Genomic DNA, 72,089 nt, shown 5'->3' on the forward strand with positions numbered 1-72,089 from the left:
ATGGTGTGATAAGTGTAAGAAAAAGCACTTTGAGAAATGTAGTGAGGATGTAACCTGCTACAAGTGCGGAAAAATTGGGCATTTTGCCAATGAGTGTCCGAACAACAAAAGGATGTGTTTTGGTTGCAATGAAGAGGGGCACATTTTGAAAGACTGTCCGAAGAAGAAGGAGGCAGCTAAGCCCAACATTCCACCAAAGCCGAAGGCGAGAGCCTTCCAGATGACACTCGAAGCTGCGAAAGATGAAGCTGATGTCGCTTCAGGTACCTTTCTCGTAAACGAATTACCTGCTCAAAGTTTGTTTGATTCTGGAGCCAACTACTCCTTTATTTCGCATGAGTTTGGTAGAAAACTAGCCTTGCCTGTTGATAGACTAGATAATGCTTTATTAGTCGAAGTAGCTAGTGGCAAGTTTGTACCTGTTAGCCATCGTATGAAAGACATCTTAATCGACCTTAATGGGAATAAGTTTCACGAGGAATTATTGCCTATCGAACTTAATGGTTTCGACATCGTGTTGGGAATGGATTGGCTTAGCGCCAATGATGCCGAAATATTGTGCAAGAAGAACATAGTTAAAGTAAACCCGCCTGGGAAAGATTCATTTATGGTGTACGGGGACAATCGGCGAGTAAATTCTGGAATCATTTCCCTAATGAAAGCCAGGAAGTGTTTGACCAAGGGATGTACATCATATTTAGCATTCGTGATCGATGCTAAGAAGGAAAAGAAGGTGATGCAGAGTATTGCAGTGGTGTGTGATTATCCGGAAGTATTTCCCGAAGATCTTCCTGGATTACCACCTGATAGACAAGTGGAGTTCAGAATAGACTTGTTACCAGGAACCACGCCAATAGCAAAAGCACCTTATCGATTAGCACCGACGGAGATGAAGGAGCTGATGATGCAACTTCAGGAGTTATTGGACAAAGGTTTCATTAGACCTAGTTCATCGCCCTGGGGAGCTCCGGTGTTATTTGTGAAGAAGAAAGATGGAAGTATGAGAATGTGCATCGATTACAGAGAGCTGAACAAGGCAACAATAAAGAATAGATATCCGTTGCCAAGGATTGATGACCTATTTGATCAATTGCAAGGTTCGAGCTATTTCTCGAAGATCGATCTAAGGTCAGGATATCATCAGCTAAAAGTAAGAGAGCAAGATATCGAGAAGACTGCATTCAGAACTAGATATGGACACTACGAGTTCTTGGTTATGTCGTTTGGACTAACCAATGCTCCGACAGCATTTATGGATTTAATGAATAGGGTTTGTAATCCTTTCCTTGATAAATCCGTGATAGTGTTCATAGACGACATTCTGATTTACTCGAAAAGCCAGGAGGAGCATGGCAGACACTTGCGAGAAGTGTTAGAAGTCTTGAAGCAGGAGAAGCTGTATGCGAAGTTTTCCAAATGTGATTTTTGGATTCGTGAAGTCCAATTCTTGGGTCACGTGGTCAACCAAGAAGGGATAATGGTTGATCCAGCAAAGATCGAAGCTGTGATGAAGTGGGAGCAACCGAAAAGTCCCACGGAGATCCGAAGCTTTTTAGGATTAGCCGGATATTACCGAAGGTTTATCCAAGGCTTTTCTTCGATTGCTACTCCATTAACAGCTTTGACCCACAAAGGAGCTACTTATGCTTGGAAGTATAAGCATAAAGAAGCATTCGAGAAGCTAAAGAAGAAGCTATGCGAGACACCGATACTTTCTTTACCCGATGGAGTTGAAGACTTTGTTGTTTATAGTGATGCGTCTGGGGTTGGATTGGGTTGTGTTTTGACCCAAAGAGAAAAGGTGATAGCATATGCGTCTCGACAGCTGAAGGAGCATGAAAAGAATTACCCGACTCATGATTTGGAGTTGGCAGCGGTAGTTTTAAAATATGGAGGCATTACCTCTATGGCACGAAGTGCAAACTTTTCACTGATCATAAGAGTCTCCAATATCTCTTTAATCAGAAAGAATTGAATATGAGGCAACGACGCTGGCTAGAGTTACTCAAGGACTACGACTGTGAGATACTTTACCATCCCGGTAAAGCTAATGTTGTTGCTGATGCTCTTAGTCGGAAAGTCAATCTTGAAAGGAAAACGCCAAGAGCGTTGAGAATTAAAGTTGTCTCGACTATTTTGGAAAGTATAAAGAAAGCTCAAAGCGAAGCTTCTGAGAAGAATGACCGAAAGGAGGAACGTTTGGGAAAAACGTTGGTGTTCGGTGTAAACAGTCATGGACTGAAGGTGTTCCAAGATCGGATTTGGATACCTAAGACAGGGGGAGTCAGAGATCTTCTGATGGAAGAAGCTCACAAAACCATGTACTCAATTCATCCTGGTAGCACTAAAATGTATAGGGACCTAAAACCCTACTACTGGTGGCCGACGATGAATCTTGATGTTGCTAAGTATGTGGCCGAGTGTGTGACTTGTGCGAGAGTCAAGACACAACATCAGAAACCTTATGGGAGTTTAGAACCATTGCCTGTGCCTACGGGTAAGTGGGAAGACATTGCTATGGATTTTGTCACTAAACTGCCCAGAACAAAGAATGGTCACGACATGATTTGGGTGGTCGTTGATCTATTCACTAAGAGTGCGCATTTCATAGCAGCCAAGGAGAAATGGTCTATGGAGAAGCTTGCAAATTCTTACGTAAAGGAAATTGTGAGGCTTCACGGTGTTCCGTTAACGATTGTGTCGGATCGTGATAGCCGTTTCACCTCGAGGTTTTGGAAAAGTCTACAAGAGGAATTGGGTACCAAGTTGTGTTTAAGTACAACTTACCATCCGCAGACTTATGGCCAGAGTGAAAGAACAATACAAACACTTGAAGATATGCTGAGAGCATGTACCCTGGAATTCCTAGGTAACTGGGATGAACATTTACCTTTGGTAGAATTTTCCTACAATAATAGTTTCCACTCGAGCATAAAGATGGCACCTTATCAAGATTTGTACGGACAAAAGTGCCGTACGCCGTCTTGTTGGCTTGAGGCTGGAGAAAAGCAGTTTATGGGTCCCAAGATGGTCCATCAAACCACTGAAAAGTTGAAAATAATTAGAGAAAGAATGTTAGCAGCTCAAGATCGTCAAAAGAGCTATGCTGACAAGAAGCGAAGGCCAATGACCTTCGAAGTTGGAGATTCGGTTTTGCTTAAAGTCTCGCCGTGGAAGGGACTTATAAGATTTGGTAAAAGGGGAAAGTTGAGTCCAAGGTTTATTGGACCGTTTAAAGTTCTTCAGGGGATTGGGAACCAAGCTTACAAGCTCGAATTGCTTGAAGAACTTAATGGAATTCACAACACTTTTTATGTGTGTTATTTGAGGAAGTTCACGGGAGAAGTTCCCGATATAATTCCAATTTCTGAATTGAGAATTGATGAGAACAAAAGGTTGATTGAAGAACCAGAGACAATTGTTGACCAAAAGACTAAGAAGTTGCGACGCAAGATGGTTGGGTTAGTGTTTGTCCGATGGAAACACACGAATGGGCCGAATCTCACCTGGGAGACGGAGAGTGACATGTTGAGTCGCTATCCGCATTTGTTTGTTGATGTGTGATTCCGGGGACGGAATCATTCTAAGGTGGAGAGAATTGTAACGCCTGTGTTTCCGGGCTTGCCATTTTTAGCAATGTAATAGTCTAGGTTAACCTTTGTGACCCGTTTTGAAATAATAGAAGTATATTATTTGAGTATTATGTGTTTTATGTTTAATTGCTTAATTATGTGGTTTGATTAATTAAGAATAAAAATAAGCGTCAAAATTTAAGTGTAAAATAAACTTGATATCTTTGGATAATATTGTAGTAGTTGAAACGAGGTTTCCAAATATATATAGAACGCCCAAATCTGACTTCGTATGAGGAAGTTATGATTGATTGAAGTTTCGACTTAGCGGTATGCAGCCCGAAATACTCGATTTGAAATCGAGCGGTTTTTAGCCGAAACAATCTAAACGAGAATCAAAGATGTCGTTGTTGGTATCGAAGCAATGAAAAGTTAGGCGAGAGCGGACGTCAAACGAAGAAGTTATGAATTTATAACGAAGTTTTTCTGTCCCGACCTATTAAAAATAAATAATAAAAATAAAGTTAAAATTAGCCGACGGAGTCTAAACGAAAGTTGTAGAGCGTAGTCTCACCTACGCCTGGATATAAAGAACGTCGAAAACGGAGTTCGTATGAAGAAGATATGAATTTCCGAAGTTTATTAAATAATTTGTATTTAAATTTAATCTTTAATTCGGATGTATATCCGAAGGAGTCACCGATCTGATCCGAAGTACGCCTAGCGTACTGGCGTACGCCCAGCGTACCGCGAAGCATGACGCACCTCGCACTCAACTGACTTCGGATGACAAACGCCATGACGATTTCGGACCAGTACGCCCTGCGTAAGGCCGTACACCCTGCGTACTCCGAGGCTCCAGCCTCCTATAAATAGGATGCGAGGGCAGCCGACTCATTTGCTCTTTTTCTCTCTTCTCTCTCCCGTTTTGCATCGTTTTGCGTGCCAGAAGTACCCCGAAGCCCCGGTATCATTCCCGAGCCCCGAAGCAAGTCCCGAGGTCCTGAAGATCCCGAGAAGTAAGATTCCCGAGCCGAAGCTCTGCCCGCGAGAAGTTCGATTTTTGTGGAGATCTTCCAGATCTGCCGAAGAATACTACTTCTACAAGCCGTAGTGCTGTCTGATCCTCTTTTGATCAAGTGAGTGTATACTACCTTTCATAAACACGATAATAATACAAGTATGGTTTGAGTGTATTAAGTATATTGTTGTTTATATGTGTGAATGTGTATTCACTTTCTTCTATCTTATAGATCTGATTATTTCTCTATGAAATACGTGTTATGTGTGTGTGCCTCATCTGTTATGTGGAGTATGTATTGATTAAAGCATGCTATACAGTTTTTTTTTTAAAACTATGTATAAAAAATGTATATTTTTATCTACTAATATGTTGGGTAGAACATGGGTAGATAGTTGGTGTGTAATAAACAGATGAGAGGCCTCGTTGTTGTTTGATTTAGTCATCTATCAGAGTTTAGATAACAACCACGGACTTTTCTAGACAGTCATGCGGAACATTAGCAGGCTCGCCACCTGTAGGTGTTAATGAACTTGGGTGTTCATTCGCTGTACTCCATCCCCCTCATGGTTGCCTTATTTGACTTATATTGCTGAGGAACCCCCAAAGCATGTGTTGTCGTCCCGATGAAATATTCTTAGACTAGGTCCCTTGTGTTAGTTATTTTAGGGACATAAAGTGAGAATAACGGGAATGGGTAATTGGGTTATTGTTGGTTGGTGGAATTAAATATAATTATTTATTGTGGGTTGAAAACCCTATATGCTCACCAGGCTCCTAAGCCTGACCCACTCAGTTTTATTTGTATTACAGGAAGTGGCGCAAGGGCATAAGATGGATGAACCATCAAGTTGTTTTGTTTACAAGTCTGTATATGTATATATTTGTTGAATGGCTTGTAATGTTATCGTTTATGCTTATTGGTCTGTATCGAAACATGACACCCCGAGTTTTGATCATATAATGAAAATACATTTCTTTTATGAAATGCTTTGGTAAACATTGTTTTATCATGTTTTGTTTTTGGGAACAAATTCCGCAACTCTTTCAAATCAAAAGGATTTACTCTGAAATTATTTTAAAAGCATAAATGAAAATCGGTCTTTTTTGGCCGAGATTTTGGGGATGTCACATAGATTGCTAAGAAAGATGTATTAGCATAGTTTTTCAATGAATTGCATTGTAAGGACAAAATTTTTCCGCAATAAAATAAAATTTGATTTTATATTATTTATTTATCCTTGCAATGGCGTATATGAAAAATTGATGTTTGAATGTTTCTATTATTAGCAATAATGAATTTGGTTCTTATTATGTTATTTATGGAAAATCGAGAGTTTACCAAATAAGGAGAGTTTCTCATCGCCCAAGTTTCAATTGGACAGAAACTTGGAATCATGCAACTTGGTTGCACGATGAATGAGAAATTTCATATTTGGAAATTAGACTAATTCATTGACAAAGTGTCAAGTGAAGGACTAGGAGATCGAGCACACAAAGTTGCGTGTTGATCAAGTCCACCATAAGAGTAACAATGATATTCGTCATGATTTACTAAAGGTTTAGTAAATATGATTATACTTACAAGATTAAGTGTAATTATGAATTGATTGAAAAAGTTTAAATCAATAGCAAAACGAATAAGAAGAATCATGTAGGCAGAAAGATAAAAGTTTCTCCATTCTAAGAAGAAGGGAGAGTAGCCTTTATGCTTTATGACTTGACTTAATGATTAAGAACCATATCTCAATTGATCCTCTAAGTGAGTCTTAGTACAATTGTATGTATAAGAAGAGGAATCAAGAATTGAAGAAATGGTTAAATCAAGAAGTCAATCATACTTCGTTCCAAAACAAGTCTTAGAGTTGAGATTGTGACATTGAGTGGAAAAGTATTAAGAAGGTTTATAACATTCATCAAATGTGGAAAGTTGTGATGTCTTGGATTAGATAAAGACCAACTAGGACCAATTTATGAAGTGTTTTGATAAAAACTACACTAACTCTTGAATATTTGTTTGTCAAGAAATGTTTATTGACAAAAGAATCTTATATGTCAAGGAGTCAGTGGGAGTCTTAATGATATTGAAAGGTTTCAAGAACAAATCAAATAAACCTTATCGATCATCACTAGCACACGAGTTGAGGTTTACAACCTATCGTGTTGACATTATTTTGTTTCTGTGCCAATCCAATCGAGTTAATTATGCATGTGAGTCCTATGAGTTCTCATTTGAATGCATAAAAGGCAAGGACCTTGATCAATGGAAAATACATTGATAAGAAAAGGTGAGCTGCTTAACTACTTGGAAAACATGGTGGGCAGCTGTGCTACCATAAGACAAGAAATCGAGATTAAGAAAGTTTGATCCATATGAGTTTGAATTTGTCGTAAACTTTGGTTTTAACAAATTCACATGGATAGGAACAAATACACCGTTTAAATCTAAGTGTCATAAGATTTCCTCCTTCATGAAAATGATTGTGAGGAAACGCTTTCACTAAGAAAGATTTTAAGAAGATAGTGATTGTAAAATTGCATTCTCGAATTCGATTATGGTTACGGTATCCCTTTCCATAATTTGAATTGTGAGGTTTGGCAATTGTTTACACACACATATGAACTATCTAAGGCAAAGGTGTACAAGTTCAAGAAGCCTTGATAAAAGATTATCAAAGCACTAAGTATTAGAAACATGAACTTAAGAAATTCAATAAGCATTGTTTTTCTGAAAGTTAAGCTGTTTCTGAATACATGTCAAAGCTAGTGGGAGCATAAGTGTTATGTTTTATAATAATCATCATGATAGTGGGAGATTAAATGTTATGATTGTATGATTATTAAGGCACGTATTGCAAGTTGGCAATATTAATTATAGAAAACAAGAGTTATACCTTGCAAAGTCGTAAGGGTTGTAAAGTTGTTTTGCTATAATTAAGGGAGAGAATATTATGTTTCATTTCAAATCTAAAGGATTAGGTTGAGAAATGTTAATAAATTTAGTCAAGGGTACATAGTGTGTTCTTAAAATTTTTGATTATGATTACGGCATTCATTTTCACAATTCGAATTTTGAGAACATAGCAAATAAAACATTATGCGTCGTGTCACATACGCTTCGGGTATAGGATCGATTGCAAATGATTTAATGTTTGACCATTCTAAAATTTTCCAAATGTCGAGCGCATTTAGAGGGAAAAGGAACTAGAATTGGTTTTGACTAAAATAATTAAACAACTATCAAAGGACAATCCAAAGTTTGACGAGGATTGGTCGCTTGTGAGTAGTTGGAAGCATGGTATTGGATGGACCGTATCGACATTATTATGAATAGAAAAGATTCTATTGAGAATTAATTGTCATATGGAAATTATGGAAATGTTTCCATATTAGATGGACCATATCGACATCATTACGAATAGATAAGATCTTATTAAGAATGAGTTGTAATATGGAAAATATGGAAACGTGTCCATATTGAGAATTGGATATTGAAAATCTATGTCTAGATTAGAAACTTTTATGCAAAAGGATGTTCAAAGGAATGTACTTTGAGGAATTGTCTTGTAACAATGTCCGATAGAGGACTTTGTAATATCATTGGCAATAGTCTTTGTGACTTTGGTGCAGTGACATTACAAAAGGATCATTGCATAGAATGTTAGAATCTAGCATATTCTATAAGTGGCAAGAATTTGATATTCTTACACTTATGAAAAAGGATTTGGAGTTGTGAAATGAGAATGATTGGAAATGTGTTCAATTTGATCTATTTCACAAAAGTAAGAACCATAGGTAAACATTGTGTGCATGCTAAGAGCATGGGACAAGTGTAATAATTCAAGTAAGAAGTTGATTACCCGAAACGACAAATAATGAGTAATCGATATGGAGATAAATAAAAGGAGTTTTATTTATACTCAAAGGTTTGAGGCCATATGGGATTAGTATTATTCTTGTGTTTCAATTTGCATGTTTTGACTTCCAGAATAATTGAGTTTATTAAGAATAATCAAATTATTCGAACGGGCCACAGTCGTTCATATGTTGGAAGTAGGTATGAATGAAGACTGTCGTGAATTGGTGTGTGGAATGTCTAAAAGAGTATTGGATATAAGCAAATGTTTGCTGCAACGTTCATGAGTGCTTATGAATATGATTTGAGCATTGGATTAAACCCACGCTCACTTGGATCACTCCATGAATTGTATCATGAGTGATTGGTCAGACGATAACATCTTATATTCTTGAAACCGAGATGTGTGAGTTGTATCTTGCGAATCGGTTGCACATTGATAATATGTAAACGCACTAGTAACTTGGTGTTATAAAACATATTGTTGTATGTGATTGGGTGAGTAAGTGCAAGCAAACATTGTATCAAAGTTTATCCGTTCCTTTTATCTAAAGTAGGATAAAAGCGATATATTTGGGCCCCTCGATGATTTAGTGATGACAAACGTAAATGCTCGGCCGGGCTAGGGCTAATTTGATTTGTTCAATTAGTCAGTCGTCATAAATCAGAAATCGAGAAATAGTACAAAGAGAATGATTAGAAATCATGTCTTATGATATCTAGAATGGAGGAATATATGATCCCTTATCTAAAGGACACGCGTATCTGATAGGATCAGAGTTGACAACGGCCTTGGAAAGCTACGATTGCAGATCAGGATCTGAAGTCATACGCAGAATAGTTATTAGACTTATCCAAGTGGGAGATTGTTGGATTAGTGTCTAAGTCCATAACTGTTTTGGTATGTACTTGACCCGATGGTGCATGGTCCTTTTGGGTTGCCTTCACCAAAGCAACTTGATATGATGAATTATGGAGAGAAAGGATTAAATATGATTTATTAATATATTATGAGAATAATATATATTAAAGGAGAAATCATATTGTTTAATTAATATTAGTCAATAATTAATTGGTAATTAGTTTTGTGACTAAAAGAGATTAATTAAACATAAGGGACTGGAATTGTAATTATAAGATAATTGCAATTTGGGCTATGGATTGTCTTAAATTAAGGAGTGGACGAATTCTATGGGGAAGCCCATAAGGAAATCGTCCAAGGCCTTAATTAAAGGAGTCTATGGGTTGCTTAGGGCTTAAGCATCCAAATTAGGGTTTCCTTATTAGATAACCCTAATAGCCTCCTATATATATAGATCCCTTAAGGACCAAAAACGTGGCTAAGCTTTCTTCTAGGGTTAGAACACGTTTTGGGCAGCCTCCATCCTCTCTCCTTTTCATCCTCTTGCTTATGGTGTTTGTGAACCATTAGAGGAGTGATAATTGTGACTCTAAGCTTTCTAAAGTCAATACAAGGAGGAATTGGATTGTTATTGCTACATAACAATCAAGGTAATATCTTAAACCCATTCTCATGTTAATATGATTACTTGTATGCTAGAATTAGGGTTTATAGTCTTTGATAACTTGCATGTACAATAGAGAAACCTAGATCCAAGCATTAGGGTTTGTATGAGCACATAGGATGTTCTTAGGACCAAAACCCATCAATGTGCTGAGGAATCATGTGGCATAGATGAGTCTTGGGCCTTTATATCTTCATTAAAAGGATCAATACGCAGAAGATCAGACTTTGTTACATTGTGGGCTATAGCAAGAATCGAGTAGAAAGGAATATGTTCCAAAAAGGTAACGTGCCGAGAAACATATAACTTCTGACTCACAGGATCATAACAACAATATCCTTTTTGACCAATCCCATACCCCAAAAATACAAAAATAGCAGATTTCGGCCCCAACTTGTTCCTTTCAACACGAGGACGAAGAACAAAACAAGTACATCCAAAAACTCGTAAGGAAGAGTATTCTGGTGGATGACTATATAACTTCTCAAAAGGAGATATTCTTGAATTCAATAAAGTAGGGATACGATTAATCACATACACAACAGTTAGGACTGCTTCTCCCCAAAAGGCACTAGGGACCTGCGCAGACAGGAGCAATGAGCGGGCAGTCTCAACAATATGACGATGTTTTCGTTCTACCACACCGTTTTGCTGAGGTGTGTCAATACATGAAGACTGGTGTATGGTACCATCAGAAGCAAGTAACTGAGTGAAATCATTAGAGGTACATTCACCCCCTAAATCACACCTGAAGCACTTAATCACAACCGAATGTTGAGTTTTAACAAGAGCTCTAAAATTGCTGTAAATACCAAAGAAATCAGATCTGCATTTCATAAGATAAACCCATGTATATCAAGTATAATCATCTATAAAAGATACATAATAGGTTGACCCACCCTTTATGGATACTGGTGCAGGACCCCACACATCAGAATGAATAATATCAAAAGGAGCAGTAGAACAAGACATACTTTTATTGAAGGGTAAAGCAGAAAATTTTGCTAGTTTGCAACCACTATAATCAGAAATATCACAAGAGTTTAAATGACCCAAAACACCACTAGATGCTAGGAAATTCAACCGTGACACAGACACATGTCCCAAACGAGAATGCCAAAGATAAAACTCAGACGACAAAGGACTCAAACAAAAAGAAGATAAATTAATGCTGGAAGCAGCAGCAACAGATACTTTGGGGACCTCCAAGACATATAGTCCCCCACCCTACAGTCGATCCTAATCACCTTTTGGGTGTGTTGATCCTGTATAACACAGACATAATCAGAAAAGAACACCCAGTTACCAGACTTGCATAACTGACTGACTGAGGCAAGGTTCAAAGTAAGTTTGGGAATGTAATAAACATTAGGAAGAGTTATATGAGAAACGGAGACAGACCCATCACCCTCAACTAGCATAGATGTATCACTAGCAGACTTAGCAGAAATAGATGACACTTGCGACAAAGAAGTAAATGATGACAAATGATGATTCATATGATGGGTTGCACCGGAATCTAAAATCCACAAAGATGAGGGAATACCTGAAGTGTTAGACGAAGAAGGACCAGAATGAGACATAGATGCAGACATGGCAGTGGGATTAGAAGCCAAATATTGTCTAAAGCTCTCAAACACCTTGGGATCCAATGCAGATGGTGGCATATGTCCAACAGATTCTGTGTCAACTGGTGGAACAACAGCAACAACAAATTGTGGAGGACGAGGGGTCCATGGAGGAGTACCAGAGGAACGTGACTGATACTTCTGTTGACCAGACCTATTTTGTTGCCCTGACTGAGGTTGAACAGATTTACCCTTGTTGACTAACAATGGACACTGAGCTTTCCAATGATTCTTCTGTTTGCAGAATGCACACTCATCATAAGCGACTCTTGAAGTTTGTCGAGATTGACTGGAGGAGACAGCAAGCACAACAGGAGTGGGAGTAGGAGTAGAGGTTGCTTTAAACCCTTTATCTGCATGGGACTTGATATGAGTCTCTTCTGTAATTAACTCATGGACAACTGAATCAACTGAAGGAAGAGGAGAGTGATGAAGAATTGTTCCACGAAGACCTTCAAAATCAGAATGCAAGGCCATCAAGAACTGAACCAATCGTTGTTCTTCCCTCCTAGCAACGTAAGGCTCAAAATCTTTTAACTCCTTAAATTCAGTAAGAGCCAATTGATCCCAAAGATCAGACATAACAACATAGAAATCTTGAATGCTCTGGTTATTCTGTTGAAGGACACGGATATCATATTCCAATTGGTATTGTTTAGCAAAATTGGACTGAGTATACAGTCTCTCCAAGTGATTCCAAACTTCCTTTGCTGTATCATACTTAGCCAACTGCATACCAATGGAATGAGTAACAAAGTTATTGATCCAAGTAATAACCTTGGAGTTATAGTCTCCCAAGCATCAAGCAATATATCATAATTCTCAGTTTGAGGCACTGTGGGTTTGGCTTTAGTCCCAGTGACATAGCCCCACATATTCTTCCCACAAAGGAAGTTCTTCATAACGTAACTCCAATACGTATAATTCTTTCCATCCAAACGAGTACTGATTGACTGAAGGGAATCATCCTTTCTAGTCATGTTGATAGTGAATGAATAACCACAATGACAATATAATAATCTGAGAATGAAAGGAGTAACAAACCAGCGGAAGCAATCACTTGAATAACGAATCAACAACAATTATGAACCAACAACAACAACGAACCAACAGTAGCAACGAACCGACAGCAACAACGAATCAACCGTAGCAACGAATCAACATATCAAAAAAAACGAGTACCAGTGATAATGAACGAAAAGGGCATGCTACAGTAACCCTAGAAAGACTTCTAACAACGTATCAAACCTCTACTCTGATACCATGATAACATTGTCATATGATTATATCAAAGAGAAATTACAAGGGTTCTCAGAGAAAAGCATTAAGACTACAAGGAATAAAGCGGATATAAATACTAGCTAGACAGAAACCCTAATGGGCTAAAGACAAAAAAGAGCCCATAAACAAGCGGGCTAATAATATAGACTAACAGAGACTATACTATCGACGTTACTCTACTAGCTATTATATCCTAATCATAGATGGATATATATTTAAATACATAGTATAGTGAGGTAACTCACCTGAACAGTTACTCAGACGATTAACAACTATCTAGACGATCCTATTGGCGATCCAACTGGCGGGTAACATGTTTAAGAATTATTAACCTATAATACTATAACTTATTAATACTTACGACAATCTGATAATGAAAGCTAGATCTTTCACTAATCCCAATAATTATTGAGAGTTTTATCAAATAAGGATCAACCATGCAGGACAGTTGGAGGTAAGATCATTTCGGCATATAGCTTTTCTGAAATCCAACAACCAAGCCAACATGCCCATTTTAGACACATATCCAATAAGTATATCAATCAATATTATGATTGAAATCACTAATAAATTTTATTTATACATTCATAACAATGACTATGAATCTAAATATAAGTTACACTTAAAGTGTAACAAGTATAACTTAACTTACAAAGATTTCTGACAAAAACCCGAATAGTTCGCAAGTAGAATTCGACCCGAACACTTTTATATCTTTGGTGACTCATGGCTCTGCTAAAAACTTCTAAAATCCAAGGGAAATTTGAGTTAAAATCTCAGAGAACCATAGAGAGAAGTTGGAAAGGTGTGAAGGAAGGAATGAGGCTTGACCCTCTATTTATAGCTGATTTTTTTACCATGTGTGTCGCGCACTCATGCTACGTTGCTCCTTCAGGTGGATGTCACGTATAGCTATCGACGAGTACTATAACTTTCATTTAGACTTTATCGGCTAATTCTCACTTTATTTTTAAAGTTATATTTTTAAATGACTTAAACTGTTAAAACCCGTATAAAAATCATAACTCCTTCATACGACATCCGTTATCAATTGTCCTTATATCGACGGGTTCATATTCACAATATCTTTAACTCTCGATTAGATTGTTTCGGCTAACAATCAGCCGATTTGAATTTCGATTCCTATGTCACACTATTGCGCCGAAACTTTGAAAAACCATAACTTCCTCATACGAAGTCAGATTTAGGTATTCTTCACATGCACACTCTCACAATTACGATTACTATGACTTTTATTAGATCACTAAGGCTAATAAGTACTATATCTCTACTTCGAATTGTATTAACAATGGGTTATATTGAATCATACTAAAGAGGAACCGCATTCATAAAAAATTAGCTGGGATTGAAGCTGTGATTCTTGGTAAACCATTGGACCATTTATATAATTTTGTCTGTATTAGAAAAAAAAAGGACTTTATTTCATAGTATTTTGCATTGATCCGGTCTCAGAGGCTAGACGTGGCGCTGTATTAATCATCCAAAAAAGAAAAGAAACTAAAATACTAAATGAAAATGATGAGAAAACAAAACAAACAACCACCCAAACCCAATGGCCAATACCATGGTGATACTACTATAACTTTAGTTGCCGCCGACTGCTGGTTCTCCGGCGACTGTTGAGTGAGCCGACGACATGTCTACGATGGCGCAGCTCGCTATCGTCACTGCCGCTTGTACTAATCTACATCAAACTTCCAAATGCTTCAGTTTTACCTTCCACATCGACGGCCACAAATTGGCCTCCGTCTTCACCACCACCAGCGGCCGTGATACTGTTACAATCAGGAGCAGAAAGAAAGCTCCTCTATTGGTCACATGCTCTGTATCTAAGCCGTCGTCCTCCACCGAAATCAGGTAATTCGCTCTTCCACACACTCACACTTATATGATGAGATGGATCGAATTGCACATCTTGTGATCCTTGCTGGACCTTCAAACTTAGTGAAATGTTTACGAATTATTTTTGTGTTCGATTTTAAGATATTAGTTTCGACAGTATCCAGATTCAGTTACTATAAGTTTGTGAAGTAAAAGAAAACCCTCCCTGGATTCTTGAGTTGTTGTAAACATTAATCAATCAAAATCAAAATCAAAATCAAAATCTTGGTTTGTTTGGTCTTCAGTTCAACAGCCAGGATCAGGAGTGAAGTTCTTACTCCTTTCAGATCAGTGAGGATGTTTTTCTATATCGCTTTCATTGCACAAGCTTCTCTTGGTGGACTGATAGCCACCACACAACTCATTGGTGCTGTGGCTAATCCTTCAAGAGCAGATTCAGTGATTGATATTGCGAAAGGCCTAGGCATAGACATAGGAGCTGCATCTCTCTTTGCATTCCTATATTACAGAGAGAACAAAATCAAGAACGCCCAAATGGCCAGGCTCTCAAGAGAAGAAAACCTGTCAAACCTTAAACTGCGTGTAGATGAAAAGAAGACAATTACTGTTAGTGAACTTAGAGGATTTGCACGTCTTGTGATCCTTGCTGGACCTTCATCCTTCATTACAGAGGCCTTCAAACTTAGTGAAACATTTACTGAACAACTCATAGAAAGAGGGGTGCTTGTGGTGCCTCTTTCAACAGATGGAAATGTACCTACTTTTGAGTTTGATGAGACTGAAGAAATGAAGGAGTTAACAAACAAAAGAAGAAGACTCTGGCAGCTTGTACCTCTTCTTACACCAGAATGGTCCGAGTAAGTGCCTTAACTTAACTAATGGTACAGATAATGGTCACTAACTTTTTTTTTTTTTTATTTTCTCATATGGTAAACATTTTTTTGCATACTCCAGGTGGCTAGATGATCAGAAAAAACTGGCCAATGTATCACCTGAATCTCCTGTGTAAGTCTTTTTTTTTTTTTTTTTTTTTTTATAAATTATTTATGAATATTGCATGCACAAGGTATTGTTGTTTTTTTCACATTCAGAAATGACAAGAAGAAATTATAAAATTGGTGAATTTGAAGGTATTTATCTCTGAGAATGGATGGTCGTGTTCGTGGGAGCGGTGTGGGGTACCCACCTTGGAATGCTTTTGTAGCACAGTTACCTCCAGTAAAAGGAATGTGGTCTGGACTTCTTGATGGAATGGATGGAAGAGTTCTTTGAAAATTCATTTATTAATTTTCAAATTTATCAAGGTTTGACTCATCTTCAGCAATGCCCTCAATTTAATGCATTTATTCTTAGGCAGTTTTAGGATTGGTAGTACTGTTACTGTATGATGGAATCTGGAAAGGAATGGAATATAAAAACCTGTTGGTTTTGTCGGGTGGAATGGAATGGAAAATGTCACTCCTTCCACTTTGTTTAATTTTCATTCCTTAGCCATGGGGTGTTTTTTTACCTTTCCATCATGGAATGGAATGAACAATTGCAGTCTAATTCATTTTTGTTTATGTAACTTTTAATGACGCTTTTTTTTTTTTTAAAATGCTCGTTGTTTCGATTAAATTACTATTTTACTTTCATTCATTAGACCATCTATTCCAATACTATTTAATTATCTCCATTTGTTGCTCCGATTTACTTCACTGAAACCTACAAATGGGTGATTCATCTTATTAATCATCATAGTCAAAGTTGATTTCAAGTAGAACTCTCATTCATTCATTTGATGGTTGCAGAAATTCAAGTCTTTGGAGAGCCAGGGCAGATAACAAGATGAAAATATGTACACAACAGCTTTGTCAATTAAAAGAGAGAGATCAACTAATTTCTCAGAATGTGGTTTTTGTATAGCGTATATAGTAGTAGTATACCATATATATTGAATTTTCTACAACAACTTTTCTTATATTGAAACTACTTTTATCATACTAACGATTCACATAACAATATATCTTTCTTTATCATATGTTCATTGAAATAAATATTATATAGAAGTCTAGTAACCCTTAATTAAGTGGCATGTATAACTATATATATGCATGATGATATTTTATGATCGAAGCAAAGGGATAGCAAACAATATATTTGATCAAATTTAGGCACTCGAGGAACTGAGAAACTATTTTTACAAATTCATTGGCAAAAAAAGACTGAAATAAAAGGAATTGTAGAATGACACATGCACAAGAAGCTCATCTAAACTTCCGTGATCTCATCCAATGCATAGTTGTTTGTGGAAACATTTGCATAATTGACTTTGTTGAACCTCACAACAACTGGATAGCGACTCTTTGGATCCTGCACATCACATGTATTATACTCTATTAATAATTCAACATCAACGACCACTTTTGCACAAAAAAATAAAAACGAAGAAAAAAAAAAGCTTTACCTGATCAACGGTCACAACTGAGCCTACACCTTTAAACCAGTAGGACTCCTTCCGGAGAATTCTCACCTGAAATTGTTTTGGGTAATAGTTAATATTTGTAGGAAAGAAAAAAGTTAGGTTAATTTTGGCTTTTGTGGAGTAATTACCTTGGCCCCTCTCTTGGGACCAATCGGAGGTGGCTTTGGTGCAGCTTCAGTGGTGGCAGCCGGTGGTGCCGCCGACGCCGCCTCCTCGGCAGCCTTTACAACCACCAGTCTGGAAGACTTGGTGTTCTTGGAGTTGGATGAAAACTTAACCATGGTGCACTTGGCCATGGTTGTGTTGGAGGTTACATTTGGTGCCACCACGAATCCAGTAGCAGCAGATGCCATGCTGCAGCTTGACATTTTCTTTCTCTAAACAGGTATGATTATATTGAATTGAATGCTGCTTCTTTTTTTTTTTCTTTTTCTTCGTTTCTCGAGTTGTTTTGGTGATGATGAACAATTTTAACTAATTGAAATTCAGTGGCTTTTTAGTTAATTTTGGGGGATCTTTTTCTTGGAGGATATCAGTGATTGGAAGTAGACTCAATGCTCTACCCACTTAAGTGTTGCCACATGGACATCCATATCCGTTGTAAGGATAATGCTATCCCACATCATTTCCATTTTAGTCTAGCTACCCTTGTGTGTATTTATCTTTTGTAATTTAATTTCCTTTTTAGTCTAGCTACTCTTGTGTGTATTTATTTTTTGTAATTTAATTTTCAAGAATCGATTATAATTAGACACGTAACCTAAATTACCAAAGTCAGTATTAACCAAAGGGCTTCTAACCCAACGGTATCAAGTGGTGCCCTCCTTTTTTGAGGTCGAGGGTTTAAGTCCCGTCGTGGACATAGGTGATATTAGTTTAGGAGTAGATTAGATTTGCCGGTTGAAAAAAAAAAAAAACCAAAGTCAGTATTATGTAAGTGGCTTTATTATTTGATGATAAGCTTAAAAAATATTTAATAGGAAACACATATTTAAAATTAAAAATTATCTTTTAAAAAACAATTGTTGAGAGTGGGATTTGAACCCACGCCCTTTCGGACCAGAACCTTAATCTGGCGCCTTAGACCAACTCGGCCATCTCAACGAATGACACCGCTCTTACAATTAAATTAGATAGCCAATAAACATGATGGTCTCTCAACTTGCTCATAGCTCTCACAAAGTCACATCCAACTTACCATTGGTTATTTGGTTGCAATGTAGTCACGCTAATGCTGCAGCCTGCATCCTTAAGTTTAAAAGAAAATTTGTCGGATTTATAATAAATGCTCTCGAATTTGAAAGAAAGCAAAATTTAATAAGTTTTTCGTCATGTTTTTAAATTGAAAGAGCTATAAATTATAACAAATATTCTTTATATGTTCTTGAGTTTTAAGGAGATGAAAATGTCATTTCTTTCGTGTTGGAATAAAGGAAGAGGAAAAGAAATTTACAAATGAAAACTACCTCCGATGGTAATTAATTGTCAATATTGTTTATATTTGGTATTTCTTTTTATATAATATTGACTATTAAACTTTTATTTTGTATTTAAATTATACTCTTATGACCGATTGTAGTAAGTTAACGTTTAATCGACAAGTTGACATATATGTGACATCTACGTATTATCTATATGATATATGAGATTGAGAAAATTACTTAAGAGGATAACCGACCGTCAGCTTTTTCATATTTGATCCTTTTTGTGTCTCGTTTTGTATTCAAATTATACATGTATGCCTTACAATAACCAGTATTGTTGGTTTCATCTCTTCATACCTTAGAATACAACTGTTACAACCAAACACTCACAAATTATTGTCGATCATAAGGGTATAATTTGAACACAAAATGTGAGTTTAATGGTGAATGGTGTACGAAAAGGGATCACATGTGAACAAAAATAACAACTAATTACCCTTTTAAGTTATTTTCCCAATTTCATGTCACATAGATGCCACGTGCATGCCAATTGAGCATTAACCTACTACATCGGTCGTAAGGATATAATTTGAACAAAAAGTTTAATAGTCGGTAATGTATAAAAAAATTGACAAAATGTAAAATACCAATGATTAGTTTACTTTATAAGTCATTTTCACTTCCAAAAAAACATAGGAATGTGAATTAGCTCCTCGAAGAAATGAATTGTGGCCATATTTTTTTGGATATTTTAATAAGATTGTTTTTTTATGTAAAACACTATAATTTCACGAAAATTTTAAAATACAATGTTTAATAAAAATTAAAGTACAATGATGTAATATAAATGAACTATGAAAATCCAATGTTGTAACAAATAAATGAAAGTATGTTGTTATTTATTGCTTTTGATATATACCTTAAAATATTTTTATTTTGAATACTCAGTCTTCTTGTATTTATAATGTTGGTAGTGAAAAGAAATACTTGAATTAACTAACTTATAATTTTGAGTTTGGGTTTAGGTCATTTTTTGTCACTTAACTTTTCACTTTGAACTCATTTGGTCACTTAACTCATTTTAAGTTTTAAAAGGTCACCAAACTTTTGGCTTTGTACTCATTTAGTCACATAACTTTTGGTTTGGTCATTTAATTTTAGATTTGTGCTCATTTAGTCAATTAACTTTAAAAATTATGCTCATTTAGTCACATAACTTTTAAAATTGTGCTAAAAAATGAACACAATTTTAAAAGTTAGGCAACAAATATGTATTGTGTATATAAACACAAAAACACTCATGTTCATCAGAATTTTGCCTTTCCAACACTGTAAAGAGGTTTAGTGTCTGAGGAGTGAGGACCAATAGTTTCTTCATAGGGGTTCAAAGTTTTTCTCAATTTCCATGAGCTGTTTAGGATCATCGTCTACTAATCGCCTACAATTAATTATAAGCAAACTCAATGCTTCATTAAACAGTTGATAACATCAGAAATAATGACAACTTATCATTTATTCTTGAATCACAGTTAGCCAACTGACATCTAAATCTAACTATTTATAAAAAAATGTCAAAAATAATGACTACATAATCATTTAATCTCGAATGAAAGTTGCCACAAAAACCTTTGAAATCCATACAAGAAAAGTTTTGAATTCTTAATGATGGGAAATTATGTCAAGATATATATAAGGGGCTGTGTAGATGTAATTGAATGGGTCATTACAATGTATTGTCGAGGTGTTTATATTATTTCGTAGTATTATATATCTAGATGTAGTATTTAACTATTTATTTACACTTTGAATATTATTGAGTTTATTTCCACTTTAGATATTAATCAGTGAAGTTTTTTGAATTTATTATTTATAGTAGTAAAAAATTAACATAATAAAACTCATTAAAAGTTAAATATTTTAATAAATAGTTATTTTTTAAATAAAGTAAAACTATAAGCTTTTTTAAAAGATGTATGTTATTAAAATTCTGAAATGGAAAAAAGGTAAGAAATGATGACAAAATGTAAGGAATAACATTCCTTAAAAATGGTTCGATCCATTAGACTAAACAAATGTTTTTTTTCCTTCATTTCCATGGAATTAACCATTCAGTTTCTTTTCTAATTTTATCATTAGAGTGATATGATTAAGTGCAAGAGTTTCAACCTCACTTGAGACCAGATTGAAATGATTCTTTAAGTAAAACCATGTTGTTTAGTGTGTGTGTAAATGATTAGATCGATGGATGTTGATGTATAAAAAATTATTAGCTTATCAATTTGTATGGTGTATTCTAGGTTTAAGCACATAGGACCAATACTCTCTCAAATGGGCCCCGTATTGTAATGATAGGGGCGGACCTAAGAAATTTCTAAAGAGGGGACAAATTTTTTTATAACTTTTCATGAGGGGCAAATATTTTTGAAGAGTCAAAATATATAATTATAGAAGGTTAAAATATAATATTTTTTCAAAAAAACCTATTTTTTAATTATTATTTTTTTTGTTGCGGGGGCAGCTGCCCCCACTGTAGGACCGCCACTATGTACTCAAACCGATGCCTATTAAGCATATATGGTCCGATACTGGTTCTATGGATTTGGAGAAAATGATATTCGCTTCCGATACCATGTAAAACCCTAGAAAAAATGGTCTTGAATGTAAGCATGATATGTTTTGATTATATGGGTATTCCTACCCATTCAAGCTTGATTTTCAACCATGATAAGGCTTTAATGTGTAGACTCTTGAGGATAAAGGTTGTAGAACGTTGTAGATTAAGGTTGCATAACGGAAGAGGAGTAAGGTATTAACTTCGGTTCTAAGCAGCCACACCCTCTGTTTATCTAGTTTCTTAGAAAGAAAGTTTGTATGTTTATGGTCAACTTATGTCGTTGATGTCATGGACTTAGTTTGATTACTTAAACCAAGTCAACAACTTTAAGTTTGTATGTTCTAGTTTAATATTTTGAATATCTACCCGTTTAGATAATTGTGTTTGTGAGCTTTTATGAAAGCCCTTAATCCTAACAATAAAGAGAAAGGTCCAAATAATTAAAAGATTTTACGATCAAACTAGAAAAAAAATTAATAGTAATTTTTGAATAAAATAAAACTTTACCTTCTTTAAAGAATCTATGACTTAACCTGCTATAAGGTGTGACAATTGTGTTTTTTAAACAATTTTACAAAAATTATGTAATATGCAAATATTTACCAGAAATTTCATCAAATGACCAAAATGAAAGGGGTGTTTAAACATTTTGATTATGAAAATTTGAGTTTTGTAGAATGATTAAGGGATTCTCAGAGGGGGCTCTGTAAAAGCCTTTTACCTTCTGAGGAATGTAAATAGTAACAAGGAATTGAAGTGGCACAGGAAAAAGACAAAAAAAAAAAAGGTTTGTTGCATAGTTTCTCAAAGGGGGCTTCGAGGAAAGGTGACTAAGGGGCTGTTTGTTTTTTTTGTGAAGAGCTGCGCAACCACTTTTGTCTGCGCCGCGCAGACAACGCGCAGACATATGCCCTCGCAGAGTGTTTGTTTTTTGGAAGTGCGCAGACCAAAAAACGTCTGCGCGAGGTCTTCCTGGCGCAGACATGGGCCACTGTCTTCAAAGGTCTTCAGACCTCATTTTAACAAAAAAAAAAAAAAAAAAAGACCACCTGTTTTTTTTTCTTTATCTTTTTGCTGAAAATGCATTTTTAATGTTTATGACATGAAATTAAGTTTGAAAAATTAATTTATTTCAACAGTTGCAGACGTTAAAAACAAACAGTCTTCTTATTGCAGACTGCAGACATTTGGTCCACCTCTTCTGCCGCAGAGGCTTGCAGATGTGGTCCGCAGACTGCAGACATTTTGGCTTCAAAAAAACAAACAGCACCTAAGGCTCTGAGGCTCTGTTCTTTATTAGTACACCTCTGAGGAACTGTTGTTCGGCTAATGAAATCCCGATTTTTGTCATGGTTAGCCGAAAACAGTCAGAGGTGTGCTGATGAAAAACAGATTCGTAAAGCCTCAACAACCTTTCCTCAGAAGGGTCTATAAGGAACTATGCAACAAACTATTCTTTTTTTTTTTTTTGTAGAGGTGTCCTTCGTACTTCAAACGGGTGCACCTAATAGAATTTTTTTTTTTTACACTACGAGTCGGAAATTGAGCAGTGACCATTGACCCCAATTCTCCACATAGGTCGGCCCTGCCCCTGTTACATTCCTCAGAACCCCTCTCTGAGAATCCTTGAACATTCTACAAAACTCAAATTTTCATAATCAAAATCTTCAAACACCCTATTTTTTTTTTGGTCATGTGATGAAATTTTTCAATATTTTCGCTCTAATTTTTCAGAAACTCTGCAAGTAATTGAATCTGACCGCGTGTATTACCCGAGCAAGAAAAAAACTTACAACGACGTTTTGTTCCCCTTCCTAGTCTTTTTATTTTTTTATTTTATTTTTTTGTCACGTAAAAGAAAAACCTAAATTGAAGAAACTATCCTGCTCTCTGCAAGACATTGAATCAGCTTGCATCGCTGGAGGTTTTGTTTACCGGAATTTGCTCTTACAGTCCAACGGTAAGCTTCTCAATATATCTAACCTCAATATATCTAAAAAAAACTAGGAATTGTTGAAATTAGTGTATTCGAATTTAAAACCCTAATTATACTTGGTACTTGGTAGGGATGGAATTTTCGATTAACTAGAATAGAATAGAGATGGTATTGTTTCGTCTTGCAATTTATGTAATGGTATGATTGACTGATGGAATACTTGATTGTTTGGTCTCCCATTCCATAATTTGCTTATAGAAATGTAAATCATTTTATGGGTTGAGGGCAATTCAGACAGACTGTTGTACTCATCATGAAAGTATACCCTTAATTTTACTACATTCTTGGTCTGAAAGTGAATGAGGCTTTTGTTTAAGTTCAAGATAAGGAGATAACATGGTTTCAGTTGTTTCACTTCACATTCAAAGAGATGGATATGTTTAGCTAATATTCAAAGTTGTGTCCCTTTTCAGGTTTGTGTGTTACTAGTATTTGTTGGCTTTTGTAACCAGCAAAAGCAAGCAATCATGGATTGGGGTTTTGTGAATAGAAACTGGGAAAAATGGGCATGTAACAATGTTGGTTTTGATGGTATGCAAAATTGCAAATGCAATAACATTTCACTTGGGTATCTAATTTCTTGCTGTTCCTTTCACAATGCTTATGTTGATTTGTAATTTACAGGTGAAGCATTAAAGGCTGCTCTCCTAATCAATTATGATCCAACCGGACCTTCTCGCCTGCTGTCTACAATGTAAGGAAAGTTATGAAGCATCCATATGTCTTTTATGAATGCCAAAGGTGATTTGAAGATAGATAGATGTTGATGCTTTTTATAGTGCAGAGGAGGAAGGGATAGAAGCAGACCCCATTGAAGTAGGCGAGTTTGTGAACTTCATCAAACGAGGCAATTACCAGAGTGAAAGCTTCTTTATTGAATCAAATCAATGTAAGTTGTTATTTGTTAAAGGTTATAGATTCTTGTTGAGAGAAGAGAAAATTTTACAACTGGTTTTGGTGGCAGATGTGGTTACATCGATACACGAGAGTTGGTTTTGTGGAAGGTGCATGAACACTTCAAAGCCTGCAGGTGAAGGAGCTATAGTATACAAGACGCCATCTTTTCTCTTTGTTGCCTTGTAAGAAAACCAACAACTTTTCTGTATTCTATTTTTTTTTTTACTGCAATTTTTTATTTTTTAATGCAATTGTAGATATGAAGGCTCCATTGGTGCAGCATCTCGTGCAATGGCTGCAGTTGATCGTTTTGCATGCCAATTGGAACGAAGAAATCTTTGATGATATTGTCGTCACTCCCTCCCTCCCTCCCTTTCTCCATTTCTTATCTATAAACTTTAATTTCTGGAAAGCAGTTAACATGCAATGCAGTGTTGGTAGCTTGTGCACATTTTGTTCAAAATTTGACTATTGTGGTCTATATATGTCACATTTTGATAACTTAAATACATTTAGGATTAGGACCAGGTTAATTTCCATATGAGGGCATAATAGTAAAACTCTTAACCCCGACCCCGATTTGAGGTGAAATCTGTTGCATTTCCTAATTTACTGGTCCTTAAACTTTCTAAAACGTTTTAAAAAACACCCACCCAACTAAAAAATCGTCATTATAAAGTAACTAACTAATATTAGACTTTTTAAAAGACCATTCCCACCAGGAATAACCGGTTGCGTAGGTAGGTAAAAAGCAGCCAGGTACGCGTAGTGAAAAGATATTATTACTCTTGAATGGTTTTTTTTCCCTATTAGCTCCTATCAATGAAAAGATTGGATCTAAATATTTGATATATATTTGGATCTTCCAATTAACTCCAATTTTTTTTTTCATCGCCCAAGAAACACAAAAAAAATTGGGTTTTTGTTTGTTTGTGAAATTGTTAGTGTTGTGATCGCATCATCATCTTCGATATTTCGTGGCATTGATTAATATCTCTAGATGATGTGGCATCATAACTTCATTAGATTCAAACACTATTCGCCAATGGTGTTCATATAATTTTCGGGTAGTTTGAGTTTTTTCGAATAAAAAATAACTAATAACCGAATCGTATTAAATTATGGGATTTGGGTATGGGTAATTTGGGTGTTAGGTTAGGTTCGGGCATTACCCGAAATTTTTTTTGCTAATAATTATAAATAAAAAATATTTAGCATGTTATCTAACTATATTTTAATTAACAAAAAGAAACATTAGGAATGAATGCATGTAAATAGACCTGACAATGAAACGCTTTTGGATCGAATCGACCTTGATCCAAACTCTTTTCCCAAATTTCAAAATCTGATCTAAACCCGCTCCGTAGGGTTTTGAATAATCAAACTCATTCATTTATCCATTGAATCAACAAATATTCAAACCCGTCTTGTAACCCGTCAGATCTTTTGAATAACCAAACACATTTTAATTCTTAAAATAACATTTCTTAAATAAAAAATAAAAATGTCTACTATAACTTAATCCTTAAAATAACATTTTTTATTTAAAAAATACGTCGATTTAAAAAACGTATTACGTACTCGAGGATTTCTATTGGAATTAAAAATCATTATTGCAGTACTTCTGAATGATTTTTTTTAATTTTTATTTATTTATTGTCGATTGCAGTGATAGAGAATAATGATTGCAAACTTTATTCCAATTGATAGAGGACTTTATTGATTTTATCGATTGGAACTAAAAATAAACGATAAACAGTATAATATATAAATATCTAATTTGAAAATTTATTGAAACGTCTCAAAAATAAGATCCAAAAATTTTATTTTTAAATTAATAAAACCAGTGTTCCAAAACATTGTCATACAAATCCAGATAAAAAATGTATCAATCATCATGACATATTAAAGTAAATCAAGAAAATGCGGAACGAGGTGTTATGTGCCCTACAGGCATCTCGAGCCCTTCCCGTTGGAACTTGAAGTACCTGAAACATAAACTGAAAACCGTAAGCACAAAGTTAGTGAAATCTCTTAAAATACCACATACCATACATAATAAACACATAATGGGCCCCACCCGTCATCGAGCCCCGCTCGGTATACAGATCGGGCCCCGTCCAACATACATATAACATATATCAAATAAACATATACACATGTAATAATCACAAAGATACATAGCATACAAAATGGTCATCGGGCCCCACCCGGTAAGCATACAAGTATATAACACATGCAAGAGTCACGCAGACATCTAGCACCCTAACCTAGCATAACCAGGGGCTGACATTTGTGCCTTCGACTCGCTAAACACAGTGAGGAAACTCACCTCGCACTGCTGAATCACACTAATAAGCCCTGATTGTTGATCCGACAAATCCCTGAGCTATCAATATCAAATAACACCCAATTAACAATTGGATTCCAATCTATAACTATCAATCCATACTTAGGGTAAAAAGACAATTTTACCCCTTACCTAGTTTGGTCCAAGACTAAGGCCCAAACCTATAATCTAAAAGGCCCAAAACCGAGTAATCATCTAAGGCCCATACATGGCCCAATTTTCCAAATTGGGCACAAACCCTTATATGGGTCATACCCTAAGGCCCACTAATTTTCCTAGTCCAAAACACTTGCATTCAAATGACCCAACAAAACCCTAAGCATCTAAACTCCAAAGAATGGCCCAAACCTGAACACATGCAAGAGTCACGCAAACATTTTTGTAAAATCAGTGTATTAGGTATCGACTACTTTTGTATTTTTTAAATGCATGGACCGTTTCTGCAAAAACAATGCATAAAGAGCTTTTTTGTTAATTATAGGCAAATCCTAGGGACTTAAGGTCCTTAAATAGGGTACAACACCCTAAAATTAGGGTTTCATACACACCGAGTACGCTAAGCGTAACCCTCATACACCCAGCGTACGAGGCCTCGCAATCCCGACTGCCATCTCACTTAGTACGCTAAACGTACCATGTGGTACGCCTCGCGTACTACTCCAAGGTCTAAAATGCAACATTTTCAAAATAAAAGGGCAATAAGGAACATACTAGAAATCCAAGTGTTACCTTTATATAGGGTTGGTTATAAATGGAGCTGGTCGGTGATGACCCATACCTAATTCTTTTAATAAAAAGGCTAGCGGATACAGATCTTTAACGGGTAAATAAATAAAAAACTTATGCTCCAAACCCATATATTTCTTAAAAGTTTGGATCGAATCAGGGTCAGTTATGTCTACATGTAAGCATTGTTTTCAAAAATAACAGTAAAATGTTCCTTTCGTCTTATTTGTTATCTCCTAACTCCTAAGTAATTGTTAGTGCAAAGCTCCGTACATTTTATAGAAACTAAAAATGTTGATCGAAGCTTAACATCATTTATAAAGGACTGTAGATATTATATACTCAAGAGCAAACATAGTTTATATCTATTTTAATAACTACTAGAAATTGCCTCGTACCCGCTTCACGGGGGACGCAAGCGGGACCGAAATTGCATAATTACGAAAGTGTAGGGGCAAACATGAAAATATGCAAAATTCATGTGGCCAAAGTGTTAAAACAAAAAGTGGAGAGTCGAACATGGCAATATATTACGAGAAGAGTAATCTGTAAATTTTGTATTAGGTACCGACTACTTTTGTATTTTTTAAATGCATGGACCGTTTCTGCAAAAACAATGCATAAGGAGCTATTTTGTTAATTGTAGGGACAATTTTTGTAATTTGTTTTCTACACAAGGGTTAAATCTGCCAACATACAAAAATGTTAAACATAAGGACTGTTTTTATAAATAAAAAAAACACACACACCAAACATATACTTTTTCTCTAAATTACAGGGACCGCTAATATTAAAAAGTTATGTCAAAAATCTAAAATGGTAAATTATACGAATGGTCTATGTGGTTTGGGGTAATCTATCGGCTTGCGCGCTTGGTCTGCAACAATTTTTTTTTAACTCTAAAGGTCCCTATAATATATTTTTATTGCATCTTTAATCTCTTATCGACTTGAATCGACTATATTACCCTTATTTTAACTAACTTTCCTTATTATTATTTTTTCTTTTTCTTTTTATCCATACATATTATTTAAAAACTTTTCACATTTTTAAACAAACGGAACCATCGAGATTAAGATTTTAAACGTTTTTATATATTATTTTAGAAAACACGTTATTGTATATTATTAGTGAATAATTTAAGGACTGTTTTTGTAAAATACTTACCGTAGGTGTATAAGTCACTCGTGTCACTTCAAAATTCAAGGATCGCACCACTACCCCTCCTAACCCCTACCAACTCAAGATTAGATGAATATTTATACAATAAAGATTATTGGCAACAAATTAGGCGAGATTTATACAACGAACTTAGGGGTGCAAACGAGTCAAGCTAATCGTGAGCTACTCGGGATCGGATCGCTAAAAGCTCGACTTGAAACCGATTTTAAACGAGCCCGAGCCGAGCTCGAACTTAATATTAAGCTCGTTTATTAAACGAGTTCGGGCTCGAGCCTATGTCACTAAGTTCGATTAGGCTCGCGAGCCTAAACGAGCCTTTATATAATATAATTTCTTATTTTTTTATATATTAAAATATTTGTGGATTAAGAATTTAGGGTATTAGTAAACGAGCCTCTTAACGAGCTTGAGCCGAGCTTAAGCTTATTTAGGCAAGTCAGACAAAAAACGAGCCGAGCCCGAGCCCGAATCGAGCTTGTATAATTATTTACGAGTTCGAGCCGAGCTTAGTATAAGAAGCTCGAATCGAGCCGAGCTCGAGCTCGAGCTCGAGCCTCTTAAAACTTAAACGAGCCCGAGCCAAGCCTAGCCAGGATTGGGCTCGGCTCGGCTCGTTTGCACTCCTAAACGAACTATTACACATCCTCGAGAGTAGACATTGATTTACGGTTAATATTTTAACGCAACAGTCACTCATTGAATTTCACTTGAGCGATGTTTAATTTTGTGAGATCTGAATATTAATTTATTATGTCATACATTACTTTTCTCAATGCTAACATAGTATTATCGTTCATTATCTGAGCAAAGAAAGTTCTACAACGTGGTTCACACCTTGGTATGACTCCCAAGACATATCAAATCATGTATTTGTTGTGACCGCTCATGTTTAGGGTATCAATTATGTAATTGTTGATTTATAAGGAGCATATCCAATGTTTATTATTTTGTCATACTGCCTCGTCGTCGCTATCGTTGTCGCTGTTGTCGGTGTCGGTGTCGGTGTCGGCGTCGTCGTCGAAGCGACCAAATTATTTTAGTAATAACAGGAAAGACAATATAGACTTTTTCAGGTATGATAGAGGCTAAATCCGAAACAAAACAAAACTATATGGATAGTCCGAGTTAAAAGAAAAATGTTAGGAACCAAACACACATATTACTTTAAACCACAAGGTCCATTCGTTTAATTTACTCTCAATCAAATAAATCAAATAATATAACTAAATGAAAAAATGAAAAGAAAAAAATAACAAACGTAAGACATAATAATAGACTAAAAAAAGCTAATGTTAATGAAGCCATACAAAGTTATTGGTTTTGGTTTATGATGTCCCTCATTATTTTCTTAATATAAAAGGGGCGTAAAGTCGACGTTTATTTGCTAGAAAAGGATCTAGACATATATTAGCCGATGTCGAGTGCAATGTCAGTGATGATGTGGCTTAGTGTTGCACATGTGGTTTTTTTTTTTTTCTTTTGGTTTTTGATTATTCAAAACCTTCAATTGTGAGAATCTGATGACATATAAAAACTGATCTTCAATTAGTTGATGAGCGTGAGACAGAACCAATATCTTTTCTGATTTTCCAAATACTGAATTTGTTCGAAAGTCAATCTCGAGTATGGAACTGAATTGAAATTATCGATACCGGTACCGGAAATGGTACATGTTTTCAATACTAATATGGATACCAATGGTGCCGAATGGCAACTGGATTGCCACATCACAAGTGTTATCCAACGACCCCTTTAATTTTATGATAATTGTTTCTGGAACAAATAAAAATGGACTTTATGCCCTAAAATTTCAAAAAATAATAATAATGATCTTGTAAACTAAAATCGAATAGTTTGGAGGTCCCACTAAAAAAATAATAGAAAAACAAAAACTTGAATAGAAAATACAATCATCCCTAATAAATGAAGATTTTTTTTTTTATAGTTATCATATTCATTCAATCTGCCAAGTGTCATTTTGTGGTTATTTTAAATTAATTTTTTCCACATGTCATTTGATAAGTTTTTCTATTTTATAAAATTTAACATAATATTTTAATGTAATAATTTACAATAATAAATCATCCTAATAAATAAAGAACTTTTTGCCACATGACATGCTATCATTGATTTTGTCACATGTCATTTTGTAGTTATTTTTAATTAAATTTTTTCCACATTACATTTTGTGGATTTTTTTTTCATTTTATTAAATTGTATATAATATTTAAATTTATTAATTGTAATAAATGTAATAATAAATGCATATCAATATCATTAATTGATATTTGTTTAAAATTCAAAATTTCTAAATTAAAATCTTATTAGTTTTCTATGTTTATTTGTCTAAATTATTAGTTTACATTTTAAAAAAGAAAATAAATATTTTTATTTTAATAATTCAATATTTTATTATTTTTTTCTTATAAATTCAAATTTCTAAATTGTTAAAATATTCATATTTAATTCTTTTTAAATGAACTCATATAATACATGTGTCATACACCTAGTGTAGTAATAAATGGATATTAATTTCACTAATAAACATATCTTTTAATAAACTTTCCAAAATTAAAACTCATTAGTTTTTTTTTTCTTTATTTAAATTTAAAAGATAAAAAACAATTTCATTATAATAAATCATTATTTTTCTTATTTTCTTATAAATTCAAAATTCTTAAATATTTTGATTTTTTTTTTTTAAATTCATCTATATAATACATGAATCTCACAACTAGTACAAAAGATAGTTGTACACTTATCCATATTTAAAATTCATGTCCACTTAAAAATAAAAGTTAACGTGATGAGATTGTGAAAATCCAAGAAGAGAATTTGATATTATTTTTAAATTATTACATGTATGTCTTGGATTAATATTTAAAGCTCACGTAATAGGTTTAAAATGGATAAAAGAAAAGAGAAAATACACCACAAATTTTATGTAAGCCGAAGCAGTAATAAATAAGAAATTAAAAGCAAAAAGTCTTATATACCCTTCTATCTTTGGAAGGTTTAGATTCAATAGTACGGGCAAGATACGTCATTTGGACCAACAAATCTTCCACGAACAACAAGTTCCATGAACGCAGCCAATTCTTTACACGACCGGAGTTCTGTCTCACACCGCAAGAACGGCGGAAAGAATAACCAGAAGCTGGTGGCCATCACCACACCCAACGCCAGCGGAGCGGAAACCACCGGCGGCAGACGGAATCTTCCACCCACCGCCCTTTTAACCACCAACTCCAGACTCACCAACACGCCGTGAATCACGAAGAACCATGTGACTTCCCATGTGGGTTTCAGTCGTCCAAGGTAATAAAATATTAACTCGTGCATCAAACCGGAGACGATAAACGTGGCCGTTACCGCCGGAAGCGAAGCTAAATCTCTCGATAGAAACCTACCGGAAATTGATCGGACGGGAAGGTACACCGTTGGATGTAGTATACCTGTAACCATTAGATTCCATCTCTTTCCCCAAAAATCTTGTAGAGATGTAGCCAGATACGGCTCATCAAACTGTGGTTCGAGCTCGAAACCAACAATTGCTCGAGCTAAATACGCAACCATGGCTAAACCCACATCTAGAACCACATAAATATGAACACAAAACAGAGCCATTTTCATCAGAGGGTGTAGCTGGCCTCCATATTCATAAATCTTCAGCAACAAAACAAGCACCATAAACTTGACGGCGTAATTAATCGGCTATTTCTTTCCCTTTTTCGAAGCTCCACCTGCTTGAGATTCGTCGGATTTTCCATCTTGAGATTCGTCAGATTTTCCATTAACTTGAGTCGATGTCTTCTTATTTTGGGATTTATCGCTGATTTTGATCGGGACACAAGTAGTGATGATGAATTTGAACAAAGGGAGGGGTGGATTTGAGTACAAAGGACCTTTATCAAACGCAAACAACATCAATTTGAAGTTTGCAAGCCATGTTACGAAGAAAGAGGTAGGACCGGTGAGATTAACAGCGGTAAGGAGGAGAGGGAGGTAGATGAAGATGCAGAAGACAGGGATGAATGCTAAAAGACGTGTTTTACCTGGTTCTATAACTTTACTTATTTTGCGGCAGAAAAGAAGAGATGCCAGGACTGTTGTCCATACAAGTACGAAGTTTTTCATCTCCCCCTCCATTGTTGAGTTGAGTTGAGTTCTTTCTTCTTCTCCTTTCTCAAGATCTTCAATATTTGAACACACACACCAAACATATACTTTTTCTCTAAATCACAAAATTATAGGGACCGCTAATATTAAAAAGTTATGTCAAAAATCTAAAATGGTAAATTATACGAATGGTCTATGTGGTTTGGGGTAATCTATCGGCTTGTGCGCTTGGTCTGTAACAATTATTTTTAACTCTAAAGGTCCCTATAATATATTTTTATTGCATCTTTAATCTCTCATCGACTTGAATTGACTATATTACCCTTATTTTAACTAACTTTCATTATTATTATTTTTTCTTTTTCTTTTTATCCATACATACTATTTAAAAACTTTTGACATTTTTAAACAAACGGAACCATCAAGATTAAGATTTTAAACGTTTTTATATATTATTTTAGAAAACACGTTATTTTATATTATTAGTGAATAATTTAAGGACCGTTTTTGTAAAATACTTACCGTAGGTGTATAAGTCACTCGTGTCACTTCAAAATTCAAGGATCGCACCACTACCCCTCCTAACCCCTACCAACTCAAGATTAGATGAATATTTATACAATAAAGATTATTGGCAACAAATTAGGCGAGATTTATACAACAAACTTAGGGGTGCAAACGAGTCAAGCTAATCGTGAGCTACTCGGGATCGGATTGCTAAAAGCTCGACTTGAAACCGATTTTAAACGAGCCCGAGCCGAGCTCGAACTTAATATTAAGCTCGTTTATTAAGCGAGCTCGAGCTCGAGCCTATGTCACTAAGCTTGATTAGGCTCGCGAGCCTAAACGAGCCTTTATATAATAGAATTTCTTATTTTTTATATATTAAAATATTTGTGGATTAAGAATTTAGGGTATTAGTAAACGAGCCTCTTAACGAACTCGATCCGAGCTTAAGCTTATTTAGGCAAGTCAGACAAAAAACGAGCCGAGCCCGAGCCCGAATCGAGCTTGTATAATTATTTACGAGCTCGAGCCGAGCTTAGTATAAGAAGCTCGAATCGAGCCGAGCTCGAGCTCGAGCTCGAGCCTCTTAAAACTTAAACGAGCCCGAGCCAAGCCTAGCCAGGATCGGGCTTGGCTCGGCTCGTTTGCACCCCTAAACGAACTATTACACATCCTCGAGAGTAGACATTGATTTACGGTTAATATTTTAACGCAACAGTCACTCATTGAATTTCACTTGAGCGATGTTTAATTTTGTGAGATCTGAATATTAATTTATTATGTCATACATTACTTTTCTCAATGCTAACATAGTACTATCGTGAAAGACCCCAACTTTCGTATTTATGAAAGACCCAAACTTTCATACTATTCCAACATTATTCTTAAGTTACTTCCTCGAAACATGCTACATGCATATTTATAAAACAATATTTTATATAGATAAAGTGATTACAAAGGATTGGATACAAACCGACTAAGTTTTATTACATTTCATATCTACCCAGGAATCTACTATTCATATACATACATGAACATTAAAATACATAGAAATAGTATTAACTATTCTAAATCTTTCAGCAGTATAAAACTATATTGGATACTCATCACCTGCAATTGTTAAATATTGAGAGGGATAAGCGATAATGCTTAGTGAATTCAATAAATAGATACAATATAATCTTATGCCTTATATATATCAATATGACAGAAGCAAAAGGGAACAAGAACAACAATAGCATATGCGTATCATATGTCACGCTTTCAATATCAACTCAAGATTTGATTCAAAGATTTACGATCAATGAGACATAACAATTTCCATGCTTGATATGCATGAATAAAGCTTTTTGGCCCAAACGGCACAGAAGATATACAACTTCGGATTAACATTTTGGTAGATTTCAGGCTTAAAGCCCTGTCTAACCATTTGCCAATACCATAGAATAGAGTTCATTCTCCTACGGAGTCATGCTCTACATGGTCAGAGGCTACATACCAGTCCTATCTAACCTTCTGCCAATGCCATAGAATAGAAGTCATTCTCTTACGAGACATGTTCTACATGGCCAGAGGCTACATACCAGTACCACCGTGAATCTAAGTCCTTTTACTGATCACATGGTCAAAGGCATAACTTTGCTATTAAAAATAGCAAATAGAAATAACCCGGGAAAATAACCCGGAATAATAACACTGAAAAACACATAGCACATATAACACATAACATACAATTGTTCCTATATATTGAACTCACCATGAAATAACCGGGGGCTAAAATATTAATTTGGGCAGTACTACGGCTCTAAATATGACTTTCGTTGTTGAAAACCGGGAGTTTTCTTGAAAACCGGGCTCTGCGAAGGTAGAGCTTCAAAACCGAAAAGATAAATTTTTCGGGCTTCTCGGGAGTCTCGGGGCGTGTTTCGGGCTTTGGAATCAGTACCGCGGCTTCGGGGGAAGTCGGAATAGTAAAAATATCAAAAAGGGGGGTGAAAGTGGCAATTTTTCAAAATTACCCGAGAGGTCTCGCAGCCCCCTTGTATTTATAGGGAGGTCCGAAGTCGGCTAAGGAAGAGGAGTCAGCAGCGAGGACACACGGCATCAGCTGGGCGAGGGTGCGCAGGTGGCTCGCACGTGGGTTGCGCATGCGAGGGTCTCGGTGTCGGCTTCTGATTGGACCAAGGCGAGGCTTCGGACGTGGCACCTCTACGAGGCTCGCACACGTGATAAAGGGCACGCGTCGGATTCTTAGCGGACCGGACTTCGGATGCGAGGGCAGGCGACACGTCTCGCCAGCTGGCTTCGGTGACTCACCAATTTCGGATACGTGGCATGTTTCAAGCGAGGGTGACGTGGCCGAAGTCCACGTATGCGAGATTTCTCGGTTTTTGTGCAAAAACTTCTAAAATCCATAACTTTCACATACGAGCTCCGTTTTTGACGTTCTTTATATGCACGCATAGCTAAAATTATGCTCTACAACTTTCGTTTAGACATCGTCGGCTAATTTTGACTTTAATTTTAATATTATTATTTTTAACAGACCAGGACAGAAAAATCCGTTAAAAATCCATAACTTCTTCATCCGACATCCGTTTTCGTCAGACTTTTTACCGTTGTACTACAAATGACGAGACTTTCAATTCTCGTTTAGGTTGTGTCGGCTAAAAATCACTCGATCTAAAATTCGAGTTTTTAGCTGTCTGCTGCTAATCCTGAAACTTAGAAAAATCATAACTCCCTCATACGAAGTCAGATTCAAACGATCTTTATATGAAAGTTGATTATTTTTACAAGTTCTACAACTTTCATTTACATCACTAAGGCTAAAAATTAGTTTATCGAAAACTAAATTTTTACGCGACAAAGTATTTTCCGGATTTATCACGGATCTTCGTTTCGTCATAACTTCTTCGTTATAACTCGGATTTCGACGAGGTTTTCGCCTAAATGTTTCTAACGAGATTATCTACAACTTTCAATAATAAAATTTTACTTATTCCAAATTTTATATTTTCGCTATATTTTACTATTTGGCTATTAATTGGAATCTCATAAGACTTCCAATATTTTATGAGTGATTCTAAACATAGTTTTACTTCATTTCTAGTAAAAACTATCTATTAGAACTCAACACTCAATTTGATTTATTTTTAATAATAACAATACACAATTTCAGAATGTGTATGTTACAAATACCTCCTCCTTTTGAGGATTTCGTCCCCGAAATCATAACGATTAAAATAATTAGGGATACTTCACTCTTATTTCATTCTTACTTTTCCCAAGTATAATTTGAGCCTCAATGGTGCTTCCACTTGACAAGCACCAACTTCATTTCTTTATTACGTAGATTAGTCGTTCATTCGTTTATAGTCTTTTCAGGTTTTTCTGCATATCTTAACCTATTATCTAATATCTCTTAGGATAACGGAATCATTTTATCCTATACGCCTTAGCATTTGCACAGATAACTCACATGAAACACTTCATGAATATCTGTCAAATCTTCAGGCAATTCCAAGTAGTATGCTTGCTTACCAACCGTTCTTCCTTCTAAAGTAGAATAATGCCTTTTCATGAAATACCTTCAGTATTACTAAATCATCCACCTGGAATTCTATGGGTTGTCTCCTCTTTTCTACATAGGACATTTGTCGATCCTGGGCCGCTTTCATTCTTTCTTGGAAAATTTGTATCTTGTCTGTGATGTCTTGAATCATTTCAGATCCTCCAAAGATCTTCCGTCTTACGTCATGCCAACATATTTGAATATGACATTTACGCTCATATAGTACTTTATATACCTTCAGTATACTTTCTACTGTTTGGATTGCTCTCTTCTTCTGACCATTTGTCTGAGGATGATAAGTTATACTAAGAGCAACTCGAGATCCTAATTCATGCTTCATTCTCACCCAAAAGTGAGGAGTGAAACGAGTATCACAATCGGAAATAATCTTTAGTGGCTCACCATGACTTGCCACAATTTCGTCTAAGTAACTTACGCGTATTTCTCCAATGGAGTCGTTTCACGTGTGGCGAGAATATATGCACTCTTCATCAGTCGGTCGATAATTATCCAAAGGTTATCATTCATAGTTTTCTTCTCCTCTTTCAAGGTATTAACTGTATGAGCCGGATAAGTAGAATAACCCTTCGACATAATTTACGAGTTTTTTTTTTTTTTTTTTTTTTTTTTTTTTAAGAAAGAAATTTATTATTTTCACCGTAGATATAAATAGAATCTTCCCTTTCGATAGGGATGCGTATCATCTCTTTGTAACACAAGAGCTCTGCGTGGTTCTTTAACAACCAATCCATGTCGAGAATAATATCAAAGATAGGAATTAGGTTAGCAGGAAGATTATAACTTTCAATTCCTATAACACTAACTCTATAGGCTTTATCAGCAAGTAATGATATATTTCCTATGTTATCTATATGAAATGATTGGACAATTGCGTAACAAGCAATTTGAAAAGAATATGCGAATTTATAAGGCACGAAAGAATCTGAGGTATTGGAATCAAATAAGATGTGAGTAGATCTAGAGTTTACGAGAAAATTACTAGTCACAACATTCGAGTTTTAACTTACTTCCTTCGTAGTAATCTAAAATGTACGATATTTAACCTTTAGTTTGCCAAACGATTGTCAAACTCTTCAAACTTATTAATTACTAGCGGTGCTCAAACCTGCACCCGCTCATCATTCTCTATTGGGCTTTCGATCCTAATCTTTGAGTTAAAACTCAATTCTCATTGCAGACTCTTGCTCCTTCTTGGTTTATAGACTAAACCCATGATAAGGTCTTTACTTTTGCTATAACAGCAACTCGAATGGTTTTATTCTAATGACCTTTGATTTTATCTCGCACAAGACACATAACGATCCAAACTCTTGTATTAGAATCAGATCGAATAAATCGAGCTGATAGAATAGCGAAAACAAAAAGAGTTTGATCAACACTTAGATGCTTTGGAATAGAAAGAATAGCGCCATGTATCTCTAATTCGTGCTTTCGAACCTACATATCTTTTAGCTTTTGGTACCTCCTCCTTTTTAGTTTGAGTACTCTTTGATTGTTGAATGGAAACTTGACTCCCTGCCATTTGACTAGTAAGAGTAGGGCAGAAATATTTCTTGTGTCTAGTAACACCACATAGCAAGTCATATCTCTGGCAAATGATTTCTCAATTCTTTAATGAAGATCCTTATATTTCTATCGACTACCTTGACCATTTACTTCTTCAGTATTCCTACTAAAGTTTCGTCACTATATGAGACATGGTTCTCTGAACCAATCAACTCCTTTCGCGGATTTATACTAATCGGACTCGATTCTTTATGACATTAAGATTTGAACGATAATTATCTTCTTAGTCATTACCGAAACGAAGATAACGACACACATGAATAAAACGAAATCATTTACTAGCTTCTTGATAACCTTGTGACTTTTCTTGATCCAAGTGTGAGTCCTGTGCTTCCAGTAGTATAGGCCTCTACTACTATTCACACCTACTCATACTCGTCCCAAGTATTGTCTCGCAGTTCCCAAGTCACCATTCAAAAGTTTCCACAAAGCAACTTATCACACATGAATGTGTTCAAACAAATACATACAACAGTTTCTCCTAGACTCAAATAGGGTTTTCACGTTTTTATCAAACATATATTGGATTAGCTATACTCGCCTTTTAGGATTCTTCTCATGCATATGCTCGCTTTAATATATCCTAATACTTTTCCATAGGTCGATAGAAATTTTACTTCCATTTCTTCATATAAATTCTTTCTCGAGTAGTGTCTACTCTACAAGACACACTATTCCAAAATTTACTCTAGCAGCATGGAGACAAATGGTCTTCTACTACCTGCATCATCTTCTAACTCATGCAAACCATCATGCACATTTGTTCATTTCATTATTCTTCCTTGAAATCGTGATTCTTATATCTGAGTAAGCCTAAGTCTACTTCATAGGAGTCTATCCTAAGAAGTCTGCATCTTAGCTGCATCTCAGCAAGCTCTACTAGCTTCAACTTAGTTCTCTGTCATTCCTGACTACAACATCTCTTCTCATACGATACTATGGGTGTATTTCTTCTTCAATTAAGCATTCTACCTTACTTAAACAAGTAAGTTGCTTAACCATTTACCATTAAATGACTCAATTCACCATCCCAATCTTGGATGTTAAAGTTGGCTTAACATACAATGGAACTTCTATAAGGATGGGATAGAAGTCAATCATCACTTAGTATTATTAAATACTAAGTCTGAACATCTTTTACAAGGTTACTACTCGAACTACATACTACATCACAAAGTCCTGGCCTATTGAGTCTGAAAAACTTCATTAGCCTTTCCTTTGATCTTCATTTAATTCTTCTAATCTTGTACCACATCAATTGAGATACTATTGAAGTATTGACCGCCATCTTCGGTTCTTCTGATTCTCTAAACAATCACTGCTTCAATCTAAACAACGGTGGAAACAACTTCGTGGATTTGCACCAACATATTTGTCTCGCCCAAACGTGTTTCAAACGCACATCTTTCTTCCAAAGATGTTATTATATATCAAATATACCTTAAATGTATATTACCACTCTATTGGCATTAATACACTTATTACGATAATAATTCATATTTATTATTTTACGATATCTCGCGATCGTTTATTTATAAACTTATCGATGTCAACTATCATAAGTCTCTTTATCTCTTCGAAAAATTCTATTACGAAAATTCTTAGAATTCTGAACATAAAATTTTCTAAACCAAGGTCAACAACAGACCTTAAGCTTTCTCAAATAATAGCAATTATAGATAAGCACCTTAAGTCATGCTATATTCATTTATCATTTAGCACATATTAGAATATAAGGCATATCTCCTCTTAATATTCTAGTGCTTGATTCCATTAGGTATTCAACCTAAAATATACCAGATACATATCGTATTATCTTTACTTAACAATTCTTGTTTAAGTTTGGAAATTCTCAAAATTTCTGGTTCACTTAAACTAATTTTCTTAAAATTCTGAAGTAACTTAATATCTTAGAATACTAGGGTTTATCACTACCCAATCCCCCACTTAAGTATTTCCTATGGTTTGTATCCATATACTTATTATGAATCAGCTCATATATTGAGCTTCCAATAGTTTAAGTCTAAATACCAATCCGTGATATTTAGTTCACTTAAACCATTGCTCTGATACCATGATTGAAAGACCCCAACTTTCGTATTTATGAAAGACCCAAACTTTCATACTATTCCAACATTATTCTTAAGTTACTTCCTCGAAACATGCTACATGCATATTTATAAAACAATATTTTATATAGATAAAGTGATTACAAAGGATTGGATACAAACCGACTAAGTTTTATTACATTTCATATCTACCCAGGAATCTACTATTCATATACATACATGAACATTAAAATACATAGAAATAGTATTAACTATTCTAAATCTTTCAGCAGTATAAAACTATATTGGATACTCATCACCTGCAATTGTTAAATATTGAGAGGGATAAGCGATAATGCTTAGTGAATTCAATAAATAGATACAATATAATCTTATGCCTTATATATATCAATATGACAGAAGCAAAAGGGAACAAGAACAACAATAGCATATGCGTATCATATGTCACGCTTTCAATATCAACTCAAGATTTGATTCAAAGATTTACGATCAATGAGACATAACAATTTCCATGCTTGATATGCATGAATAAAGCTTTTTGGCCCAAACGGCACAGAAGATATACAACTTCGGATTAACATTTTGGTAGATTTCAGGCTTAAAGCCCTGTCTAACCATTTGCCAATACCATAGAATAGAGTTCATTCTCCTACGGAGTCATGCTCTACATGGTCAGAGGCTACATACCAGTCCTATCTAACCTTCTGCCAATGCCATAGAATAGAAGTCATTCTCTTACGAGACATGTTCTACATGGCCAGAGGCTACATACCAGTACCACCGTGAATCTAAGTCCTTTTACTGATCACATGGTCAAAGGCATAACTTTGCTATTAAAAATAGCGAATAGAAATAACCCGGGAAAATAACCCGGAATAATAACACTGAAAAACACATAGCACATATAACACATAACATACAATTGTTCCTATATATTGAACTCACCATGAAATAACCGGGGGCTAAAATATTAATTTGGGCAGTACTACGGCTCTAAATATGACTTTCGTTGTTGAAAACCGGGCTCTGCGAAGGTAGAGCTTCGAAACCGAAAAGATAAATTTTTCGGGCTTCTCGGGAGTCTCGGGGCGTGTTTCGGGCTTTGGAATCAGTACCGCGGCTTCGGGGGAAGTCGGAATAGTAAAAATATCAAAAAGGGGGGTGAAAGTGGCAATTTTTCAAAATTACCCGAGAGGTCTCGCAGCCCCCTTGTATTTATAGGGAGGTCCGAAGTCGGCTAAGGAAGAGGAGTCAGCAGCAAGGACACACGGCATCAGCTGGGCGAGGGTGCGCAGGTGGCTCGCACGTGGGTTGCGCATGCGAGGGTCTCGGTGTCGGCTTCTGATTGGACCAAGGCGAGGCTTCGGACGTGGCACCTCTACGAGGCTCGCACACGTGATAAAGGGCACGCGTCGGATTCTTAGCGGACCGGACTTCGGATGCGAGGGCAGGCGACACGTCTCGCCAGCTGGCTTCGGTGACTCACCAATTTCGGATACGTGGCATGTTTCAAGCGAGGGTGACGTGGCCGAAGTCCACGTATGCGAGATTTCTCGGTTTTTGTGCAAAAACTTCTAAAATCCATAACTTTCACATACGAGCTCCGTTTTTGACGTTCTTTATATGCACGCATAGCTAAAATTATGCTCTACAACTTTCGTTTAGACATCGTCGGCTAATTTTGACTTTAATTTTAATATTATTATTTTTAACAGACCAGGACAGAAAAATCCGTTAAAAATCCATAACTTCTTCATCCGACATCCGTTTTCGTCAGACTTTTTACCGTTGTACTACAAATGACGAGACTTTCAATTCTCGTTTAGGTTGTGTCGGCTAAAAATCACTCGATCTAAAATTCGAGTTTTTAGCTGTCTGCTGCTAATCCTGAAACTTAGAAAAATCATAACTCCCTCATACGAAGTCAGATTCAAACGATCTTTATATGAAAGTTGATTATTTTTACAAGTTCTACAACTTTCATTTACATCACTAAGGCTAAAAATTAGTTTATCGAAAACTAAATTTTTACGCGACAAAGTATTTTCCGGATTTATCACGGATCTTCGTTTCGTCATAACTTCTTCGTTATAACTCGGATTTCGACGAGGTTTTCGCCTAAATGTTTCTAACGAGATTATCTACAACTTTCAATAATAAAATTTTACTTATTCCAAATTTTATATTTTCGCTATATTTTACTATTTGGCTATTAATTGGAATCTCATAAGACTTCCAATATTTTATGAGTGATTCTAAACATAGTTTTACTTCATTTCTAGTAAAAACTATCTATTAGAACTCAACACTCAATTTGATTTATTTTTAATAATAACAATACACAATTTCAGAATGTGTATGTTACATATCGTTCATTATATGAGCAAAGAAAGTTCTACAACGTGGTTCACACCTTGGTATGACCTCCAAGACATATCAAATCATGTATTTGTTGTGACCGCTCATGTTTAGGGTATCAATTATGTAATTGTTGATTTATAAGGAGCATATCCAATGTTTATTATTTTGTCATACTGCCTCGCCGTCGCTATCGTTGTCGCTGTTGTCGGTGTCGGTGTCGTCGTCGTCAAAGCGACCAAATTATTTTAGTAATAATAGGAAAGACAATATAATCTTTTTCAGGTATGATAGAGGCTAAATCCGAAACAAAACAAAACTAGATGGATAGTCTGAGTTAAAAGAAAATTGTTAGGAACCAAACATACACATTACTTTAAACCACAAGGTCCATTCGTTTAATTTACTCTCAATCAAATAAATCAAATAATATAACTAAATGAAAAAATGAAAAGAAAAAAATAACAAACGTAAGACATAATAATAGACTAAAAAAAGATAATGTTAATGAAGCCATACAAAGTTATTGGTTTTGGTTTATGATGTCCCTCATTATTTTCTTAATATAAAAGGGGCATAAAGTCGACGTTTATTTGCTAGAAAAGGATCTAGACATATATTAGCCGATGTCGAGTGCAATGTCAGTGATGATGTGGCTTAGTGTTGCACATGTGGTTTTTTTTTTTTTGGTTTTTGATTATTCAAAACCATCAATTGTGAGAATCTGATGACATAAAAAAAACTGATCTTAAGTGATCTTCAATGAATTGATTAGCGTGAGACGGAACCAATATTGTTTCCGATTTTCCAAATACCAAGTTTGTTCGAAAGTCAATCTCGAGTATTGAACTGAATTGAAATTATCGGTACCGGTATCGGAAATGATACATGTTTTCAGTACTAATATGGATACCAATGGTGTCGAATGGCAACTGGATTGCCACATCAGAAGTGTTATCCAACGACCCCTTTAATTTTATGATAATTGTTTCTGGAACAAATAAAAATGGACTTTATGCCCTAAAATTTCAAAAAATAATAATAATGATCTTGTAAACAAAAATCGAATAGTTTGGAGGTCCCACTAAAAAAATAATAGAAAAAAAAACTTGAATAGAAAATACAATCCTCCCTAATAAATGAAGAATTTTTTTCTAGTTATCATACTCATTCAATCTGCCAAGTGTCATTTTGTGGTTATTTTGAATTAATTTTTTTCCACATGTCATTTGATAAGTTTTTCTGTTTTATTAAATTTCACATAATATTTTAATGTAATAATTTACAATAAGAATTCCTCCCTAATAAATAAAGAACTTTTTGTCACATGACATGCTATCATTGATTTTGTCACATGACATGCTATCATTGATTTTGTCACATGCCATTTCGTAGTTATTTTTAATTAAAAATTTTCCACATTGCATTTTGTCGATTTTTTTTCATTTTATTAAATTGTATATAATATTTAAATTTATTAATTGTAATAAATGTAATAATAAATGCATATCAATATCATTAATTGATATTTGTTTAAAATTCAAAATTTCTAAATTAAAATCTCATTAGTTTTCTATGTTTATTTATATAAATTATTAGTTTACATTTTAAAAAAGAAATAAATATTTTAATTTTAATAATTCAATATTTTTTTAGTTTTTTCTTATAAATTCAATTTTCTAAATTGTTAAAATATTCATATTTAATTTTTTTTTTAAATGAACCCAGATAATACATGTGTCATACACCTAGTGTAGTAATAAATGGATATTAATTTCACTAATAAACTTATCTTTTAATAAACTTTCCAAAATTAAAACTCATTAGTTTCTTTTCTTTATTTAAATTTAAAAAATAAAAAACAATTTCATTATAATAAATCATTATTTTTCTTATTTTCTTATAAATTCAAAATTCTTAAATATTTTGACTTTTTTTTAAAATTCATTCATATAATACATGAATCTCACAACTAGTACAAAAGATACTTATACATTTATCCATATTTAGGGGGTGTTTGGCTTAGCTTTTGAATGGCCAAAATTCATTTTAGAAAAAGATCATGCGCAAAAGATGTTTGATAAAAGACTTCTAAAAGCTACTTTTGGATTTTGCAAAGAGAGAAATTTTTTTTTTGGAAAAGTCAGGAAAACCTGACTTTTTGTAACTTTTCCAAAAAGATCTTTTGGCCTCTAAAAAGCTAAGCCAAACACCCCTTAAAATTCATGTCCAGTTAAAAATAAAAGTTAACGTGATGAGATTGTCAAAATCCAAGAAGAGAATTTGATATTATTTTTAAATTATTACATGTATATCTTGGATTAATATTTAAAGCTAACGTAATAGGTTTAAAATGGATAAAAGAAAAGAGAAAATACACCACAAATTTTATGTAAGCCGAAGCAGTAATAAGTAAGAAATTAAAAGCAAAAAGTCTTATATACCCTTCTATCTTTGGAAGGTTTAGATTCAATAGTACGGGCAAGATACGTCATTTGGACCAACAAATCTTCCACGAACAACAAGTTCCATGAACACAGCCAATTCTTTACACGACCGGAGTTCCGTCTCACACCGCAAGAACGGCGGAAAGAATAACCAGAAGCTGGTGGCCATCACCACACCCAACGCCAGCGGAGCGGAAACCACCGGCGGCAGACATAATCTTTCACCCACCGCCCTTTTAACCACCAACTCCATACTCACCAACACGCCGTGAATCACGAAGAACCATGTGACTTCCCATGTGGGTTTCAGTCGTCCAAGGTAATAAAATATTAACTCGTGCATCAAACCGGAGACGATAAACGTGGTCGTTACCGCTGGAAGCGAAGCTAAATCTCTCGATAGAAACCTACCGGAAATTGATCGGACGGGAAGGTACACCGTTGGATGTAGTATACCAGTAACCATTAGATTCCATCTCTTTCCCCAAAAATCTTGTAGAGATGTAGCCAGATATGGCTCATCAAACTGTGGTTCGAGCTCGAAACCAACAATTGCTCGAGCTAAATACGCAACCATGGCTAAACCCACATCTAGAACCACATAAATATGAACACAAAACAGAGCCATTTTCATCAGAGGGTGTAGCTGGCCTCCATATTCATAAATCTTCAGCAACAAAACAAGCACCATAAACTTGACGGCGTAATTGATCGGCGATTTCTTTCCCTTTTTCGAAGCTCCACCTGCTTGAGATTCGTCAGATTTTCAATCTTGAGATTCGTCAAATTTCCCATTAACTTGAGTCGATGTCTTCTTATTTTGGGATTTATTGCTGATTTTGATCGGGACACAAGCAGTGATGATGAATTTGAACAAAGGGAGGGGTGGATTTGAGAACAAAGGACCTTTATCAAACGCAAACAACATCAATTTGAAGTTTGCAAGCCATGTTTCGAAGAAAGAGGTAGGACTGGTGAGATTAACAGCAGTAAGGAGGAGAGAGAGGTAGATGAAGATGCAGAAGACAGGGATGAATGCTAAAAGACGTGTTGTACCTGGTGCTATAACTTTACTTATTTTGTGGCAGAAAAGGAGAGATGCCAGGACTGTTATCCATAAAAGTATGAAGTTTTTCATCTCCCCCTCCATTGTTGAGTTGAGTTGAGTTCTTTCTTCTTCTCCTTTCTCAAGATCTTCAATATTTAGAGGCTTTGTGGATGAAGATTTTCTATTTATTTGAACTTTAAATAAACACTTCTCTGTCCAGAAATATTATAACCCCGACTTGCTGCAGCTCAATAGATTTTCTGTCAAGAATTAACCGTCTAAGAGTACATGAGGGTGTCGTGGTTTTTTTTATGTCAATAGGGATGCCACATACAATTTTATTACTTTTGCAAAATTTTGTCTATCATCACGGTACCGACTTTTTTTTTTTAAATTGAAAAAATATAAAAATTACTATTAAAACAAAAAACCTTAGAAATTAATTAAAACTAGTAAGCCGCTTTTGGGGTGACAAATTTTAAAAGATATGTGTTAAAATTGCAAATCACCACCACAGTAGGGGAGAAAGTCGACAGCCCTTACAATTAGATGTCAAAAATGTAAAACCAAAAGAAGGGACTAATGGAAAAAATCCAAAATTGTTGTGGCAATAATCTTAAAGTTGGTAAAATATGGTGGCAAAATTCTAAAAAAAGTTTTTTGTGTTTTTTATGTCAAAATGTAAATTTTTTTACTACAATGACGAAAAGTGTCAAATTCATTAAAGATTTGCGGCAAAAACACCAAATTGTAAAACTTTTCACTAAAAGGACTAAAAGTGTCAAAGTCACTAAAGATTTGTGGCAAAAACCTAAAGGCATAAAAACTTAATCAAAACATAAAAGTATAAAAGTTTTGACTTTACGGACAAAAAGTGTCAAATTTACCAAACATTTGCGGCAAAAACCTAAAACCAAAAAGATATTGTTTCTAAGCTCCTTTAGATTTAAAGTCGTCAAAGTTGGTAAAATATGGTGACAAAAATTCTAAAGAAGGTTTTTTTTGTGTTTTTAATGAAAAAATATAAAAGTTTTGACTACAAAGACGAAAAGTGTCAAATTCATTAAAGATTTTTGACAAAAACATCAAATTGTAAAACTTTTCACTGAAAGGACTAAAAGTGTCAAAGTCACTAAAGATTTATGGCAAAAAACCTAAAAGCACAAAAACTTAATCAAAACACAAAAATATAAAAGTTTTGACTTTAGGGATGAAAAATGTCAAATTGACCAAATATTTGTGGGAAAAACCTAAAACCAAAAAATATATTGTTTCTAAGCTCATATATATATATATATATATATATATATATATATATATATAAGTTTAAATATTTCTAGCAACTATTGTGTGCATGAACACACCAATAGGAATTTAGGAAAAAATAAATAATTAAATAAATCATTCAATGGTATTATAGTAATCTTTGCATAGTTAATTATGGTAGATAATCAATATTCCTGATATCACGAATAAGAAAATATAAATTTAGAACATTTAGCCCTAAATCGTACTCACAACTGTTTTTGATCCATCGCTTCTTCTTTTTCTTCTACGGACCCAAAAACACCACCACCGATTCCCCCTGAGAGTGATTGTTTAATTGAAGATGGTCAGAAACTATTTGCTGCCGGTGGAAACCGCCAGTAGCTATTGCAGATCACATTGGTTCTAACTTAAATCGTGTTGACGACTTCACCATCCAAGCAAGTTTCCATGTGATAAATTAAAAATCTCTAATATCTCAATCCTAGCGTCAAAGTTTTGCAATATAACTAGGAGGTAAATGATTTCTTCCATCTTAAGTAAATAAATGGTATTTTACCTTTGTTGTCATTCGTTCATGGTGAGATAGTGGGGCGTGAATGTAACGTCCGTGTTTCTATGCTAAGCATTAATTTAATGCTGTAATAGTTAGAGTCAACACTTATAACCTACTTTTTAAAAAAATAAATAGGAATTATTTGAATATTATGTGATTTTATGTGCCTTATATTTAATTATAAGATATAATAAGTTAAGAATAAAAATAAGCGTCAAAAATAAAATAATAGATAGGTCCAATATCTATGAAGAAAGTTGTAGTGGTCGGGACAAGGATTCCGGAGATATAAAGAACGCCGAAATCCGAGTTATAACGAAGAAGATATGACATGTTGAAGTTTTGCGTCAAAACCGGCACGTCACTGGGAAACATAAAAAGTTAGTTTATGATAAACTACTTTTTATCCTTAGGAGTCTAAATGAAAGTTGTAGAGTACGTCTCCACCTACGCGTGGATATAAAGAACGTCAAAAACGGAGTTCGTATGCAAAAGTTATGACCTTCCGAAGATACAACTGTCTAAGAGCAAGACACGTGTCAGAAACCCTAAATTGACTGGACTCACGACGTGAGGAGTCAAAAAGTCACATTTTGAAGCTAGAAGTCTACGGGAACGATAACTCAAAAGCTCACAACGTGAGTAATGAATTCTCACGACGTGAGGAGTCAAATAGACACTATTCAAGCCTAGAACGCAAATGTCAAAGCTACGAGGTGATTCATCCATGGCTCACGACGTGAGCAATGAATTCTGACGACGTGAATGGGCCGAAATCAGCCTATAAATAGCAAGTTCGACCTCATTCACTTCTTACACCAAATCTTCCTTCTCTCTCTCGTTTTCTGAAGCCATTCCGCGTCCCGAGCCCGACGATCACGAGTCGTTGACAGTTTTTAGATTCTATCTACTCCCGTTACTAAAGTGAGTGCATATTTATTTTCATCTTACGCATAGATATGAAATATTTTATATAAATTACATGCTATGTGTGCATATTGTCTGTATACTTGTTATCTATGTTAGACGAACACTATTATACATGTTTTAAATAATTTAAACTGTATATGTATTTTATATCTACAAATATGTTGGGGGTAAAACATGGATAGATGAAATAGTTGGTGTGTGATGAAATAAAATGATGAGAGGCCTCTGTAACGTCCCGAAATTCAAGACTAAAAATTTCTTTTAATAAAACATTACTTTAAGCAAATTCATCATTTTAAAACATAAACAGAGTATTAGTTTCCAAAATACATGTTCGTTATCAGAGTAAACATTCTCAGGCTGTCTAAACTATGGTGTGTGCCATGTGATTACCCCGAGCTCCTCCCTCCGCTACCGGAAGTACGTGAAACCAAAACTGAAAACCGTAAGCACGAAGCTTAGTGAGTTCCCCACCCTACCACATACCATGCATAACCACATACTGCACATACTGGGCCACGCCCCCTACCTCGAGCCTCGTCCGCTACAACGGCCCTGCCGCTCCAGGCCCCGCCTGGCTTCGAGCCCCGCTCGGATACAGATCTGTTTCACTTAGGCCTCGCCTGTCACAGGGCCTCGCCCACTAACATATAATAGCACATAAACATATCACATCACATCACATAAGCTAAACACATACTAACGGATCTTGTCCTAAGGCCTCGCCTATCTCTAAGCTCATATATATATATATATATATATATATATATATATATATATATATATATATAAGTTTAAATATTTCTAGCAACTATTGTGTGCATGAACACACCAATAGGAATTTAGGAAAAAATAAATAATTAAATAAATCATTCAATGGTATTATAGTAATCTTTGCATAGTTAATTATGGTAGATAATCAATATTCCTGATATCACGAATAAGAAAATATAAATTTAGAACATTTAGCCCTAAATCGTACTCACAACTGTTTTTGATCCATCGCTTCTTCTTTTTCTTCTACGGACCCAAAAACACCACCACCGATTCCCCCTGAGAGTGATTGTTTAATTGAAGATGGTCAGAAACTATTTGCTGCCGGTGGAAACCGCCAGTAGCTATTGCAGATCACATTGGTTCTAACTTAAATCGTGTTGACGACTTCACCATCCAAGCAAGTTTCCATGTGATAAATTAAAAATCTCTAATATCTCAATCCTAGCGTCAAAGTTTTGCAATATAACTAGGAGGTAAATGATTTCTTCCATCTTAAGTAAATAAATGGTATTTTACCTTTGTTGTCATTCGTTCATGGTGAGATAGTGGGGCGTGAATGTAACGTCCGTGTTTCTATGCTAAGCATTAATTTAATGCTGTAATAGTTAGAGTCAACACTTATAACCTACTTTTTAAAAAAATAAATAGGAATTATTTGAATATTATGTGATTTTATGTGCCTTATATTTAATTATAAGATATAATAAGTTAAGAATAAAAATAAGCGTCAAAAATAAAATAATAGATAGGTCCAATATCTATGAAGAAAGTTGTAGTGGTCGGGACAAGGATTCCGGAGATATAAAGAACGCCGAAATCCGAGTTATAACGAAGAAGATATGACATGTTGAAGTTTTGCGTCAAAACCGGCACGTCACTGGGAAACATAAAAAGTTAGTTTATGATAAACTACTTTTTATCCTTAGGAGTCTAAATGAAAGTTGTAGAGTACGTCTCCACCTACGCGTGGATATAAAGAACGTCAAAAACGGAGTTCGTATGCAAAAGTTATGACCTTCCGAAGATACAACTGTCTAAGAGCAAGACACGTGTCAGAAACCCTAAATTGACTGGACTCACGACGTGAGGAGTCAAAAAGTCACATTTTGAAGCTAGAAGTCTACGGGAACGATAACTCAAAAGCTCACAACGTGAGTAATGAATTCTCACGACGTGAGGAGTCAAATAGACACTATTCAAGCCTAGAACGCAAATGTCAAAGCTACGAGGTGATTCATCCATGGCTCACGACGTGAGCAATGAATTCTGACGACGTGAATGGGCCGAAATCAGCCTATAAATAGCAAGTTCGACCTCATTCACTTCTTACACCAAATCTTCCTTCTCTCTCTCGTTTTCTGAAGCCATTCCGCGTCCCGAGCCCGACGATCACGAGTCGTTGACAGTTTTTAGATTCTATCTACTCCCGTTACTAAAGTGAGTGCATATTTATTTTCATCTTACGCATAGATATGAAATATTTTATATAAATTACATGCTATGTGTGCATATTGTCTGTATACTTGTTATCTATGTTAGACGAACACTATTATACATGTTTTAAATAATTTAAACTGTATATGTATTTTATATCTACAAATATGTTGGGGGTAAAACATGGATAGATGAAATAGTTGGTGTGTGATGAAATAAAATGATGAGAGGCCTCTGTAACGTCCCGAAATTCAAGACTAAAAATTTCTTTTAATAAAACATTACTTTAAGCAAATTCATCATTTTAAAACATAAACAGAGTATTAGTTTCCAAAATACATGTTCGTTATCAGAGTAAACATTCCCAGGCTGTCTAAACTATGGTGTGTGCCATGTGATTACCCCGAGCTCCTCCCTCCGCTACCGGAAGTACGTGAAACCAAAACTGAAAACCGTAAGCACGAAGCTTAGTGAGTTCCCCACCCTACCACATACCATGCATAACCACATACTGCACATATTGGGCCACACCCCCTACCTCGGGCCTCGTCCGCTACAACGGCCCTGCCGCTCCAGGCCCCGCCTGGCTTCGAGCCCCGCTCGGATACAGATCTGTTTCACTTAGGCCTCGCCTGTCACAGGGCCTCGCCCACTAACATATAATAGCACATAAACATATCACATCACATCACATAAGCTAAACACATACTAACGGATCTTGTCCTAAGGCCTCGCCTATCTCTGGGCCCCGCCCTTGTCCTGCTACTGATGAGTCATGGAACCCCGTCCATACCCCTGCTGATAATGAGGTACGGGCCCAACCCACCCTCACTCCTTCCCTAACTTGGGCCTCGCCCCTGATCTGCTACTACTGAGATGTGGAACACCATCCACACTCTGCTATTTGTGAGATACGGGACCTCGCCCACACTCACCTCCCTACCAGGCACATACAAGTATCACACATACAACAAGTACAAACTATCACATAAACCATTCCTTGGGCACCCGCCCTCTATCATTGGACCTCGTCCCGAAAATCACACTAGCATACTGTGCCTAGGGCTAACCCCCGGGTCTTCTACTCATAACTACATGGGCCGACATTGTGGCCGTAGACCCATTCATACAAAGGGAAACTCACCTACACTGGCTGATCTGGCTGATGAACCCACTAGCTGCTGCACGGCAACTCTCTGAACTTCAGCTCCACTCGCTCCCCGAACTACCAATATCAATACAACACTGAGTCTAACTGACCCCGACAGGCAACCAAGTCAACTCTGGTCAAAGTCAAAGTCCCGGTCAAAGTCAACCTCCCAGGTCAACCCTACTCGCCGAGTCACCCTATTGACTCGCCGAGTTCATATACTCAAAGTCCTTCTATTCGCGAATCGACTCGCCGAGTCAGTCCATGACTCGCCGAGTCTACCGATTACCGAGTCCTAACCTGTCCAACTCACCGAGTCTCCATTCGACTCACTGATTTGAGTCTCAACTCGAAGGGTTTGGGGTTTCGCGACCTGACTCGCCGAGTCCATGACAACCTTCAATAGACTCGCCGAGTTGTTCTTCCAACTCGTCGAGGTCTTGCCCATCTTCATCTGACTCGACGAGCTGTTCATCCCACTCGTCGAGTTCCTCCAAATCTTCCTGCTACTCGCCGAGTCTACTCAAAGGACTCGCCAAGTCCATTCGGTCCTTCACACATGCAGAGGACTTTTGAGTCATGCAGGGACTCAAATCTGTAGATCTACCCTTCCCAAACCCATTCCTCACGTAAAATTGCAAACTTTACGTGTAGAGAAGGAGATCTAGGCAAAATACACCACAAACTAGGGTTTAAGGCAAGGAGGCTCCATAATCAACTCAAGGGCTGCTACTTTATGCTTCTCAAGACCATAATATGCTTAGATCTGGAGTAGCAACTTCATATCTGGCTTCTAACTCAAAATAATAACACTATGGCTAAAAAGCCCCAACAACCACACATAGATCTAGGTGCAAAAAGGGTCCAGGAACTAGTTTATTACCTCCAAATGCTCAGAATGAACTCACAATCCCAGATCTATAGTCCCTTCTTGCTCCTCCAAGTTCCTTCTTCCTTCTCCAAGCTTTAATGCACCTTCCAAGGCAACAAATGGCTCAAATAGAGGATATGGCGGCTAGGGTTTAATGTTCTCGGTGAAAGAGGCAGTAAAGGAACCCTAGGGGAGAGAATGAGGCACTTAAATAGGCTCTAAGTCCCGAATTTAGGGTTTTCCTTGTATAGACCAGACTCGCCGAGTTGGTCACTTACACCTCGACCCGGATCCCGCTCGGACTCGCCGAGTTGACCCCTAAACTTAGGGTTTTCTTTCCTTTCTTGGTCTTCAAAACTTTGGGTGTTACAACTCTCCCCCACTTAAACTAAAATTCTTCCTCGAAGTTTGCCATGGCCCACCGCCTGCGATCTGCCTCCAATACCCCACCAATTATTTCAACACCAGTTGCCTACCTTTGCTGGTCTTCCACCCGGTCATTCTGACTAGCATCACTCCTTGCGGATAATCACACTCGGAGGATTCTCCCCCACTTCGATCCTGCCAAAGATCCCAAAATTATTTTATGTTTGTTATATTAACTTTATGTTACGTTAACAAAACTATATTTATTACTGTTCTGTCATTAGATCAGTATTATTTGATTCGGGGGCTACCCGATCGTTTGTATCGCTAGCGCTTAGCAAGAGATTTAGTAGAGCTCCAGGGGAGCTGGATTGTCCACTAGAGGTCGAGATAGTAGATGACAGGACCGTGAGGGTCGCCAGAGTGCATAGAGGATGTTCTCTTCAGTTGTTCGACTTTCTGGTGGACTTGGTCCCTATTCCCCTGTGAGGGAATAAGGTTATAGTGGGCATGGATTGGTTGAGTCCCAATGGGGCAGTGATTGATTGCGAGCTGCAGCTATTGAGGGTTCGCACTCCCAGTGGGGGAGAGTTAGTGATTCAGGGCGAGAGGCCACAACGCGGACCAGCTCTTTGTTCAGCCGCGAGAGCGAGGCGCTATTTTCAGCAGGGTTGCGCCGGACATATAGCTTATGTTTTGGATGCCCGGGAGAAGGGTAAGGTGGCAGTAGATGATGTTCCGGTAGTGCGAGACTACCCTGATGTATTCCCAGGGGATTTGCCTGGAATACCTCCAGAGAGATAGGTCGAGTTCGGGATTGATCAGATTCCGGGTGCGGCGCCGATAGCTAAGGCACCGTATCGGTTAGCTCCCCCTGATATGCAGGAGTTGTCTACGCAGTTGCAGGAGCTGTTAGACAAGGGTTTCATCAGATCGAGTAGTTCGCCTTGGGGAGCTCCAATTTTGTTTGTGAAGAAAAAGGACGGGTCGCACCGTATGTGTATAGATTACCGGGAGTTGAATAAGGTAACGGTGAAGAACCGTTACCCACTCCCGAGGATAGATGATTTGTTTGACCAGCTTCAGGGAGCATCTTGGTTTTCCAAGATCGATTTACGTTCCGGGTATCATCAGATGCGAGTCAGAAATGAGGATGTGCAGAAGACTGCTTTTAGGACTAGGTATGGTCATTATGAGTTTGTGGTGATGCCATTTGGGCTCACCAACGCTCCAGCCGCGTTTATGGACCTCATGAATCGTGTGTGCAGGCCGATGCTGGACTGGTCTGTGATAGTATTCATAGATGATATCTTGGTGTATTCCAAGACGCAGGAGCAGCACGAGGAGCACCTGAGGGAGGTGCTAGAAGTTTTGAGGAGGGAGAGAATTTTCGCAAAGTTCTCCAAGTGCGAGTTCTGGTTGCGCGAGGTGCAGTTCCTTGGTCACCTCGTCAACCAGAAGGGTATTTTAGTAGATCCGGCCAAGATAGAGGTCGTGATGCGGTGGGAGGTCCCGAAGTCTCCATCCGAGATTCGGAGCTTCCTAGGGTTGGCAGGGTATTACCAGAGATTCATTCAGGATTTCTCCAAGATAGCAGTGCCGCTCACCCGACTGACCAAGAAGTCGGTGGTGTTTCGTTGGGGGCATGAGCAGCAGGCAGCATTTGAGACCCTCAGGCAGAGATTGTGCGAGGCTCTGATCCTTACCCTGCCAGAAGAAGTAGAGGATTTTGTAGTCTACTGTGATGCCTCAATCACAGGTATGGGAGCAGTATTGATGCAGCGAGGCCATGTGATAGCTTACGCCTCGAGACAGTTGAAGCCTCACGAGGCTAACTATCCTACCCATGATTTAGAGCTGGGGGCGGTTGTGTTTGCCCTCAAGATTTGGAGACATTACCTTTATGGGGTCCGTTGTACCATCTACACGAATCACAAGAGTTTGAGGTACCTTATGGATCAGCCGAATCTAAACATGAGATAGAGGAGGTGGTTGGATGTGCTGAAGGATTATAATTGTGAAATCCTTTACCATCCAGGGAAGGCCAACGTAGTGGCCGACGCCCTAAGACGCAAGGTGACAGCAGCCCCTATCAGAGACTTATGTCTGAGGATGACAGTGATTACTCTGTTGTTGGAACGAATCAGGGAGGCTCAGGTTGAGGGCCTCAAGGAGGAGAGGCAAAAGTGTGAGAAGATAGTGGGCCGAGTAGCTTCGTTTGATTATGATAGTCGGGGGTTGTTGACCCTTCATGGGAGAGTGTGGGTACCGTACTGGGGCGGAGTACGGCAGGTGTTGATGGACGAGGCTCATAAGTCTCGATTTTCTATCCACCCAGGGGCGACGAAGATGTATAGAGATCTTCGACCCGATTACTGGTGGCCCTGCATAAAGCGGGATGTCGCCTGGTATGTAGAGATGGTACTGTCTGGACATAGCATAACATAAACACGTATCTGCTAACATAACACATATATTGCATCGGACTGAAGTCCGGAACACATAACACATAGACATGCCTGAATCACAAAGACATCAAGCACTCTGAACTACTGCTTCAGACCGAAGTCCGGAACTAACTGCTAGCTAAACGGGCCGACATTGTGGCCGTAGACCCGTTCCTACTGGTAGGAAACTCACCTCGTGAACTGGCTGCTGAGTGTATGGCTCTGGAAGCTATCTGCTGCTGCTCCGGTATCTCCCCGACTACAATTCCATAAACACACTCAATCAAATACTAATAACTGTATTGGGATAAAATGACTCCTTTACCCCTGGTCAAAGTCAACTCTCCCGGTCAAAGTCAACCTACAGTTGACCTGACTCGCCGAGTTGGGCCGCCAACTCGCCGAGTCTCTATTCTCACTTCTCAACCCTACTCGCGGCTACTCGTCGAGTATGGCATCAACTCGACGAGTTCCCTTTCGATTCTAGAACTCAGGCTATCTGCATCCGACTCGCCGAGTCGTATGAACAACTCGACGAGTTGTTCTTGAGCTAAGAAGATTACCTTGGACTCGCCGAGTTATATGAACAACTCGTCGAGTCCCTCCATTACTGAGTCTGACCTCCAGCTCACTGAGTCCACTCTACTACTCACTGGTCCCCACTCGGCATCACTCAAAAGGGGAAAAATCGGGGACTCGCGACTCGACTGGCCGAGTCGGGAGAACGACTCGCCGAGTCGCATGCATGCAATTACTATAAACTCGATTCTGCTTGAATCCAGCGCATAAAACTTATAGATCTGGGCTCCCTAAGCTTGATTAACACGTAAAGATTCTATCTTTACGTGCCCATATGCACCCATGAAGATTAAAAGGCTCAGAAAGCATAATAAAGGCTAGATCTAGGGTTCTCAAGCAAAGAAACTTCGAAAAGTCACTAGATCAGGGCTCTAAAACTCCTAAATGAACAGATCTAGGGATATCTCGACCCAACAAGGAATCCATACAACTATAAAGCTTGGAAAATACACTAAACTAGCCTTAGAGGTGTTCTAATGGAGGTTTTAAGCACAAAACAGAATAATTCTGAGACATACCTCAATGAACTCTGACTTTGGCCTTGGATCTATGCTCTACACTTCCTCTTTTTGGTCCTTTCTTCTTTTTCTTCTTCAATCCTTCAAGAATCCACACAAAAACACTTTAATCATACAATGAATGGTTTAGGGTTTCTCACAAGCTCTCTGAGGGTGAAGGAGGCGAGTTTGGGGCACATAACATTGCTTAAATAGCGAGCAAACCCGGGGATTTAGGGTTTCTTCCTGGCAGGCGGACTCGCCGAGTCCCGAATATGGACAAGTCGAGTCGCCGACTTACACGTGCTCGAAATCCCGTCTCTAATCGACGAGTCGGGCTATAGAATCGCCGATTCCCTCTTGAAAACTTCTAAATAAATAACATGGAAACAACATACCAGAGACGGGTCGTTATAATTCTCCCCCACTTGAATCAGACTTCGTCCTCGAAGTCTGCTATGGCTGAATCTGCAAATAACTCCGGGTAGTGCTCTCTCATCTCCTCCTCAGCCTCCCACGTCCACTCAGACCCCTTCTGGTGCTGCCACTGCACCTTCACTAACTGAATTACCTTGTTCCTCAAGGTCTTTGTCTTCCGGTCCAGAATCGCGACCGGCCTCTCAATATAATTCAGGCTGCTATCAACCTGAATATCTTCTAAGGGAACAACTGCTGACTCATCCACCAAACACTTCCTCAACTGAGACACATGGAAAGTGTTGTGGATCTGGCTAAGCTCTGCTGGAAGATCCAACCGATAAGCAACCCGACCCACTCGGGCCAAAACCCTGAAAGGACCAATGAACCTAGGGCCCAACTTGCCCCTCTTCCGAAACCTGATGACACCCTTCCAAGGTGAGACCTTTAGAAGGACCATATCGGCCACCCGGAACTCCAAGTCCGAACGCCTCCTGTCGGCGTAGCTCTTCTGCCGACTCTGCGCAGTCTGCAGTCTACTACGAACCTGCTGAATCAACTCAGCCATCTTGAGCACCACCTTTGTGCTCCCAATGACTCGTTGACCGACCTCGCCCCAACAAATCGGGGTCCTGCACTTCCTCCCATAAAGCATCTCAAAGGGAGGTCGATCAATGCCCGCATGATAACTGTTGTTATACGAAAATTCCGCTAACGGAAGATACGTATCCCAACTGCCACCGAAATCTAGGACACATGCCCGGAGCATGTCCTCGAGAGTCTGAATCGTCCTCTCGCTCTGCCCGTCCGTCTGAGGGTGGAAAGTGGTGCTGAAATGGAGACGAGTACCCATCTCGTCGTGAAACCACTTCCAGAATCTGGATGTAAAACGGACGTCTCGGTCTGACACCACCGTTACCGGCACTCCATGACGTGCCACTACCTCCTGCACATAGATATCGGCTAACTTTTCCGCCGATATGCTCTCCTGGATCGGTATGAAATAAGCACTCTTCGTCAACCGATCCACTATTACCCAAATTGAATCTACCCCACGTGCGGTCCTGGGAAGCTTGGTGATAAAATCCATGGTGATGTCCTCCCATTTCCACACGGGAATGTCTAACGGATGCATCTTGCCGTGAGGCCTCTGGTGTTCTGCCTTGACCTTCCTGCAGGTCAGGCACCTCTCTACATACCAGGCGACATCCCGCTTCATGCAGGGCCACCAGTAATCGGGTCGAAGATCTCTATACATCTTCGTCACCCCTGGGTGGATAGAAAATCGAGACTTATGAGCCTCGTCCATCAACACCTGTCGTACTCCGCCCCAGTACGGTACCCACACTCTCCCATGAAGGGTCAACAACCCCCGACTATCATAATCAAATGAAGCTACTCGGCCCACTATCCTCTCACACTTCTGCCTCTCCTCCTTGAGGCCCTCAACCTAAGCCTCCCTGATCCGTTCCAATAACGGAGTAATCACTGTCATCCTCAGACATAAGTCTCTGATAGGGGCTGCTGTCACCTTGCGGCTTAGGGCATCGGCCACTACATTGGCCTTCCCTGGATGGTAAAGGATTTCATAATCATAATCCTTTAGCACATCCAACCACCTCCTCTGTCTCATGTTTAGATTCGGCTGATCCATAAGGTACCTCAAACTCTTGTGATCCGTGTAGATGGTACAACGGACCCCATAAAGGTAATGTCTCCAAATCTTGAGGGAAAACACAACCGCCCCCAGCTCTAAATCATGGGTAGGATAGTTAGCCTCGTGTGGCTTCAACTGTCTCGAGGCGTAAGCTATCACATGGCCTCGCTGCATCAATACTGCTCCCATACTTGTGAATGATGCATCACAGTAGACTACAAAATCCTCTACTCCCTCTGGCAGGGTAAGGATCGGAGCCTCGCACAATCTCTGCCTGAGGACCAGTGAGTAGTAGAGTGGACCAGTGAGTAGTAGAGTGATGCCGAGTAGGGACCAGTGAGTAGTAGAGTGGACTCAGTGAGCTGGAGGTCAGACTCAGTAATGGAGGGACTCGTAGGGCACATCCCCTCACTACCATTCGAATATCCAAGGTATGCAGATGACATATAACACAATCACAATCAACCGCTCAAAATAAAATACTCATACCGATAATGATGCAGAACCATAACAATATAATATGCACAAATAAAAGAACTGAAAATAGAAATCGCATACCTGCAACGTCCGATGTTGATCGCGCCTCTAAGGTAGTCATCTGAAGAGCTCTGCCTCCTACCGCAGAAGCCTCTGCACGGCCCTGACGGCCGTCTGTGATCCTCAAAGTTGCAGGGGCAGGTGCCATCACCCGTCCTGCTGAAAACAAACTGGGGCATTGGGCCTTCTTGTGGCCCTACTGATTGCAGTGAAAACATAACAAGTCTGATCCCTGCGTGGTGGTAATAGTACAATCCCTGCTGAAATGACCAGTTTGACCGCACTTGAAACAGCCAGACTCACCACCGCTACCACTCCTGCACGCGCCCCCGTACGCCCTGCCACACTTCCCACACCGACTGCGGTCCTGATAATCCCTCGATCTCGAATCCGATCCCTTGGGCCTTTTGCCCGAACCTGCAGCTACCTGAACCTTATCCGGCTTCTTCTTCCGGATCTGCTCCAAATCGATTTCCCTCTCTCTAGCCCGAGAGATCATATATTCCAGCGTCTTACAGTTGGATCTGCTCACGAACTCCCTGATGTCATCCCTCAACATCTCATGGTATCAGGTCTTCTTCATCTCCTCATTCGCGACATACTGCGGTACAAGAATAGCCCTCTCCCTGAACTTGGCGGTGATCTCCGCCACAGTCTCAATTGTCTGCGTCAAATCCTGAAACTCCCGTGCCAACTGCTGCACCTCAATAATCGGCGAAAACTCCGCCCTGAACCTGGCCAAGAAATCGCTCCAAGTCATCGCGTCCAACGCGGCATCATCCCCCAAAGCATGACCAATCTCCTCCCACCAATCCCTCGCTCTGTCCTTCAGAAGACAGGAAGCGAGTCTGACCTTGTCCCCTTCAGGACACCGGCTCGTACGGAATGCGTTGGCAACATCAGCCAACCATCTACTGCTAGCGATGGGGTCCCTAGCCCCATGATAATCTGGTGCTCCGTAAGCCCTGAACTCTCGAAATGTCAAGGTACGCGCTCCCATCAAAGCCATCATCTCAGTACGGAAGGCTCCCAGCCTCTCATCCAAAATCTCCAATATACCCTCCTTGACCGTGCCAAAGATCACAGGATTCTGATTCAAAATACTGCACGTAACCTCGGCGGATATCAACTCCCTCATTCGCTCCTCGAGCTGCTCGGCCCCTGAACCCGAGCCTGATCCCTCTCCGGCGCCTGATCCGCCCGCTGGTCTCTCTCGCAACGTCACCATGCTGAAAATATACCACAACCACTATCAGAATACTCAACACTGATGCGAGACCAACACACCCTACCAGGTTCCCGGTCTTGTCTCGGCCTTTCCCGAATCGAGTACGGATCCTCTGCTTTCAGTAGTACGGGCCCATACTACCTTCCACATCTATCCGTACTTTCCTCAGGAATTGCTTTGACTCCACCAGGTCCCTTAACCACTACTTCTACTCCCAGCACTATCTCATCCTCGGCTTACCCTAGGGAAACCTCTAACTCAACTCAAACCAGTCCTCAGCTACTGAAGGTCTCCTTGTGATGCCAATTAGTCATCACCTGGATACCATCACATGAGACGAGGCTCAGATAATCCTTCGAGTAAAAGACTCGTCCCTACAATGGTTGGACTCAGACAAGAGCTGCGCAATAGGACCAAATCCATCACTCTAAGATTATTCAACCCTGATCACATGTGACGTGTCGCATCCACCTAATGACTAACTCCCATCACTCAAAATCCCACAATGCACAAAGCAAGCAGCATTCAGACAAGGGGAAAATGTAACCACAACATACTCAAGCAATCATACACACATAGCAAAATCTGAACTAGCAAGCCACACAAACTCATAACTCAGTCATAACCTAAACAGGCTATCCTACTACTGTCTAATCAGCACTATCATGCAGCTCAAAGCACATATAATAGGCACATAAGGCATCATTCCTAGATCCTTAGTCCTAATCTAGCATGCTGTTCTATCAACTGATAATCATAACATAAACTTGTATGGGTATTTTGGGGTACTTACTTGAGCTCGGTTGATTGCATGCACCACACCCTTTTCCTCTTTTCAAAGTTCTTTCCTTTCTGAATTATTTTTTTGCTCTTCTAAAACTGTTTTCTTTCCCAAAACTCTCTTTTACAAAACTGTCTTTTCATTTTGAAAACTTCTATACCAATCCCTCAGTTTGAGTTCAGACACGCTCGAGAGCATGTCCGAATCCCTCAAACCAAGGCTCTGATACCAACTTGTAACGTCCCGAAATTCAAGACTAAAAATTTCTTTTAATAAAACATTACTTTAAGCAAATTCATCATTTCAAAACATAAACAGAGTATTAGTTTCCAAAATACATGTTCATTATCAGAGTAAACATTCCCAGGCCGTCTAAACTATGGTGTGTGCTATGCGATCACCCCGAGCTCCTCCCTCCGCTACCGGAAGTACCTGAAACCAAAACTGAAAACCGTAAGCACGAAGCTTAGTGAGTTCCCCACCCTACCACATACCATGCAAAACCACATACTGCACATACTGGGCCACGCCCGCTATCCTGGGCCTCGCCCCCTACCTCGGGCCTCGCCCGCTACAACGGCCCCGCCGCTCCAGGCCCCGCCTGGCTTCGAGCCCCGCTCGGATACAGATCTGTTTCACTTAGGTCTCGCCTGTCATAGGGCCTCGCCCACTAACATATAATAGCACATAAACATATCACATCACATCACATAAGCTAAACACATACTAACGGATCTTGTCCTAAGGCCTCGCCTATCTCTGGGCCCCGCCCTTGTCCTGCTACTGATGAGTCATGGAACCCCGTCCATACCCCTACTGATAGTGAGGTACGGGCCCAGCCCACCCTCACTCCTTCCCTAACTTGGGCCTCGCCCCTGATCTGCTACTACTAAGATGTGGAACACTATCCACACTCTGCTATTGGTGAGATACGGGACCTCGCCCACACTCACCTCCCTACCAGGCACATACAAGTATCACACAGACAACAAGTACAAACTATCACATAAACCATTCCTTGGGCACCCGCCCTCTATCATTGGACCTCGTCCCGAAAATCACACTAGTATACTGTGCCTAGGGCTAACCCCCGGGTCTTCTACTCATAACTACATGGGCCGGCATTGTGTCCGTAGACCCATTCATACAAAGGGAAACTCACCTGCACTGGATGATCTGGCTGATGAACCCACTAGCTGTTGCACGGCAACTCTCTGAACTTCAGCTCCACTCGCTCTCGAACTACTAATATCAATACAACATTGAGTCTAACTGACCCCCGACAGGCAACCAAGTCAACTGTGGTCAAAGTCAAAGTCCCGGTCAAAGTCAACCTCCCAGGTCAACCCTACTCGCCGAGTCACCCTATTGACTCGCCGAGTTCATATGCTCAGAGTCCTTCTATTCGCGACTCGACTCGCCGAGTCAGTCCATGACTCGCCGAGTCTACCGATTACCGAGTGCTGACATGTCCAAATCACCGAGTCTCCATTCGACTCACTGATTCGAGTCTCAACTCGAAGGGTTTGGGGTTTCGCGACCTGACTCGCCGAGTCCAAGAACAGACTCGCCGAGTCCAAGACAACCTTCAATAGACTCGCCGAGTTGTTCTTCCAACTCGCCGAGTTCCTGCCCAGTTGTAACACCCAAAGTTTTGAAGACCAAGAAAGAAAAGAAAACCCTAAGTTTAGGGGTCGACTCGGCGAGTCCGAGCGGGATCCGGGTCGAGGTGTAAGTGACCAACTCGGCGAGTCGGCCAAGTGGACTCGGCGAGTCTGGTCTGTGCAAGGAAAACCCTAAATTCGGGACTTGGAGCCTATTTAAGCGCCTCATTCTCTCCCCTAGGGTTCCTTTACTGCCTCTTTCACCCAGAACATTAAACCCTAGCCTTCATATCCTCTATTTGAGCCATTTGTTGCCTTGGAAGGTGCATTAAAGCTTGGAGAAGGAAGAAGGAACTTGGAGGAGCAAGAAGGGACTATAGATCTGGGATTGTGAGTTCATTCTGAGCATTTGGAGGTAATAAACTAGTTCCTGGACCCTTTTTGCACCTAGATCTACGTGTGGTTGTTAGGGCTTTTTAGCCATAGTGTTATTATTTTGAGTTAGAAGCCAGATCTGAAGTTGCTACTCCAGATCTAAGCATATTATGGTCTTGAGAAGCATAAAGTAGCATCCCTTGAGTTGATTATGGAGCCTCCTTGCCTTAAACCCTAGTTTGTGGTGTATTTTGCCTAGTTCTCCTTCTCTACATGTAAAGTTTGCAACTTTACGTGAGGAATGGGTTTGGGAAGGGTGGATCTACAGATTTGAGTCCCTGCATGACTCAAAAGTCCTCTGCATGTGTGAAGGACCGAATGGACTCGGCGAGTCCTTTGAGTGGACTCGGCGAGTAGCATGAAGATTTGGAGGAACTCGATGAGTGGGATGAACAGCTCGTCGAGTCAGATGAAGATGGGCAGGAACTCGGCGAGTTGGAAGAACAACTCGGCGAGTCTATTGAAGGTTTTCTTGGACTCGGCGAGTCTGTTCTTGGACTCGGCAAGTCAGGTCGCGAAACCCCAAACCCTTCGAGTTGAGACTCGAATTAGTGAGTCGAATGGAGACTTAATGAGTTGGACAGGTCAGGACTCGGTAATCGGTAGACTCGGCGAGTCATGGACTGACTCGGCGAGTCGAGTCGCGAATAGAAGGACTATGAGCATATGAACTCGGCGAGTCAATAGGGTGACTCGGTGAGTAAGGTTGACCTGGGAGGTTGACTTTGACCGGGACTTTGACTTTGACCAGAGTTGACTTGGTTGCCTGTCGGGGTCAGTTAGACTCAGTGTTGTATTGATATTGGTAGTTCGGGGAGCGAGTGGAGCTGAAGTTCAGAGAGTTGTCGTGCAGCAGCTAGTGGGTTCATCAGCCAGATCAGCCAATGCAGGTGAGTTTCCCTTTGTATGAATGGGTCTACGACCACAATGCCGACCCATGTAGTTATGAGTAGAAGACCCGGGGGTTAGCCTTAGGCACAGTATGCTAGTGTGATTTTCGGGACGAGGTCCAATGATAGAGGGCGGGTGCCCAAGGAATGGTTTATGTGATAGTTTGTACTTGTTGTCTGTGTGATACTTGTATGTGCTTGGTAGGGAGGTGAGTGTGGGCGAGGTCTCGTATCTCACCAATAGTAGAGCGTGGATGGTGTTCCACATCTCAGTAGCAGTAGATCAGGGGCGAGGCCCAAGTTAGGGAAGGAGTGAGGGTGGGCTGGGCCCGTACCTCACTATCAGCAGGGGTATGGACGGGGTTCCATGACTCATCAGTAGCAGGACAAGGGCGGGGCCCAGAGATAGGCGAGGCCTTAGGACAAGATCCGTTAGTATGTGTTTAGCTTATGTGATGTGATGTGATATGTTTATGTGCTATTATATGTTAGTGGGCGAGGCCCTGTGACAGGCGAGGCCTAAGTGAAACAGATCTGTATCCGAGCGGGGCCGTTGTAGCGGGCGAGGCCCGAGGTAGGGGGCGAGGCCCAGGATAGCGGGCGTGGCCCAGTATGTATAGTATGTGGTTATGCATGGTATGTGGTAGGGTGGGGAACTCACTAAGCTTCGTGCTTACGGTTTTCAGTTTTGGTTTCAGGTACTTCTGGTAGCGGAGGGAGGAGCTCGGGGTAATCACATGGCACACACCATAGTTTAGACAGCCTGGGAATGTTTACTCTGATAACGAACATTTATTTTGGAAACTAATACTCTGTTTATGTTTTGAAATGATGAATTTGCTTAAAGTAATGTTTTATTAAAAGAAATTTTTAGTCTTGAATTTCGGGACGTTATTGATCCAGTCATCTAGTAGAGTATAGATGACAACCACAGACTATTCTAGACAGTCAAGTGGAACGCTAGCAGACTCGCAACCTGAAACCGGAATTACCCAACCCAAACTACCCGAATTGAAAACGGGTCAGTTGTTTTAATTGGGTATCAGTTGGTTATTTGTTTCTACCATACCAATTGAACATAGTGTTGTCGTACAAATAACAATTAGGGGTGACAACTGATCACTGAAAAAATTTAAACAAATTAAAATTCAAATTCGTGTTTATGTCGTGTCAAGTATAAAAAGCACGACACCGTGTCATGTCGTGTTTGTGTTCAAAATTTAACACGATTTAACATTTGTTGTATTTCGTGTTTATCGTGTTATGTATGATTAATTATTAATTAGTTAAACTAATTGTTATTTTACGTTATCTTTTTGTGTCATGTCGTGTTTATGTTACATAAAACTTTGTTACGTCGTGTCAAACAAAAACACGACCCGGTTACATAATTTGTCACCCCAACAAGCACACATAGCCTTTTTATTTGTGAAATGAGATGTTCCAGATAACAATGATATTTAAAAAAATAATAATAATAAATAAAATTATAAAATGAAAATAAAAAGGCAAACTTTAGTTTCTTGCCTTCTAGTGACGTTTCTTAAACATCTCTTTAGTTGAAAAAGTGTTTCTTAAACATTTTAGAAAGTTGATTATCCTTTTATGATGTTAACCCAATAATTTCAATACATAACCAAAATCCATATGTTAAACACAAAAACTTATATTAATCTTTGGACTAATTAAAGTCTTGTTATTTTAATTTCATGAGCGACAAAAGAGAGTAAATCCTCATATCAAAGGAGCATCCGTAAAACCTCACCATACACTAACTTGATACACAACTAGAGAAGTGGCCCCCGCTTCGCGGGGTTGGAAGCCTTGCGCTGTAATTGAATTGTTATTTGATCTAAAGTCATTATTAATTAAAAATTAAGTGATGTATCGTCGTTATAAGCATTATTCCAGAAATTTTACAAAAAAAAAATATATTAAAAACTACACAATAGAATAAATCATTTTGCCCATGCATAATGGCACTATGGTATACTCTTCATTAATAAAGTAGTTTAACCTAAATATATGTGTGTATGTTGATTAATTTATTGATGAGTTCTTATTGCTCATTGAAGGAGAAAAGGAAAAGCTTGAATTCGGAGCTATGGCATGCTTGTACATGCCCTCTTGTTTCCCTACCAAAAGTAGTAAGTGCCTTCTCTTGATGTTTGCCTTTCTTGAATCAAAAGACAAAAGTGCCCTTCTCAAAAAAGGATAAAAACAACTTATAAACATCTTTAAACCGATGGAAGTTATCTTAAGTCGCTCCTCAGTTAAGAAATTGAGTTCAACAACGTTATTGACTGATTCCGATAAGTACAATCAGGGAATGAAATTAATAAATGGAATACATACTAAGCGGCTAAAAGCAAAAAAAAAAAAAAAACAAAGAACCAAAAAGCTATTAAAAAAATGTAGAGAAATAACAAAGAGATGGTGGCATATCTGGAATGTAGTTTTGTCAAAGCTTGAGAGGATTTCTTGAAAGATTCATTTATCCCATTTGATAAGTCCATGTACTACTGAAACAATGAAATCAAGAAAATCATTTCTTAACAATGCAATCGTGGATTCTTAAAACTCAACCTTCCCAATTAAAACCTTGTAACTATGAAAACAATTTATCAGAGATCATTGAAATAATAGAAAATGTAGGTAATTTATATCAACTTACTAACGCTAAAATAAATATAGGATCAAAATCAATTCCATAATCAATCTTGCATGGCTAATTTTTCTGTCATTAGATGGTCAAAAACACAATCAAAAGATGCTAATTAATTTCAATAGGTATTGAAAAAAAAAACGGAAAAACTAACAAAAAAAACTTTGAACGAACCTTGTGTTTGAAGTGAGTCTTCGGAACATGTTCCTGACATTCTATAACATAACCGGATAACATTTCACATCAAGCCGATTAATGAAGTCTAATTTGTGTTTGGTTGGTTAAGTGAGTCGTACCTTAAAAAAAACATGACCATCAGATTATCTTTTATGTTTGTACCACTTGTGTTGTTTCTGTAAGCCGGTAAACAGATTAGAGAAGTATCAATAATGTGTTCTTATTTACTTCGATGTAGTCCTTAATTCGTCCAAAAATCATATTTTGAAAGTTTCTGCAAGAATAAATGTTCACAACAAACATAGTCAGATACCTTTGTAAATTAAAAATGAATTCATGAATCATCTTACACTTCATCCAACAGCATCTATGCAAGTTTCTTGTAGAATCAGCATGCTGGTTTGGTTCGCATTCATTGCCTGTTGTAAGAAAAGGACACCAAAGACTAAATAATTATATGAGGAGATATCAGGAAGTTATTTTGTAAGTATTAGAAGTTAGAAAAGGAGAAAAGAAAAAAAAAATAATAGTCCTTGTGTGGTCACTGTCTAATTGAGTCAACTGCTTCGGAAAATTTTCCAAAAACCGAAACCGTGACATACGATGTGAACCCAGAAATGTCTCTAGTGTCTTTCAGATGAAACATTACTAACAAAACCTTTTAAAAAAAGTTGAATCTGTACGTTAGATCTGAAACAGACCCCTCCCACTTTTTTCTATGTAGGGTGAAATTACTATTTCGCCCTTATCCTTATAAAATAAAATAACGAGGAATTACTGCTTTATCATTCCCTGTCGTCTCGGTGTTGCATTTCTTTTGCGTTGTGAATAAACCTATAAGGTACCAAAATAGGGCAATGAATAAGCAAAGTATCGAAGATCAAAATAATAGAGCACTATATTCAAAGATTAAAGTACCAGACTCCCTCAGCGGCTCAGCCCCGCCATTAAATCGATCTCGCAAGAATTTTATAATCTCAAAGGATTTTTTTTAAGGCCAATTGATTACCTTTTTTCCCCTGTTAACCGATATTCTTGTGTACCGAAGCAACTATAGACTATAGTTCCTTTTTGTTTTGATAGACATGAAGAGGTATTGCAGTTTCAATTAAATCCTCAATGTTTAGTCCTCCTGTCAATTCAACATTCAAAGTTCAATCTTGTTAATATCTTTTCTTTGCTTATCGTGGTGATAAATCTTATAAAATCCGCATCATTATAACATTTATATATAACTTTATCATGGAGTAAAATCAAATTCAGACTATGTTTAGACAGAATAATTAAAAGGAAGCAGTATCCAGAAATTAGATGTAACTGAAAATTATAACAAAACTTATTACCCTTTTTCCATGTACAAAAATTCCATGCACCAACACAATCGGAGACATATCATCGTCAGAGGTTGGAGACTCGATAAAGTATTCATGTCGGATTGATGTTTCATATTTGACCTGGAAAAACAGATCAATGACAAATTCAGAGCTAAAAAACGTAAGTCAAAGATTAAATAAACCGAAGAACTGGTGAATACCTCGATCAACGGAAGAGCTAGTACTGAAAACCTGGTGGCAAGAATGTTGTTTTTCCCCTACTGGTTTGGTATGGTGGCCGACAAGAGGCATACATGGGTCTTGGAAGTTGTGGAAAAACAAAAACGAAAAAGAAATTATAAATGAGATAACGAAAGTTAAAAAGTGGGGCTCAGATTCGTCGTGATTATACCCAAATGGAAGTGGACATCAATCCGAACTGTTATCAAAAACACCCGCCTGAAGTACATACCTGAGATTAGATGGTGAACCCTAACGAATGTAGGAACGTAATCAACAACGTGAATGCAACCATCACTCTAGAGCTCTCTAAATCTGTGTTCTTTTGTCTTACCCTCGTTTCCATCAACCAAAAACACATCAGATACGGTGATGAACTGTGAAAGAAAATAGTTCTGATAATAGCAAGAAACAAAAATAGGGTTCATCCCTTTACCTGGAACATCTATGGTTTAAATCCGGCAAGAAGTGGAGTTGAAGGGTCGATGAAAAGCAGGGAATCCTATAAGTGGAACTGGAAATAACAGTAGCAGCTTCGAGACGATTCAATCGATAGATGATAGCGATGGAGGAGTTTTGTAGAAAACATGAAGAAAGCAGATAAATAGCACGCATGTGGTGAAGGAGTCAAAGGCCGTGTAATGGAGTCGGTGGCGAATGCCTGTTTTACATTCAAGAAGAAGAAGAAGCAATGATGTAAATGGAAGCAAAAAGGGAGAAGTCCATTGAGAAATGTATGGCGGTGGTGTTGTGTAAGCCTTTTTTACTGGAGAAGAAAACGGTGGAGAAAGGAGGGCACGTATATGTAAAGCTAGCGGTGAGGATTGAGGAAGCAAAAGAAACCCACCAACAATATAAATAATAACATAAAATGACCAATGCAGAAAAGAGAGAAAATTACAAAGTTAAAGGACCAAAATAGACAAAAATGGGGGAGGTTAACTGTTGTTAAGATCATTTCTATACAAATAAACAAAGGACTAATTTTGCCAAGCCCTTGGATCTTTACGTTTTGGACAATTTTAATATATATATATATATATATATATATATATATATATATATATATATAGAGAGAGAGAGAGAGAGAGAGAGAGACGGTTTTAGGAAGAAAAAAAAAGTTTTAATAAAAACAAAATTAGTTTTTTATTTTTATTTTTATTTTTTTTCTTCTAGTAATTGATATATAATAAATTGTGAAATCTAGTTGACATTTTTTGTTCAACTTACAGTTTTTTTTTTTTGAACAAGAAATTATTAAAACAATTAGTACGATGCAAGTTTGAACAAATTATAAGAAAGAGATTGTTGTACACCCAACCGACCCAATTTATATCACAATTTCTGTTCATATTAACATACCAAAACTAAGATCAAGTAACAATCTTATAAAATAACTCAAACTATGTTTTGCCGCTCATAAATAGTAACGTTATGACAGTTCCAAATAGTTCATATGACCAAAATAATAATCACATTAAAACACTTGTGTTGATAATATTGAAATTATAAGAGTATGCCCAATTGATATTTTTTTTTTTGAAACTAACCGTTTAAAAACGGTAAAATGTGAATTTTTTCTGTTTTTTTTTCTTTTTCTTTTTTAAATTCCAACGGCTAAATGGTTTAAAATTTAATTTTTTTACTATCTACAACATCTATAAATATTCATACTCATTTACCTTTAATCAAACCTTCTACAACCTCTATTTTCTTCAATAATAATAATAATAATAATAAATCCCGACAATCAAACCCTAACTTTCGATAGAAGGAAAAATACTCATGTTTCGAGTTTAAACATCCTTACTCGAAACATTTTTGCTATCGATTAATCATCACAAGGAGTTTATCGTCCCCAGCTCGATGTTCCCATAAAATCTCCACTACAATTTCTATACAAAAATGTTAGACAGTATTACCCGGTCGAAGTCGAAATGTTACTCCGCAAATATTTTCAAACTTTGTTGTTTTTCCCGATCAACATTCGCTAAATCAACCTCAAACTCAAACTCAACAACAATTCCAACTTGTTGATGAGTTGAATGACTCGGAAGAAGAAGAGATGGTTCCCAAAACTCAACTCACACCACCCCCACAACGACACAAAGGAAAACAACAAGCGCCCAAGGGTATCGCACAACCGAGAAGACAAAAGCCGATACCATGGCTTCCACAAGAAGAACTAGTTTTGGTACAAGCTTGGGTTAACATTTATGAGGATTCGACGACGGGAAATGCACAACTAGGAGATCATTTTTGGTTTCACATTTTAGAACGGTTTCGGGAGGAGCTAGGAAAAGATGGCGACTACCGTACAAAATCCCAAATGAATTCGAAGTTTCGAGAAATAGCAAAGGGGGTTTCAAAAATAAACGAGTTGTACAACAACCTAAAAACCCAACGAAAAAACGGCCAAGGCGACAAAGAAATACTTTAAGAAGCTTTCCAATTTTACCTTGAGGAAGTTGGAAAACCATTCAAGTGGTACGATTGTTGGAAATTATTGGTTAGATGTCCTAGGTGGAAAAAATACGAGCAAGATTATATTTTTGGAGTACAACAATCAAAGGGAACGAAAACGGGGGCTTTGGTCGGTCTAGGTTTAAATCAAGAGGACGAACTCGAGCTAGAAGAAATTGTCCGACCGATGGGTAGGGACAAAGAAAAGAGGAAGGGAAAAGGGACTCGTTCGGGTGCATCGGATTTTAGCATGGACGTTGACAAAATGCAGAAAATAACAACGTCGCTTGATCGATATAATCTTAATTTCGCTGAACGTTTGGCGTTCAACAAAGAAAAAAAAAGCAAAGAAGAAGGAGTGCGCGGAGAGACAAGAAATGGAGGATATGAAGTTCTTAATGGAAAACACCGACCATTTCTCGGGACCGGCTCTCGAGCTCATGATGAAGAAAAGAGAAAAAATTATGAAATTTTTTTTTCATAGGTTGTTGTTGGTTTGTTTTATTTTTTTATTTGTGTTTTTTTTAATATTCTATTTTATTTTAATCTTAGATTTATTGTAATTTTTATTTTAATTAATGAAATGTATTTTCTTTTTAATTAACTTTTTTTGTTTAACATTAATTTAAAAATTATAATCATAAAAATGAATTAATTTTATTTAAAAAAAAGAAACAAAACAAATAGTGAGGAAAACTTC

General features: G+C 37.7%; 5 protein-coding genes, 1 long non-coding RNA gene, 1 other non-coding gene and 1 pseudogene across 10 annotated transcripts; 2 read left to right on the forward strand and 6 right to left on the reverse strand.

The window, feature by feature from the left end:
* Positions 1-10,116: 10,116 nt before the first annotated feature.
* LOC145075357 (uncharacterized) lies at positions 10,117-12,583 on the reverse strand. Its single transcript, XM_079021633.1, has 4 exons — positions 12,440-12,583; positions 11,377-12,332; positions 11,223-11,240; positions 10,117-10,801 (listed from the first exon to the last, which is right to left on the reverse strand). The coding sequence occupies exons 1-4, from the start codon at positions 12,581-12,583 to the stop codon at positions 10,117-10,119; spliced, it is 1,803 nt and encodes a 600-aa protein (XP_078877759.1).
* Positions 12,584-14,416: 1,833 nt separating this feature from the next.
* Positions 14,417-16,727, forward strand: LOC145076820 (LOW PSII ACCUMULATION-like protein). Its single transcript, XM_079022621.1, has 5 exons — positions 14,417-14,762; positions 15,032-15,604; positions 15,702-15,752; positions 15,878-16,051; positions 16,538-16,727. Exons 1-4 carry the CDS (start codon positions 14,542-14,544, stop codon positions 16,017-16,019), a joined length of 987 nt encoding a protein of 328 aa, XP_078878747.1. The 5' UTR covers positions 14,417-14,541; the 3' UTR covers positions 16,020-16,051; positions 16,538-16,727.
* Positions 16,728-16,871: 144 nt separating this feature from the next.
* Positions 16,872-17,700, reverse strand: PSAE-1 (Photosystem I reaction centre subunit IV / PsaE protein). Its single transcript, XM_079022622.1, has 3 exons — positions 17,340-17,700; positions 17,194-17,259; positions 16,872-17,099 (listed from the first exon to the last, which is right to left on the reverse strand). The coding sequence occupies exons 1-3, from the start codon at positions 17,577-17,579 to the stop codon at positions 16,998-17,000; spliced, it is 408 nt and encodes a 135-aa protein (XP_078878748.1). The 5' UTR covers positions 17,580-17,700; the 3' UTR covers positions 16,872-16,997.
* A 534-nt stretch (positions 17,701-18,234) lies between these two features.
* Positions 18,235-18,315, reverse strand: TRNAL-AAG (transfer RNA leucine (anticodon AAG)). The gene has a single exon. It is a non-coding gene; the product is annotated as a tRNA-Leu (tRNA).
* A 4,559-nt stretch (positions 18,316-22,874) lies between these two features.
* On the forward strand, positions 22,875-24,651 carry LOC145073563 (Profilin family protein). Its single transcript, XM_079020112.1, has 6 exons — positions 22,875-23,209; positions 23,659-23,776; positions 23,870-23,939; positions 24,025-24,134; positions 24,210-24,324; positions 24,400-24,651. The coding sequence occupies exons 2-6, from the start codon at positions 23,713-23,715 to the stop codon at positions 24,482-24,484; spliced, it is 444 nt and encodes a 147-aa protein (XP_078876238.1). The 5' UTR covers positions 22,875-23,209; positions 23,659-23,712; the 3' UTR covers positions 24,485-24,651.
* Positions 24,652-31,227: 6,576 nt separating this feature from the next.
* On the reverse strand, positions 31,228-32,643 carry LOC145077207 (acyl-CoA--sterol O-acyltransferase 1 pseudogene; annotated as a pseudogene).
* A 12,142-nt stretch (positions 32,644-44,785) lies between these two features.
* On the reverse strand, positions 44,786-46,271 carry LOC145074392 (acyl-CoA--sterol O-acyltransferase 1-like). Its single transcript, XM_079020776.1, has 2 exons — positions 45,886-46,271; positions 44,786-45,804 (listed from the first exon to the last, which is right to left on the reverse strand). Exons 1-2 carry the CDS (start codon positions 46,209-46,211, stop codon positions 45,084-45,086), a joined length of 1,047 nt encoding a protein of 348 aa, XP_078876902.1. The 5' UTR covers positions 46,212-46,271; the 3' UTR covers positions 44,786-45,083.
* Positions 46,272-66,812: 20,541 nt separating this feature from the next.
* LOC145077209 (uncharacterized) lies at positions 66,813-69,732 on the reverse strand. Of its 4 annotated transcripts, none has more exons than XR_013693016.1 (10): positions 69,159-69,732; positions 68,908-69,006; positions 68,717-68,827; positions 68,383-68,505; positions 68,152-68,207; positions 67,724-67,792; positions 67,493-67,647; positions 67,371-67,411; positions 67,206-67,268; positions 66,813-67,050 (listed from the first exon to the last, which is right to left on the reverse strand). It is a non-coding gene; the product is annotated as an uncharacterized LOC145077209 (long non-coding RNA). The 4 variants fall into 4 exon arrangements; XR_013693015.1 differs by having other exon boundaries at positions 66,813-67,053; positions 68,292-68,505; XR_013693013.1 differs by having other exon boundaries at positions 66,813-67,053; positions 69,159-69,731.
* Positions 69,733-72,089: the final 2,357 nt, after the last annotated feature.

The sequence above is a fragment of the Lactuca serriola genome, chromosome 9 (genome assembly GCF_051521515.1).
Source record: "Lactuca serriola cultivar US96UC23 chromosome 9, Lser_US96UC23_V15, whole genome shotgun sequence".
NCBI lineage: Eukaryota > Viridiplantae > Streptophyta > Magnoliopsida > Asterales > Asteraceae > Lactuca > Lactuca serriola.

Coding starts and splice junctions, on each gene's coding strand:
- LOC145073563 (XM_079020112.1), top strand. CDS start 23,713: ATGGATTGGGGTTTTGTGAATAGAAACTGGGAAAAATGGGCATGTAAC. Junction 24,135..24,209: donor CTTTATTGAATCAAATCAAT/GTAAGTTGTTAT, acceptor TTTTGGTGGCAG/ATGTGGTTACATCGATACAC. Junction 24,325..24,399: donor TCTTTTCTCTTTGTTGCCTT/GTAAGAAAACCA, acceptor ATGCAATTGTAG/ATATGAAGGCTCCATTGGTG.
- LOC145075357 (XM_079021633.1), bottom strand. CDS start 12,583: ATGACTAGAAAGGATGATTCCCTTCAGTCAATCAGTACTCGTTTGGAT. Junction 12,333..12,439: donor GGACTAAAGCCAAACCCACA/GTGCCTCAAACT, acceptor ATTGGTATGCAG/TTGGCTAAGTATGATACAGC.
- PSAE-1 (XM_079022622.1), bottom strand. CDS start 17,579: ATGTCAAGCTGCAGCATGGCATCTGCTGCTACTGGATTCGTGGTGGCA. Junction 17,260..17,339: donor GTCCCAAGAGAGGGGCCAAG/GTAATTACTCCA, acceptor AAACAATTTCAG/GTGAGAATTCTCCGGAAGGA. Junction 17,100..17,193: donor CAGTTGTGACCGTTGATCAG/GTAAAGCTTTTT, acceptor TGTGATGTGCAG/GATCCAAAGAGTCGCTATCC.
- LOC145074392 (XM_079020776.1), bottom strand. CDS start 46,211: ATGGAGGGGGAGATGAAAAACTTCATACTTTTATGGATAACAGTCCTG. Junction 45,805..45,885: donor ATCAAAATCAGCAATAAATC/CCAAAATAAGAA, acceptor ATCTCAAGCAGG/TGGAGCTTCGAAAAAGGGAA.
- LOC145076820 (XM_079022621.1), top strand. CDS start 14,542: ATGTCTACGATGGCGCAGCTCGCTATCGTCACTGCCGCTTGTACTAAT. Junction 14,763..15,031: donor TCGTCCTCCACCGAAATCAG/GTAATTCGCTCT, acceptor TTTGGTCTTCAG/TTCAACAGCCAGGATCAGGA. Junction 15,753..15,877: donor GTATCACCTGAATCTCCTGT/GTAAGTCTTTTT, acceptor GTGAATTTGAAG/GTATTTATCTCTGAGAATGG.